A 72,089-nucleotide genomic window follows, 5' to 3' on the forward strand; every position below is an offset into this window, starting at 1 on the left:
CAAGGTTAGTGTTTTGACCTTTGATTTCTTTTGTGAAATGTGTAACATGTGCAGCTCTCAACATTTTCAATTCAATGTCTAAATGATGAGCAATGTTTTATTTAATGAGTTCATTGTCATACACCTATGTACAATGTACAGATGTGCCAAAATTCTTATCTGCTGCCCAAACGGATACGTAAAATAAACCTGCTGCAATAGTATATATTAAATTACCACAACATGCTAAGACAGGAAAAAAAAGGTAATACATATAAGGGATATAGAGATAAATATTCATTGTTGCAGTTAGTGCAAGAAGAAGAAGAAAAATGTTTCAAACACGGTTTGGTGGTCCCAGATTAATTTATACTGTTGTTTATTGACAACATCATCCCAGCAAAACTAACTCAGGAACTTTACCTTCAGCCTTCCCTCTGCTTTCAGTAGAGTTTTAGTCTGATTGACCAAGGTATAATCTCACAGATTAAAGATGAGTATTTTTAACAGATAGTGTTCAATAGGTTGCACACACTTTCAAAAATATCCAATATTCTTCATATGGTACAATTGTTTAATCTCATTTCTTGTTCCAGAAATTATGGATTATTCTTGAAAAATGTGTAATAAATATTCTACTGAGATAAGAGATTAAAGTGATGAGGAATAATATGCCATGTCTATCTGAAGGAAACATTAGTTTAAATATGTCATCAACCTGAAATGCTAACTCAGTTTTTCTGTTCACAGATGCTGATGGGTCTACTGAGTACTTCCAGCATTCTGCTTTTATTTCAGATTGAAATATTTATTCAGAATGCATAATATAAATACAGTATATATTAAATATTATAAATATTTGATCTTCGCAATTAGTACCCCCAATTACCACTGGGGGTACTTGTAGTTTCACAGATATGAGTTCTTTGACTCTTTCCCTCCTGGAAGCAAACCAGAGGCATCCAAGCTGCAGATCAGTATCAAAGCTTCTCTGGGATTCCATTACCATTTGAAGTTATTCAGGTATAAGCAAAAGAACCATTGGTTCTGTTGCTTGGACCCAAATCTTGGAGTGGGACCTGGATGATAGGTCTCTGAGAAGAAGTAAAATCAGTACAATTTCAACATAAGGATTTTACTTTCAGGTGGGTAGAGTGCTTTGAACAGAAAATACTTGCTTGGGATTTCTCTTATTCTGAACGTATTGACTTCCCTGCAAGTAATGTAACGCTGCATTCAATATGTGGGCGGGTGTGCGTGCACGCATTTTATTTGATATTTATAATATCTTTTTTTTTTCCTGAGTATCTACAGACCTGACTTGGTTGTAATTAGCTCAATAGACTGAAGCAGTCAGTAAAAAAGAACAATGTTCCTTACCATAGTGTACTTTATTTTTAGTCTGAAAATGCTGCCAAGGTCGGAGATACCACTGAAGCACAGAAATCCTCCAATATCGCCAAATACTTAAACATAGCTGCTTTGGTGATCGGCCTCATTATTATTATAACAATTATTGCCATCCAGGCTACGGCCGTCAGTAAATACCGAAGACAATGAAGGAAGCAATAGAAAGAAGATGCAATTGTTTTCAAGGGCATATGGAAAAGTATTGACTCTTATGTTGAAACAAAGTTTTATCTGGTGATGCAAAGAACCAAAAAACATGGGTTTCAATAATTTTATATCTCTTGCAATCAAATGGAAATGTGATTCATTGAACTTTGTCTATTTCCACTTTTTGATACAAATTAATAAAAATTAGACATTGGCTTAAACAATCTGTTTTCCTTGCACTATGTTGTTTTAGTTGTGTTCAAAATCAAGCAATCCTTAAATAAACAAATATTTTCAAATTGTGCACTGAATGGGAACTGTTTCTTTTGATAATAGGTACACATTTGTTCTCAAAAGGGTTTCAAGATTGCAAATTAAACAGAAAATATAAGCATTGAGTGAAGTGGAAATTACTAAAAACCTACTGGGGAGGGAAAGTATCTGAGAACCCAAAAGGAGATTAAAAATCTCCTCAATATTTTTCATGATGTGTTCAGGGATACTGAAGAGTAACTACAGCAATACAAATTGGACAGAAATTCCTAAAATCATGGGAGACATCGACATAGACAACCAGAATTATTTTCCCTGAGTAAAAATGTCACATACCAGGGAACATATGTTGATATTGAGAGCAAAAATTTAAAGGAGATGAACCAGACAAGCTTTTAACACAGGTGCCTGGAAGCAGGTACAATAGTAGATTAACATGCAGGGAATAGAGGAATATGTATCATGTGCAAGCAGCGAAGTCTTGGTATAAAGTGGGCATCATGTTTGGTGCAGACATGTGGGCCAAAGACCTGTTCCTGTGCGGTACTGTACAAGGTTCAGCAGATTGTAAACTTTGACATTGTACTGTACCACGTGAGAAGCTTTAATAACAGTTCCAATTAGCATAGCAGCTAGCACAACACTGTTACGGTGTCAGCGACCTGGATTTTAATCCAGCACTGTCTGTCAGAAGTTTGTACATTCTACATAGGCTTCCTCTGGCTGCTTAGGTTTCCTCCCACCCTCCAAAATGTAGCGGGGATGTAGGTCAATTGGTGTAATTGGATGGCACGGTTTCATGAGCTGGAAGGACCTATTATTGTATGTCTATATTTAAAATTTAAAAAGTAGTTTATGCTTTCCTGGGCTGTAGGCACAAGGGCATCTCTGTATTTATAGATCACTTCTCATTGAGCTGAATGGCATGTAGAGAGATTAAAAGTAAAACAAGAAACTGTTAAGGTGAGTTGAAAGAAACCTACTGGAAGGACTCAGAGGATCAGGCAGCATCGATGGATGGAAATGCTCAGTCAACATTTCGGGTTGGGTCCTTGAGACTAAATTAAAAGGGAATGACATTACACACATGAACGAGAAAAGGAGTTGGCGAGGGGTGAAAAGATGAATAAGGTATTGGACAAAAGGTGGGAGAGGTAGAGGGAAAAGAAAAAAGAGAGGCCATTTTGGGAGGATGGTGGGTAATAGTTAAACATGAAATTCATGCCTTCATTAGCCAGAACATAGGAGCAGGGTGGTTATGCTACTATGATATAAAAATGAGACAGACACCATATAAGTCAGGCATAAGATTAATTTAACAGATTGCCCAGGATGGAGAGTATTTATTAAAAGAGACTGAATAGCTTTGGAATGGGGGGTGGTGGAATGGAGAACCTAACTTAGGTGTCCAAAATTCTAATTCTAGAGTATCTACCATATATCTTCCCTGTAGGGTAGATACTCTAACCCAGTGGTCCTCCAACCTTTTTTTCCACTCACATACCACTTTAAGTATTCCCTATGCCATAGGTGCTCTGTGATTAGTAAGGGATTGCTTAAGATGGTATGAGGGTGAAAATAAGTTTGAAAACCACTGTTTTAATCGTGCCTAATTGACTCATTATGTGCACGGTTTCTTAACTCCAAAGGAAATGGGCCAATGACAATTTTTCTCAAGCAAAATATTTCAGTAACAATTGGATCTAGAGCAGTGGTTCTCAACCTTTCCTTCCCACCCACATTCCCCCTTAAGCAATCCCACAGAGCACTGATGGCATAGGGATTACTTAGAGTGGTATGTGAGTGGAAAGAAAAAGGTTGAGAACCACTGCTCTAGCCCATCCTAAATGTGTCTAACAAAGGGAAAGTGCTTAAGGTAAGGTTTAAGAGGTTTTGAGAGGACTTGAGTAATAATTATTTCAAAAAGAGAACTTGCTTGAAATCTGGAATTCACTGTGAGCTCCCACTCTGCCATCTTCTGGCTTCCAAGCCCAGTAAGGGTACATGGACAGGCATACTAAGCCAGTCAGATGGCTGGTTTCTGTAATACAGTCCCCTACAAATACTGAACAGAAAGGAAAGCAAAGCTGTGGTTTACTAAGTGGAGGCACACAGGACACCACAGATTCTGGATTCTGGAGCATGATGCACTATTAATAACTCAAAAGACTAGAGTTACGGAACTATAGGCTTTTATTTACAATAAACTTGAAGGTCATACTGTGCTGTAACCTAGGCTTTCTGGGAAGGGGTTATGGTGTTGGAGCCTTTATACAGGGTCAAGAGGGAGGAGCCACAGGATGAGGCAGAGCCAGATTAATGAGTGTACAGCATTCACCACAGAGCACAAACAATCTGCTGATACAGGGCAAGCAGCATCAGTGGTAGAAAAGCAATGTTCAATGTTTTGGGTTGGAACCCTTCGTCTTGATGGTGTAAATATCACCAATAATCTGTCCTGGTACAACCACGTTGACGCTATGTCCAACAAAAATACCAACATCTCTAATTTCTTAGGAACCTACAGAAATTCAGCATGTTCCCAATGTCTTAGCAATTTTTATAGATGTACCTTAGAGAATATCATGTCTAGATGCATCACAAATTGGCATGGGAAATGCTAAGCTTAAGACAGCAAGAAATTGCAAGTTGTGAATGAATCTCAAGCCACTACCCAAACCAACCTCCATTTCAACTAAGTCATCTACACTTCCTGCTGGCTTGGTAAAGCAGCAAATCTACTAAAAGTCCCATTCCACATGGTCACACTCTCTTGTCCTCCCTCTTGTCAGGTGGAAGATATGAGTCTGAAAACATGCACCATTAGATTTAAAGATTATCTTGCTATTATCAGACCATTCAATTGACCTCTCATTCATTAAATTGTGCTTCTCTTGCACATTTTTTAACAACATTTTGTCTGTAACGCTACACTCTGCCCTTGAAGACATGAGAGCAGCAGGGATTACAGATTCGGAGCAATAAGTTAGATTCCCACAGAATGCTGTTCAGAAAACAAAGGAGAAAGGGTAGGTATCCCTTGATGAATAAATTGATGAAGGGCTCAAGCCCAAAACAATGGTTATGTACCTTTATCTTTGTTTATACAAACCTTGATGAAGGGCTCAAGCCCGAAACATTGGTTATGTATCTTTATCTTTGCTACACATATCTTGAGGGGCTCAAGACCAAAATGTTGATTATGTATCTTTATCTTTCTATATAAAATATACTGCTTGACCTGTTGAGTTTTGCCACCATTGTGCTTTTTACTATATTCTGCCCTTTTATTTAATTTTCGATGACCTGTTATACTCAAGTACAGGTTGGCCTCCCTGGATAGCACACAAAATAAAGTTTGTCACTGTTTCTTGGTACATGTGACTTAATTTAATTCTATAAATGTATCATTGATGAGCACCTTACTTCACTGATTTCCCCTGATATTTTGATATTTAGTGCTTTTAATATGACTCAAAAGGCAGTAAAGTATCTACTTGTTTCGGCCGGTGCACCAATCATCTTTCCATTCACCACACAACACAGATTCAGGCCAGTAAGTCTGGCTAGCCTCTTCTGATATTTACCCAACACACCTCTACTTCTTGTCTTATCTGAAAATGTTTCAGCACAAAGGCTGCTATTGGGAAATACACCTCCTCTGGAAGACACTTGCTGTGGTTGCTAAATTCTTCCTATGGAAACCTCCCTGAAGGTATCCTTCTCTGTGGTTACAGCTTTTCCAGGCATCAGCCAAATGAAAACATCTTCACACAGTTTGTTGGTCATTCAAGCTCTTGCAAAGGACCTTTCTGGTTGTGAGCTGACCAGATGGCTTCCCACACCACAATCAAACTGGCCACAATTGATGCCTCTCTCTTTTGGGTGTACTTAAGGCAGAGATTGAAAGGTTCTGCATTAGCCAGGGCATCAAATGTTATGGGGAGAAGGCCAAGCAGTGAAGCTGAGTGGGAAAATAAATTAGCTCACACCCGATGGGCTGAATAGCTCATTTTTGCTCCTATGACTTATGGTCTTATGATTATTATGTACTGTGGTCCAGAGAAATGTGGTTTTGTCAGGTTGTATATGTACAGTCATATGTTAATAAATGGACTTTATGATAGGATTCATGAGAATATCTTCATCTGGTACTAACTATTTCCTTATTGAAATTTACCAGGACATCTTTTACACTTCCTATCATTGGTTGTTAATAAGGTACTTCATAAACGGAGTTAAGTTGATTTGTCACAAAATTCCAAGTACAGTAACAAAGGGTTCCTCTGTGACAGAACTACAGATTATTTATCACTGCATACAGTACAGCTGCATAAAGAGCTCGGTTTACAGTGTAGTATTACAATAAAAAAGAAGATAGCACCAAGCAAGAAAGCATTGTTAATGGGGTTCATTCAAGAGCCTGATGGCTACAGGGAAGAAATTTCTTTATGCATGTTTGTGCATGTTTTCACGATCATAAGTCTTCTTCCAAATGGGAGGAGGGAGATGAGTGTGTCTGGAATATGATGGGTCTTTCAGTGTGTTCATTATAATCTTCCTGTGAAACATCAAATTGAAGTGAATTTCGCATGCCAGATATATATTACCTTTGTATAATTCATATATTCTGATCTCGTCAACTTCAATGTAAAACTATGACTTTTCTGACAACTTTTACATATTATGCTGGATTACTTGATCTAAAGCTATCCAGTTCAACATGAAGTTTATTGCATGACTGTCTTTCAGTCTCTTTGTATAAAGGGCTGCAAAATGATAGTCAGGTACTTTGCTGTCTTTGCCGGGATGCCTAGGAAAAGTGGACCAGGATCTATTGGTTTTGTGGCAGCCCTTCACAGCTCCCCCCCACAGGACCTCACAAAATGAACCACTAACTTGACGATCCAGCAGGCTGCACAAGGCCCGCAGCGCTGCCCTCCAATTGGCCACAACCAAAAGAGCTTAACTGGCCTAGCAGGGAAACCGGATCATAAACACACCAATCAGTGCTGAGAGGATTTTGACCACGCCCCTCAGCTTGAGAATAAAAGCAGGGTTGTGAGCCCAATAAAACTGAGCGTGTTAACTACATCCAGCTGGGGCTCTTGTCATTCTTTCTGGGAACAGCGTGCTCTTTCTAAGATAACTTGCATACAGCTATAACCTCTCCTGCGCTATAGGCTCCGTAGAGCCATAGCTTGTAGCAGTTAGCTACAGTTTGATCTTTTTTTGTGGGTGCAATTGTGAACAGAAAAACAGTGGTGCTGCCAGAGCTGCTGTTATGGCAACATTGCCGCTGGTGTGGACCCATGGAAGCAGAGCCATAGTGCTCCCGTGGGGTCCAACCACCCAGTCTGACTACCATCATCTCTGTACAGACTTTAAATAGCCCATAAATGGAGCTGATGGTGTTTTTATTTAAAAAATACTGCAACCGCAGGGTCTGCACCCAGTTGGTGGCTCAGAACTGGCTGGAGAGGTGTCAGGTATCAGAACTAGGATGCAAGAGGGTGCTGAAGGGTTCCTGATCATGTTAGAGGTATGGAACTGGAGTTCAGACTACTGATGGACTGGACTCTGTGTGGCTGCAAGAATGCTGGAGGTGAATCCAAGGACACATGGTGACTCTGAGGGGTCTCCCTTTTGCTTCTCTTTCTCTGACTGTAAGAGCCACTTCAGGCAATTTCTACCAATGTCAAATCTGTTTGCCTTACAGTAGATGAAAACAAATTTTGTGTAATATTGCACTGTCTTTATTACATGACAATAAATTGATTCTTGAATCTTGAACTGAGCAATGGGGGTTGGAGAAGAATGTTGGTGGTGAGTAATGTCCAAATTTCTACAACAACATGAATTTGAACTGAAACCCCACTGGTGCATTTTACTAATAAGCTCCATAAACATCGAATGGAGAGAAGAACAACAGAGCATGATAGCAGAGTGAGATGTGGCAGTGTTGGAAGATTTATTACCATGGATCAGTTGGACGGTTGATCCTTTTCCATGGCCTTGCCATCAAAGAACAAGGATTTCTGATCAACAGCCTCATTAATGTTGGCAATGCTATTACAAATCTGACAACTGCAGAACACTCCTGATTGTAAACGTGATCATTATAATTACAGGGTTTGTAATATACATTCTGGAACTATACAATATTCTTTCTTGGGAATTTTAAACTTTTCAAATCAAATTGATTGTTGTCACTCTCAATCTTCACTAATAACATCCTTTCTGAAATATCTAAATGAGACATACAGCACAGTAACAGGCCATTTTGGCCCACGAGTCCATGCCACCCAATTTGCACACAAGTAACCTACACCCCCGGTAGGAAGGAAATTGGAGCCCCCAGGGAAAATCCACACAGCTACAGGGAGAATATATAAACTCTTTATAGGCAGAACAGGATTTGAACCCCGGTCCCAATCGCTGGCGCTGTAAAGGCATTGCACTAACCGCTATGCCAACTGTGCTGCCCCATAAGACATGTTAATATCTATTCTTCAAACAGTTAAATATTTATGTTTTATTAATGGAGAAATGAACTGGAATTCAGAATGTCCACAAATGAAGCAAGCCAATATTTTGTCAAAGTTGCTTTATTTCAATTTTTTCTTCATTCCTCCTCAAAATAAGAATAGGTATCTTCTGTGTGTTATCTGGGGCTCCCTCTGTAATCTCCTTTAAGTTTAAAGTAGCATTCCTCATGCTAACACTCTTTCCTGACTCCATCACTGAGTTGGCCCTACCACATGATACTGCTGATGTTGGTTAATGCAGTGTGGTTGGAACTCGCACATTTGGTCCCTATGACAATTGTGAGCTGATGGACTTATTCTTTGATGCATGGTTCTACAATTCTCTGAAATCCCAATCATTACCCCCAATGGTTTTATTTTTAAACATAGTCACAAAGAAGGTGCTAATGACAAAATTATTTCTATGTTAAATGTTTTATGAATACACATTGTTGAGGCCAGCAGAGTAGAGTTTCTCCTGATTTTTGAAAAATACATGGGGGGGGAGGGAAGGGAGTGGGATTCATGTTCACCTGAGAGAGCAGGTAGTCTTGGTTTCATATCTGTGAAGAACAGTATGTCTTACAGTGCAACATCCCCATGGTGATGCAATGAGGAATCTGTCTGGATTTCAAGATCTTATTACATAGAACATTTGGTTCAGAGCATCCAGAAAGAAATGTAGTGTTAGGGAGTGTAATGGTGCACAAATCTTGACATTAAGAAGAGCTGCTAGCTGTTAAGGGGTTCTTTCCTTTCAACATTTATCATTCAAACCAATGAGAAAATAACCCATTTGCAGTTCCAGTCTATGTTTGATGTGGTGAAGACAAAAGCAAATGAGATGCTTATTCTAATTGCAAATTAGTTGAGGCATCATGAACCATTTTGGAGAAATTACAACAAGAGTCAATTAAGTGAATCGTGCCAATCACAAGTCCATTGAGTCTACTCAGCTCCATTCATGCTGCCATTGATATTGTTTCTATCATTTCAGCCTTCCTTCCCCAGCAGCTGTGGAGCCAGATGCTAGAGTCATTCTTCACTGGACCCACAAGCTTCTGGCTTAAAGATGTGAGTGCTACAACACAGGATTAGGAAAGGAAATATTCTGGTACTTCTAACAGGTGGATGATTGTAAGAACAGAACATTTCATCTTTTATCCAGCAGAAGGTGGTGGTAAAAAGGACTCTGCACATTATTTGCCCATGTATTTGCACTTCCTTCTCCTTTACATTTCTCTCCTTTGTAGATGCATCTTTTCTTGAGTACAGGTTTTTTTTTTGCACTACCAATAAGAAGAAATTCTGCCTGGCTGGCAGGAAAAAAAAACCTCAGGGTTGCATGGGATGTCATATCTATGAACTTTGAAAATCTTCAAGCCTGTTGGGTCACTTCCATAAAGGGAATTGGTATAATCAAGGTATTAGGCCATTACAAAATTTATTTATGAGACACTTATTTATCATGGTCACGGAGGAACCTGTTTCACTCCTTATCCCTCAGCATTCCTCATGGTATGGTCCAAACTGAAAGCCTTCACCCCTGGATTTTCCTGATTACCAGCACTTGTATTTGATTTGGTTTTGTTCTTACCTGTTAATTGTTATCTTGGTTTTATCCTTTAAAGTAAACCTTGCAATGTATGACAACTGATCATGCAAGCAAAGAAATGGGAAGCAAGGAAGTGTAGGGTACAAAAACACTCAGCATTTTAAAATAGCAATTTATACATGAAAATTCAACAATTCATGTATAGTAAAACACATGAACACCCATCATTCCATGACACAGCTGTGTGGGAGCCAGGCTTCCAGAACAAATTTCACAGATTTACCACACTCGAGCTGCAGAAATTCCTCTGCATCTCTGTTCTAAGTAGACACCCTTTGATCCTGAATTAGTGTCCTCTTGTCCTGGACTCTCCCACCATGGGAAACAACCTTTCCCCATCTACTCTTTCCATGCCTTTCAACATTAAAAATGCTTCAATGAGGTCCCCCTCGTCTCCTCAATTCCAGTAAATACAGGCCAAGAGCTGTCAAACACTCCTCATAATGAGAACTCTATAATTCCCAGAATCATCCTTGTGACCCTCATCTGAACTCTCTCCAATGTCAGCACATCTTTTCTTAAATGAGGAGCCCAAAACTGCTCACAATACTGCAAGTGAGGTCTCACTAGTGTCTTATAGAGCTTTAACATTACATCCCTGTTCTTATATTTATTCCTCTTGAAATGAATGGCATCATTACATTTGCCTTCTTAACCACCATCTCAACATGCAAGTTTACCTTCAGGCTATCCTGTACTAGGACTTCCAAGTCCATTTGAACCAGGGTATTTTCAATTTTCTTCCAATTTAAAAAAGAGTATTCTAGTTTATTTTTTCTACCAAAATGCATGACTGTACACTTTCTGACATGATATTTCATTTGCCACTTCTTTGCCCGTTCTCCTAAGCTAAATCTTTCCGCAGCCTTTGTTTTTCCTCAAAACTACCTGCTCCTCCACCTACCTTCATATCACCTGAAAATTTGGCCAAAAAGCCATTCATTCTCTCATCTAAATCATCAAAATACAAAATAAAAAGAAACACTACTGACAGCCAATCAGAATATGATCCTTGTATACCAACACTACTTCCTGCCAATCAGCCAATGCTCTACCGATGCAAGTATGTTTCCTGTTATACCACGGGCTCTTGTCTTATTAAGTAGCATTATGTACAGGAGCTTTTCATATTCCTGCTGAATATCCAAATACACATCGACTGCACCTCTCTTATCCAGCCTGCTTGCCACTTCCTCAAAGAATTCCAATAGGTTTGTCAGCTAAGATTTTCCCTTAAGGAAACCATGCTGGCTTTGGCCTACTCTGTCATGAGTCTGCAAGTACTGTTCTCAGTAACCTCATACTTTACAATCTACTCCATCATCTTCCTAACCACTAACATCAGACTAACTGGTCTATAATTTCCTTTCTGCTGCTTCTCCCTTTCTTGAATAGTGGGGTGATATTTGTGATTTTCCAGTCATTTGGGACCATGCCAGAATCTATTGATTCCTCAAAGGTCATTACCAATGCCTCCATAATCTCTACCGCTACTTCACTCCATCTGATCCAGGAGATACAGCCACATTTAGAGTATTCAGCTTTCTGAGCACCTTCTCCCTTGAAATAGCAACTGCATTCACTTTGCTTCCCTGATACCCTTTGATATCTATTACATTGCTAGTGTCCTCTACAGTGAAGACTAATGCAAAATATTCATTTAGTTCCTCTGCCATCTCCTTGTCTCCCATTATTATTTCTCCAGCTTCATTTTCTAGTGGTCCTATATCTACTCGCATCTTTCTTTTATTCTTTATTTACTTAAAAATATATTTTTGTATCCTCTTTGATATATTTGCTAGCCTACTTTCATACTTCATCTTTTCCTTCCTTATGAGATTTTCGTTACCTTCCGTAGGTTTTTTAAAACTTCCTAATCCTCTATCTTCCCACTAATTTTTGGTTCGTTGCATGCCTTCTCTTTTGCTTTCACATTGGTTTTGACTTCTCTCGTCAGACACAGTTGTGACATTTTTCCATTTGAAATTTTCTCTTCTTTGCTATGTATTTATGCTTCATCTTCCCCATTTATTGCAGAAACTCCATCCATCACTCCTCTGACAACTTCCCTACTAGTGCTTCCTTCCAATCTACTCTGCCCAGTTCCTCTCTCATGCCACTGTAAATCCCTTTACTTCCCTGAAATACTGACACATCTGACTTTAATTTCTCCTTGTTAAATCTCAAATTGAACTCAATCATATTGTAAAACACCAAAGTCTGAAGTAAAAACATAAGGCTGGAGAAACTCAGCAAGTCAAACAGTGTACTTAATGTAGCAAAGATAGATCGATAACCAACATTTCAGGCTTGAGCCCTTCATTAAAGTAAGGCTCATCAATCATATTGTGATCACTGCCCTTAATGGTTCCTTTACTCTAAGTTCCCTAATCACCTCTGGTACATTTCACAACACCCAATCCAGTACAGCCAATCCCTGAGAGGGCTCATCAAAAAGATGCTCTAAAAAGCCATCTCGTAGGCTTTTCTACAAATTCTCTCTCTCGAGATTCAGTGCCAACCTGGCTTTCCCAATCTACTTCAATATTAAAATCCCCCATGACTACCATAACATTGCCTTTTCTATATGTTGTTTCAATATACATAAAGATATAATTTTAAATAAATATATATTAATATTTGAATATGTTTTACTTAGTTACAGGATATTTATTCATCAATCACACAGCTTGTGAGAAAAAGCTACCATTATTTCCCAGCCTGGCAGTTCTGATATTGATGCTCCTTACCTCTTTCTTGATAGTATTGGGTCAAAAATAGTGTGTGCTGGATGGAAAGATTCCTCTATAATTCTTTGAGCCCTATTTACAAAGCTACCACTAAATGTCAATAAAGGGAATTTCCAGTGATCTCCCCAGCTGTTTTGTTGAATCTCTGTATTGACTTTCAGTTTGATGCTTTGCAGCTACCATACCACACAATGATGCAGACAGAAAGGACACTATTGTGCTCCAACAAAATGTTGTCAAGGTGGGCCAGTAGCCTTGCCCTCCTCAACCTCCTTAGGATGTGCAGGCACTGCTGCAACTTTCTGACTAATAAGAGGTGTTATGGGTCCAGAATTGATCATCCTTTATATACCCACCAAGGAACTTCATACTCTCCACTCTCTCCAACTACACATCAATAAAAATTATCACAACTTGGTTTAGACTATAATCCTTCCTTCAAAGTTTAGATTTATGTCTTCCCAAAAAGACCCTCACGGCACAGGTCAATCCACCAAAAAGGCCCAATCATTCACAAAGCATGCTTTGCTCTGAATTCCACAAAAATGGTTGGCCATAAGAGCTGGTTTCAAAAGCTGTTTTCTCTGCAGTGGCCAGAATGGTTCTCTCTTGCAAAATCACAATGTCTTTGCAAATGTATCAAATTCTGGACCAAACTGTGACAAGCCTTCCCTCAGTTCTTCCAATGCATTGAATTATTGCTGGGCTGTGACTTGTGTGAAATGTTAAATGTTAACTGTGACTGTTCAGTCCCTCCTCCCTATAATATCCTTCACAGAGATAATCCCATTTTACTAAAATTGGAACTTGTAATAACATGATGACATCACATATAACCCTGAGATTCTTTTTCCTGTAGGCCAAGCAGAATTTCTACTTATCGATTGTTCGAAAATCTATTCAAAAGAGGGAAATGTAAACAAAGAAATAAGTGCAAACAAACTGTGCAATATAGAAAATAAATATTCAATAATAAATAATATGCAATAATGAATAATAATAACACAATACACTTAAAATGGCTTTAAAAGATTGTGGAAATGTTAAGGATGATTTACATTGAACAAAAGTAAAATGACTTGCTACTGTGAGATGGCTGTGGCTCTCCACAGCCATCTAAATTACACACTTGGTGTGGTAAACCACTGTTGTGCCATGATTAGTTGCTCCCGAGACTGATCCTACCAATAGCCCCTTGCATGTTCTCCTTTGAGGTTAATGGCAGTTAATAAAAGCCTGATAGTTTCACAATATCAGCCTTTTGTGATTATTGATGGTACATCAATTAAAAAAAAACACATGCATGGAACAGTACCTGAAACCTGAGAAGCTGACATCGAATCCCGATCGCTGAACGCCCCAAAAATGTTCGAACTTTGGCTATGTTGCTTCGAAAAATTCTTGGTAGCAGCCATGGATGCTATCACCAAGGACACGAACTTACTGAGACCACTCCTCTCGCGTGTTGGGCCCCAAATTTTCCTGTTGACCCTGTAAAGCCAACTCATACCAAACAGCTATGGACACCCTCAAGGCCCAGTATCACAGGAAGATTAATGAGGTTTGCACCAGGCATCTCCTGGTCACCAGAAAACAGTGACCTGGTAAGTCAAGTGCCGAGAACTGAGTAGGGAGCGTGACTGTAAGGCCATGTTGGCCACCCAGAGTGCAAAGGACCTCATCAGAGGCTGTAATCCACTCCAGGTACATACGGCAATGGCTATGAGAACAAAAAGTTCAAAACAGTGGCCCTCCAGAACTCAGATGACTACTCTGCTGCTTGGTCACCGCAGGCACCACTATCTGGGAAAGGGCATTGTCTTGCCCTGTGAGTGACTGGTCCCCTACACCATCCCACTACTCTAAGATCTGACCTTGGCCGCAAGTTCTACTTTTGCGGGTATGGTCAGCATCCGAGGAAACACTGCCCTGCTAAGGATACAGTGTGCTCCAGGTGCCGGAAAAATGGGCATTACACCAAAGTTTACCAGTCCAAACAATCCACGAGGTCTGCTACTTCGGGTAGTGTAATCAGTGCTGTCTTTCCTGCATTTCAACGGCGCCATGTGCGAATCATGTGGGCCGGCATTTTGGACTGCGCGCCAAATGCCATCTTCCCAGGCATATGATACTTTGAGGGGTCGAGGCTAGCCATCTTGGGGATGAGGGCAACCATCTCGGGCACGGGAGCACCCATCAGACTCAGGCAATGAATCCATACTGACCTCCCTAACCCTGAATTAGGAGGTCCCGCACGAGAACTCACCAGGTCCATGATGGACGTCCAGGTAAATGGGCACAATATCAACTGTTTATTCGATAGTGGGAGAACAAAAAGCTTTTTCTAACCCAATACCACTAAACAACTGTTCCTTAAAGTACGGTCGGCCAAGCACAGGCATTTGGCACGCAGTCCGAAATGGCGGCCCACATGATTCGCACATGGTGCCGCTGAAATGCAGGGAAGACAGCACCGATCACACTACCCGGAGTAGCAGACCTCGCGGATGGTTTGGACTGGTAAACTTTGGCATAATGCCACTCACTCCAAATCATACACGGCATTCACCTTGGTGTCCTGCATAGTGACCCTCACTGTTGGAGGCATAGTGTACAAGCGCTTCAGATTGCTAGTTATGCCAAAACTCTGTGCCCCCTTGCTACTGTGGCCGGATTTCCAGTGCAGACTTCAGAAAGTCACTCTGCACTTCAATGGACTCCTCCCCTGCCTCATCATCATCAATGAATAGTTCAAAGATGGCCCCCTGCAGATGATGTGTGGTATCACGATCCTTAAGATCGACCCCACCCTCTGCTGTTCGCCAACCTTACCCCTGATTTCAAGTCGGTGGCCACCAGGAGTAGACAGTAGTGTGTGGCTGAAAGGGTGTTCATTAAGGTAGTGGTTCAGCGCTTATTGGGCAAGGGTATCATCGAGGTCAGTAATAGGCCTCGGAGGGCCCGGATGGTCATGGTAAAGAATGGGGATAAGAATAGGATGGTCATAGACTACAGCCAGACCATCAACCGGTGTACACATTTTGAAGCTTATCCCCTTCCCTGCATATCCAATATGGTCAACCAGATTACACAATATCGAGTATTCTCCACAATTGACCAGAAGTTGGCATATCACCAGTTCCCAATCCATCCAGAGAACCACCAGTGGACAGCATTCGAGGCAAATGGCCGCCTTTACCACTTCCTCCGAGTCCCTTTTGGCACCACAAACAGGGTCTCCATCTTCCAGCAGGAGATGGAGTGCATGGTGGACAACTGCGATCTAAAGACCACCTTCCCATTATCTAGATAACTTTACTATCTGTGGCCATGGCCTGCAGGATGATGATGCGAACCTCCCCAAGTTCCTGTGGGCAGTGAAATGCATGAATCTCACTTATAATGAGGATGTGTGTGTTCTGGACATTATGGGTAGCCATATTTGGCTGTGTGGTTGAGAAAAGCATCATTGGCCCTGATACAAACCGCTTGCATCATCTGATGGAGTTATCTCCCTCCCACAAAGCTCTGGAGATGCCTCAGGTTCTTTTCATACTATGCTCAATGGGTCCCCAACTATGCAGACAAGATTCGCCCAATGGTCAAAGCTACCATGTTTACCCTGTCAGCAGAAGCCCAAACAGCCTTCAACAGTATCAAAGACAACATCACCAAGGCAACCATGCATGCCATAGACATGTCCACACCATTCTAATTGGAGAGCGATGTGTCACACTTTTCCTTTGCTGCCACACTCAATCAAGCAGGCAGACCTGTTGCCGTTTTCTCATGAACCCTCCAAGGCCCTGAAATTTGCCACTTCTCCATCAAGAAAGAGGCCCAGGCTATGGTGGAGGCTGTACGCCACTGGAGGCACCATCTCGCAGGGAAACAGTTCACCCTCCTCACAGCTCAGGTAGTGGTAGCATTCATGTTTAGTAATAATCAAAGGGACAAAATCAAGAATAAAATCCTCAGGAGGAGAATCAAACTGTCCGCATATTCATTCTCTACCGGCCTGGCAAACTTAACGAGCCCCTGGATGCTCTTTCCTGAGGAACTTGTGCTAGTGTTTAATAGGCTCTTCACAATGACCTTTGCCACCCTGGAGTTACTCGGTTTTTCCATTTTATCAAATCTCAGAGTTTACCATACTCCATTGAGGAAGTCCAGACTATGACTAAAAACTGTCATGTCTGTGCCGAATGCAAACCCTAATTCTATCAGCCAGACAAAGCACATCTGATCAAGGCTATCTGCTCCTTTGAGCGCCTCAGCAATGATTTCAAGGGACCCCTCCCCTCCTCCAGCAAGAATGTCTACTTCAGGCGAGGAATCGGAGGCGTCCAGTGGAGGAGGAGGGGCAAGGGGAGAGTGACAGGAAAGTAAGGATTTAGAGTACTTACTGGGGCTTGGGCCTAGTGGTTCAGGTGAGGAGTCGGAGGCCGGAGGCGTCCAGTGAAGGAGGGGTGAGGAGAGAGTGACAGGGTTAATTGGTAGAGAGCCAATAAAAGGAGGGTAAAGTAAAGGAGTGGTCAGTGAGGAGCAGCCCAGAAAGTGAGGGGTGTTGTGAGTGAGTGGGACTTGGGACTTCCAGGCTTTGGCTCAACAGGCTTCAGCGAAAGCAGGCGAGGAGAAAGGTATGCTGAATTATTTGCCTTTCTTAATAAGTTTAATATAAAATTCAGAGTCAAGCCTATGAGGTTAGTGCTCTGTTCTTGGTGTCAGATATGGGAACCATGAGCGACTTCCGCCCTCTCCAATGGACACATCTGCACCAGATGCACCGAGATGCACTTCCTTAAAGTCTGAGTTGGGGAACTGGAACTGCAGCTTGATGACCTGCAGCTTGTTAGATAGAGTGAAGATGTGGTTGATAGGACCTTCACCCTCCCCAGTGGTCACACCTGCACTGGATGCACCAGGATGCAGCTCCTTAAGGACCAAATTAGGGATTTGGAGTTGCAGCTTGATGACCTGTGGCTCATTAGGGAGAGTGAAGAGGGAGGTAGTTACCCCTAGACTAGAGGAGTCAGGTAAGTGGGCAACTGCCAGAGGAGGGAAGAAAAGCGCAGGATAGTGGAGAGTACCCTTATGACTATTCCTCTCAGCAATTGGTATATTGTATTGGATGCTGTTGAGGGGGAGGACCTGAGAGAGAATGGCTGCAGTGACCAGGCCACTGGCACTGAGCCAGGTGCTGTGGTGTAAAGGGAAGGAAGAGGAATGCGATGATCATATCAGGGGTATAGACCAGGGATTCTGTGAGCCTGATAGATATTCCTGCATCGTGTGTTGCCTCCCAGGTGCCAGGGTGATGTCTTAGTACATGTTTGTACCAATGACATAGATTTTAAAAGGAGAGGAGGTCCTGAAGAGAAATGACAGTGAGTTAGGATAGAAGCTAAGAGACAGGACCTCCAGAGTAGTGATTTCTGGATTGCTACCTGTGCTGAGTGTAAGTGGGGGAAAAAAATGGAAGGATCAAACGGATGAATGTGTGGCTGAGGGGCTGGTGCAGAAGACAGGATTTCAGATTCTTAGATCATTGGGATCTTTTCTGGGGGAGGTGTGACCTCTACAGAAGGGATGGGTTGCACCTGAGTCCAAAAGGGGCCAATATCCTGGCAGGCAGGTTTAATGGTGCTGTTGGGTATGGTTTAAACTAATTTGGTGAGGGGATGGGAACCTGAATGATAGGGCAATGGATAGGAGAAGTTCAGATAGGCAGTGAAATTAAAAGGACAGAAGTAGCAGAAAGGGATCGGAAAGTACGGCCAAGGCCTTCAGGCAACAAGGTGAGGGGTGTGGGGAGTAACAGATTAAAGGTACAGAGAATGCACAGAGAATAAGAAATAAAGTAGATGAGTTTGAAGCTCAGTTGCATATTGGAGGGTATGATGTTATAAAAATAATGGAGACATGGCTGCAGGAGAGCCAGGATTGGGAAATTAATATTCCAAGGTATATGTTCTATTGAAAAGACAGACAGGTGAGTCAAGGGGGTGGGGTGGCTCTGTTGGTGAGAAATAATTTTCAGTCCCTTGAAAGAAGTGACATAAAACCAGGTGGAGTAGAGTCTGTTTGGATAGAGTTCAGGAATTGCAAGGGCAAGACAATAGACAATAGACAATAGGAGCTGGAGTAGGCCCTTCGGCCCGTCGAGCCAGCACCGCCATTTTACAGATCATGGCTGATCACTACCATCAGTACCCATTTCCAGCCTTATCCCCATAACCCTTAACTCCTTTGCCCACTAGAGTCTTATCTAACTCTCTTTTGAACATAATCAGCGAATCTGCCTCTACCACCCTCTGTGGCAGAGCATTCCACAGATTCACACTTCTCTGGGTAAAAAAATGTTTTTTCATCTCCGTCCTAAAGGGCCTACCCTGTATTCTTAAACTATGCCCTCTAGTCCTCGTCTCCCCCATCATTGGGAACAAGTAATCCGACTTCACCCTGTCTATCCCCCTGATAATTTTGTATACCTCAATCATGTCCCCCCTCATCCTTCTAAACTCCATCGGATACAAGTCCAGTTTTTCTAGCCTTTCAGCATATGTCAACCCCGCCATCCCTGGAACTAACTTTGTAAATCTGCGCTGCACACCCTCTATAGCTAGTATGTCCTTCCTCAACATTGGAGACCAGAACTGGATGCAATACTCCAGGTGGGGTCTCACCAGGGCCCTGTATAACTGCAGAAGGGTGTCTCTGTTCCTATACTCCAATCCCCTCTTTATGAAAGCCAACATGCTATTAGCCTTCTTCACAGCTTTCTGAACCTGCATGCTAGTCTTCAGTGACCGGTGAACAAGTACTCCCAGATCCATTTGCTCCTCCCCACTCCCTAGCTTGTCTCCATTTAAATAATACTCAGCTTTCCTATTATTGCCCCCAAAATGGATAACCTCACATTTGCTTACATTGAACGTCATCTTCCATTCAGCAGCCCACTCCCCCAACCTGTCCAAGTCCCTCTGCATTTTCCTGACATCTTCCTCACACCCCACACCGCCACCCAGTTTCGTGTCATCTGCAAATTTGCTCAAATTATTAATAATCCCCTCATCCAAATCATTTACATAAATTACAAACAACTGAAGACCCAATACCAATCCCTGCGGCACTCCACTCATCACATCCTGCCATCCTGAAAAAGACCCGCTTACCCCAACCCTTTGTTTCCTATTTCTTAACCAATTTCCTATCCATGTCAGCACCTTACCTCCAATACCATGCTCCTTGATCTTGCCCACTAGTCTCCTGTGCGGTACCTTATCAAAGGCCTTATGGAAGTCCAAATACACCACATCCACAGGCTCTCCCAAGTCCACCCTCTTTGTCATATCCTCAAAAAATTCCAGAAGGTTAGTTAAGCATGACTTACCCTTAAGGAATCCATGCTGACTAGCCCTTATACTATTATTTCTGCCTATGTGTTCTGCTATTACTCCTTTTATGATAGACTCCAATATCTTCCCCACCACCAACATCAGGCTGACTGGTCTATAATTTCCCGTTTTCTCCCTCCCTCCCTTCTTAAAAATTGGCACCACATCAGCCACTCTCCAATCCTCAGGGACCTCCCCCGAATCTATGGAACTTTGGAAAATGTCGACCAGTGCTTCCACAATTTCCATAGCAACTTCTTTAAGCACCCTGGGATGCAGCCCATCAGGCCCTGGGGATTTATCAGCCCTCAGTCCCAACAATTTACTCACAACCTCCTGTTTCTGGATCCGGATATCCATTAGATCCCCTACTTCCCCAGGAAAGTTCCCCAAGTCTCTTGACACCGCATGACCATTACCCCCTAACTGACCATAACCTATATACTCCTTGGTGAAGACAGTTGCAAAGTATTTGTTAAATTCCTCAGCCATCTCCTTGTTTCCGGTAATAATTTCACCCTTTTCCATTCTTAATGGACCAATTTTGGACCGAACCAATTTCTTCCTCTTCACATATCTAAAAAAGCTTTTGCTATCCTCCATTATATTATTTGCTAATTTCCTCTCGTACTTAATTTTCCCCTCTCTTATGACTTTCTTAGTTACCCTCTGATGCTCTTTGAAGGTTTCCCAATCCTCTAACATCCCACTCCGCTTCGCTATCCTATACTTACTCCCTTTGGATTTGATATTACACTTGATTTCATTAGTTAGCCACGGCTTCCATTTGCATCTCCTAGAGCCTTTCCTCCACTTTGGAATAAATTTGTCCTGAAACCTGTGAAAAATGTCCAAAAATACCTGCCATTTTTCCCCAGTTGTCCTCCCAGCTAGTGTATCTTTCCATTTTATTTTGACGACCATAATGGGAGTTGCACACAGGCCCCCAAACAGTAACTCGGATATAGGAGGCAGAATAAATCAGGAGTTAAGATGGGCATGTCAGAATAGTAAAGATACAGTTGCTACGTGGGATTTCAACATTCAGGTAGACTTGGAAAATCTAGCTGGTGCAGGACTGTAAGTCAGTTTATAGAATGTCTCCGGGATACATTCTTAGAGCAGCTTGTGATGGATCCTACCAGAGGGAAGACAATTCTAGAAATGGTGTGTGTAATGATGCGGATTTGATAAGGGACCTTGAAGTAGGGGAGCCATTAGTAAAAGTGACCATAATATGGAGAGTTTTAATTTGCAATTTTAAAGGGAGAGTGAAAGATAGCATCCTGATGTCAGTTTTACAGTTGGATAAAGGGGATTATGCAGCCATGAGAGACAAGCTCGCCAAAATACAATGGAAGGATACCCTGGCTAGGAGAAGTGTGGAACTAAGATGGCAGGTATTTCTGGGAGTTTTTCAGAAGGTACAGGACTAGTTCATTCCAAAGAGGAAGAAAGGTTCTAAGGCGAGCAAAGGCCAACCGTGGCTGACAAAGGAAGTCAAGACAGTATCAAGACCAAGGAGAGGAAGTATAATATAGCAAAGAGGAGTAGGAAGCTAGAGGATTGGGAAACCTTCAAAGAGCAACAGAAGATAACTAAGAAAGCTATTTGGGAGGAAAAAATGAGATACGAGAGTGAACTAGCCAATAATATAAAAGGGGATAGTAAAAGCTTCTTTAGGTATGCAAGGAGGAAAAAATTAGTTAGGACCAAAATTGGGCCCTTAAAAACTTAAACAGGCAAAATTATTATGGGAAGCAAGGAAATAGCTGACGAGTTTAACAGATATTTTGGATCTGTCTTCACCAGGGAAGATACAGGTAAAGGTCAATTGGGAGTAGAGGCCCTGCAGTATCGAAGGATTTGGTAGAAATTCCAATTGTAATGGAGGAATCGATGGAAATCCGGATTCAGAAGCATGTGGTCTGAAGGCTGATAAGTTCCCAGGACTTGATGGACTGAATCCCAGGGTGCTTAGGGAGGTTGCTCTTGAAATTGTGGATGCATTTGGTCGACATTTTCCAATGTTCTATAGATTCAGGAGGGTGGATTGGAGGGTGGCTAATCTTGTAACGCTTTTCAAGAAGGGAGGGAGGGTGAGAATGAGCAATTACAGACTGGTTAGCCTGACGTCAATGGTAGCAAAGATATTAGAATCTATCATAAAAGAAGAAATAACAGAACATTAGAAATAATAGCATCATTACAAGTCAGGATGGATTTCTGAAGGGAAAATCATGCTTGACTAATTTCTGAAATTTTGCGAGGATGTGACGAGGAGGGTGGACATGGGAGACCCAGTGGATGTGGTGTACTTGGACTTTCAGAAGGCTTTTGATAATGTCCCACATAGGAGATTAGTAGGCAAAATCAGAGAGCATAATATTGGGAGTAGGGAGCTGATATTGGTTGACAGACAGGAAACAAAGTGTTGGGGTTAATGGGTCATTTTTGGGATGCAACAAGTGTGGTCCCGCAGGGCTTGGTGCTGGATCTTCAGTTGTTTATCATATATATAAATTATTTAGATAAGGGGATTATAAATAACATTAGCAACTTTGCAAATAACACGAAACTGGGTGGCAGTGTGAAGTGTGAAGAGGATTCAGGAAAATGCAAGGGGAATTGGACAGGTTAGGTGAGTGGGTGGATGCATGGAAGATGCAGGTTAATGTGGATAAATGTGAGATTATTCACTCTGGTGGCAAAAACAGGAAGGCAGACTATTATTTAAATGGAGTCAAGTTAGGGAGTGGGGAAGTGTAGTAGGTGCACATACATCAGTCACGAAAAACTAGCATGCAGATTCAACAAGCTGTGAAAAAAAGCAAGTAGCATGTTAGCCTTCATAAAAAGGGGAAATGAGTATAGGGGAGTAAACATGTCCTTCTGGAGTTGTACAGGGCTCTGGTGAGACCATACCTGGAGAACTGTGTCCAGTTTTGGTCTCCTAATTTGAGGAAGGATATTCTCACTATTGAGGGAGTGCAGCGTAGATTCACAAGGTTAGTTCCTGCGATGGCAGGATTGACGTATGCTGAAAGGTTGGATAATCTAGGGTTGTATACGTTGGAATTTAGAAGGATGAGAGGAGATATGATTGAGGTATAAAAAATTATTACCGTATTGGACATGATAGAAACTGATTACATTCCCGATATTGGGGAGACTATGACTAGAGGCCATAGTTTAAGAATACAGGGAAGGCCCTTTAGGTCAGAGATGAGAACATTTTTTTACTTACCCAGAAAGATGTTGGTCTGTGGAATGCTTTGCCACAGAGGGTGGTAGAGGTGGGTTTTCTAGATAAGTTCAAGAGAGAGTTAGATAAGGTTCTTGAGGACAGGGGATTAAGGGTTATGGGGAGAAGGCAGGGACAGGGTACTGACAGTGGAAGATCTGCCATGATCTAAATGAATGGCAATGCTGGCTATACCTTGTCTGGATAACAACCACGGCCACAGTTATCAAGACCCTCTGGAATATCTTCACTCTCTTTGGGTACCCTGCCTTCATCCACAGTGACTGTGGTGCATCATTCATGAATGATGAGTTGTTGTAGTACCTATTGGCCAGGGGCAGGACCACAGCTACAATCCTAGGGAAAAACGGCAAGTAGAAAGGAAGAACGCCACAGTATGGAAGACTGTCCTCCTGGAACTGAGGTCACGGTTGTCTCCCAATGGCAGGGTGTCCTCCCAGACGCACTTCACTCCATCAAGTGTGACCTAGGTGCATTTGTACATCAGTTACTTTTATGTATGGTCACTATCAGCACTCCTCACGAACAGATGTTTGTTTTCTCTAGGAAATTTGCATCAGGGGCCACACTCCCCACCTGGTTTATGTCTCCAGGACCAGTCCTACTACAGAAGCATATCAGGCTATCTAAGACTGACCCACTGGTTGAGATGGTCCGCCTCCTCCATGAGAACACCCAGTATGCCTATGTTGCTTTCCCTGATGAGCGTGAAGACACAGTTTCAAACCAGGACCTTGCTTCCTCAGGGGCCTCCCCGACCACCATTGACCTTCAACAGACAATCCCTCCCACTTCAACCTTAGAGGTCCCAGATCCCACAGCTGACCACCCCCTACCCCAGGCCACTGTTGTCGTCAACGATGTACCAGCTCCACACTCCCCCCACCCCTTGACAAACTATTAACAGACCAATGTCACAAACTGCTCGGGACGCTACTCTAGTGCCCCAACCATTGCCACATCATTTGCTGCAGCAGATGAGAACCCCTGATAGACTTAACCTGTAAAATGTATATATGTACAGTTTTTTCACCTTTTTTCCTCACCCCATAGGATTCTTCTTAAAAAGGAGGGGTGAATGTGGTAAACAACTGTTGTGCCATGGTTGGCTGCTGCTAACTGGACATGCCTCCCGAGATTGATCCTACCCAGAGCCCCTTGCATGTTCGTCTTTCTCTTTGCTTCATTCAGTCAAAGAGTTTGATGGTAGTTCCTGTCCTGAGTTAATAAAAGCCTGCTAGCTTCACAATATTATCCTTTTGTGATTATTATGGTACATCACCTGGATTTCCCAGTCTCCTAGACATCAGAAAAATATTTAACACAACACTACACAAAACAAGTGTGAATAGCCTTCCACAAAACTTGGTATGACTTTCATGTTCAAATTTGATATTCAGGGGTTAATTTAATCTGTTCACTATTTCCAGAGCATGAGGCAAAGAAATGAAGTTACTTTATCCTCTCAGACGTTTTAATAGAACCACTAACCTATACATTTTAAAATCCCCAGAGATTTGAATTGGCAGACTCTGTTGCGACAGTAAAACAATGTTTGATTTCTTGATGAAATAATTGCCAAAATTACCATTGTTCCCATTTTGGACAGAAACACCTTTAGCAGTTTTGAATGAAAAAATAAGTGCTGGGACCCCACAGCAAGTAATAGCACATCTGTGGCAAATGAAACACAGTTAATGTTTCAGGTCAATGACCTTTAATTGAACATTCATTCAGAACATTAGAATAATAACTGTTTGCTACTCCATAGGTGCTCCTGATCTGGTGTGTAGCGAAAGAGTTGTAGAGTTTTACAGCACGGAAATAGGGCTTTCACTACCTTGTCCGTGCCAACAAAGTTATCCATTCAAGCTAGTCAGTCCCATTTGCCTCAAATTGGCCTATGCCACTCTAATTCTTTCTGATTTACATTCAAGTTCTGATTTCTCGCCTTTGTTTTTGTACAGGGTGATGATGGTGGCATCACGAAGATCCTGAGGCAGTTTACCTTGGTCCCAACAAAGCTTGAAAAACTCATGCAGTTTGGCATGCAGAGTTTTGCCGCCAGCCTTCCAGACTTCTGGGGGGATTCCATCCATACCTGCTGCTTTGCCACTTTTCAGTTGTTCGATTGCCTTATATGTCTCATCCAGGGTGGGAACCTCATCCAGCTCTAGCCTTAGGGGCTGTTGAGGGAGCTGGAGCAGGGCGGAATCTTGGACTGAGCGGTTGGCACTGAAAAGAGATTGGAAGTGTTCTGACCATCGGTTGAGGATGGAGATCTTGTCGCTGAGGAGGACTTTGCCGTCTGAGCTGCGCAAAATCTTCGCTAGGATTCTACTAAATAGAATAATACCTAGTGTCGCCGAGAATATTCTCCCAGAATCACAGTGCGGCTTTCGCGCAAACAGAGGAACCACTGACATGGTCTTTGCCCTCAGACAGCTCCAAGAAAAGTGCAGAGAACAAAACAAAGGACTCTACATCACCTTTGTTGACCTCACCAAAGCCTTCGACACCGTGAGCAGGAAAGGGCTTTGGCAAATACTAGAGCGCATCGGATGTCCCCCAAAGTTCCTCAACATGATTATCCAACTGCACGAAAACCAACAAGGTCGGGTCAGATACAGCAATGAGCTCTCTGAACCCTTCTCCATTAACAATGGCGTGAAGCAAGGCTGTGTTCTCGCACCAACCCTCTTTTCAATCTTCTTCAGCATGATGCTGAACCAAGCCATGAAAGACCCCAACAATGAAGACGCTGTTTACATCCGGTACCGCACGGATGGCAGTCTCTTCAATCTGAGGCGCCTGCAAGCTCACACCAAGACACAAGAGAAACTTGTCCGTGAACTACTCTTTGCAGATGATGCCGCTTTAGTTGCCCATTCAGAGCCAGCTCTTCAGCGCTTGACGTCCTGCTTTGCGGAAACTGCCAAAATGTTTGGCCTGGAAGTCAGCCTGAAGAAAACTGAGGTCCTCCATCAGCCAGCTCCCCACCATGACTACCAGCCCCCCCACATCTCCATCGGGCACACAAAACTCAAAACGGTCAACCAGTTTACCTATCTCGGCTGCACCATTTCATCAGATGCAAGGATCGACAATGAGATAGACAACAGACTCGCCAAGGCAAATAGCGCCTTTGGAAGACTACACAAAAGAGTCTGGAAAAACAACCAACTGAAAAACCTCACAAAGATAAGCGTATACAGAGCCGTTGTCATACCCACACTCCTGTTCGGCTCCGAATCATGGGTCCTCTACCGGCACCAACTACGGCTCCTAGAACGCTTCCACCAGCGTTGTCTCCGCTCCATCCTCAACATCCATTGGATCGCTTACACCCCTAACGTCGAAGTACTCGAGATGGCAGAGGTCGACAGCATCGAGTCCACGCTGCTGAAGATCCAGCTGCGCTGGATGGGTCACGTCTCCAGAATGGAGGACCATCGCCTTCCCAAGATCGTGTTATATGGCGAGCTCTCCACTGGCCACCGTGACAGAGGTGCACCAAAGAAAAGGTACAAGGACTGCCTAAAGAAATCTCTTGGTGCCTGCCACATTGACCACCGTCAGTGGGCTGATAACGCCTCAAACCGTGCATCTTGGCGCCTCACAGTTTGGCGGGCAGCAACCTCCTTTGAAGAAGACCGCAGAGCCCACCTCACTGACAAAAGGCAAAGGAGGAAAAACCCAACACCCAACCCCAACCAACCAATTTTCCCTTGCAACCGCTGCAATCGTTTCTGCCTGTCCCGCATCGGACTTGTCAGCCACAAACGAGCCTGCAGCTGACGTGGACTTTTACCCCCTCCATAAATCTTCGTCCGCGAAGCCAAGCCAAAGAAGACATTCAAGTTCAAGTTTATTTATCATCCAATTGCATCAGTACAGCCAGATAAAACAGCATTCTTCGGTCCACAGTGCAAACACACATGCAGACACATAAATGTATACATATATGAAATAAATATTATTAATAAATAGTGGAGTCTTGAACCTTATACCTGTCTAGTTCCAACATTTTACAAAATAAATGCAGGACAAAGACTCTTCACAAATAGAAAATGTAGAGGAATGTGATTGCTCAAGAGAAAATGCAGAGTCGTTTCATCAGGATGTTTGCTGGAATAGAGTGAATCAATTACGAGGAGAGGACTGGAGAGACCAGGCTTATTTTCATTTAAGTGGAGAAGACTGGGAGCTGGAGGTGGGGGGGGGGGGGGGGGGAGAATTAAAAGACCTGATGGATAAGAGAGATAGTCATAAACTTTAACTCTGAAGTGTCTGTAGCCAGAAGGCATGTTTTTTTTTGTTTTATGTTTTTTGTTTGTAGAAAAAAATTCTCCCTTCATACGCCTCTCCCTATAGGCTTTTCATGGAGTAGATTTAAACCGAATATAATGAAGAATTTAGTCACCCAGAGGATGGCTGAATGCACTTCCTGAGGGGATAATGACGCAAGGACTTTTACATTTAAGAGTTAAACAGGAAATTAAAGATATACTACCGACATATGGCCTCAGGCCTGAAATGTCAGTACTATATCTTTACCTCATTTGAATGCTGCGAGACTGGCTGTGTTCCTTCAGCATTTCTGTTTTGTTTAACAATTCAAACTTAATTTCTCAATCAAGTAATCCATAGTTGCAGGGACACAATGGCAGTGAAAGGTTTGTGAGCCATTACCATTTTATTTGTCACATTTTAGTGGCAATGTGATCAATGAAGTCTCCAATAGGCAGGGATGTCCCAATTAAATCATGAAGTGATTGTTCACATTTCAGTTGGTTGATAGAAAGCAGGGCACCGAAAGACAGATAGGTCAGTTCACTGATGATGGGAGTGTGTGCCCTCTTTTGGTATGTGGAGGTCACATTTGACTTCAATGTCACAGTAATCCAGACGTGACCAGAAGGCAGAAGTTCATCGCTTCACACCTCTATTTGCCATTTTCATACATCCCTTCAAATGCTCTCCAAATCACTCCCCATTTCCTCCCCATCCCTCCATTACCCTCACTCATGTTCTCCCTCCCATATCATGCTTGTGGACGGTGCTCCTCACCCCTCCCCACATCGACATTTCCCCCACCATTTATTTCGGGTGCCTGCCTACATATTAATTGTAACTTCAGAAGGACTCGGGTCTTATGTATCTTTATCTTTACTATGTAAAGTACGTGTGTGACCTGCAGAGTTTATCCAGCTTTGTGATTTCACTTTTTCTCTTATTCCCCCCTTCGGCTCTAAAAATGCAGTGGAATATTGATAATATCTGAACAACTGTGGATTACCTCTACTCTATCCATATCAGTTGGCTAAGCAGCAGTGAAGTAGAAAAAATAATTTATGAGCATCACAAAATAATCTTAAAGGCATGAGCATTTCATTTTTATCCAGAGGAACCCAATTTAAATTTTCATTTCTCACAGATGCCCTGATTAAATGGACTATGTATTTAATATATAATGATAACTATCTCTGAAAACACATTCACTGTTGTAACAGCTGCTTTTGTTTGTTAGATTTTGCTGTGAAAATCAATTTTAAAACAGCAAAAATTGTAAATTTTCCTGATGGGATTTGATATCCCTCTCTCATGCACCCTGACTTGGCAGAGGGAGGTGTCAGCAAACTTTGTTGCTATTTCAGTTCTGTTTGAGAGGTGGAATCCTGATTGGAGGTATTGAAATGGAGTTCTAAATAACATAAGCAAGAGCAGAGGTCATGTCATGTTCAAGGACTTTGGAAGAGTGATCGAGATTGGAGATCAGAGCGGAAAGGGGAATGCAAAGGTTTGTTTTTGAAGACAAAGTTTGTAGGTACCCTAATGTTATTATGAGATCTCGGAATCACTGTGGGCTGGATTTGATACCACCTTCCACTCCCCCTCTTCTCCCAAATCAACACTTAAACCTGGAGTCAAATTTAAGCTTCAGGCCCCTGACTTTAATGGCACAAAATAATGTCATACTGAACTCAATACCTGCATAAAAAACAGAAGTGACACTAAACACAGGAGGAGGCCTCCTGCGCTTGCTCTGATGAGCTGCAACTGTGGCCAAAAAAGCTGCTTCAAAGTTTTATGCACAGAAAATGTTTCTTTTTTTTTTAATCTGCAAGACATGGTTAGAGTTAGATCATGGAATATTTAGTCCTAACTGGATCAATTTTAATCTCTTCCAGTTATCCAGTTACCATAGGATCTTATGCCTAAGATGTCAGACTGATAATATTTTTGAGTTAAATTGTTATCGCAACATTTAAAAGGCAGTGGAAAATTCAGTCTATCTGAGTGGGCTGCAAGTTCAGCGCTTTGAAGGTAGCAGATTTAATCCAAATCATAATTACTCTTCACAGTCTTGCTGCTGCAAACAATATTTCACATGGAGGATGCAAATGGGAGCTAACATTCTGCAAATAAATTATGATTCCCACTACCTCCCTGATTTTAATCTGTTGTATAAATTAATTATCTAATTAATAAAGCTAAATAACTACCAAAATTCCTCTCTGATTAATCCCTCTCAATCTGATAAAGCTATTCCGCAGTCTCTGAATAAACATCACTTTATTGCAAACTTAGAGTCATAATGGAATATATATTATCCTTACTTCATCTGAACCTGAAGCTTAAATTAGACTCCAGGTTTAAGTGTGGATTTGGGAGAAGAGGGGGAGTGGAAGGTGGTATCAAATCCAGCCCACAGTGATTCCTACATCTCATCATAACATTGGGGTACCTACAAACTTTGTCTTCAAAAACAAACCTTTGCTTTCCCCTTTCCGCTCTGATCTCCAATCTCGATCACTCTTCCAAAGTCCCTCTGCCAATGAATCTCCACTGCTGTACAGTTGGACAGGACTTCACTTGCCTGATAGAGTATGCTATAGTTGACTTCCTGGACGAACCATGAGAGATCTGGCCCATTGATCCAGAAGCTTGAATCTAACCATAGTGTCTGGTGAGATACATCATGTCCATGTGGTTAAATAATTGCATAATTTATGAAACAAGCAAAGCAGTAATGATATCTGTAAACCTGCAAATTTCTTCTCATCTGGCTTCTAGAGTCACCAATGTGTTTGACTGCTAAGTGTTGTCAATTTCTGCATAACAGATGCCAGTTTTGCTAGCCATCCACATCCTGTGAGCCAATAATTTTTTGAACAATCCTTTTAGTTGTATCCACCGAACCATGAGCAAAGGCTTCTCTGTCCATAGCAGCTCTGTAGTCTCTGGTGGCCCCAAAGGTATACTGTTGATCTAGTGTCTTAGTAACATCATGCCAAGTCATTTCAACTCAGACTTCATTTTAAATCTCCAATCCAAGTCCTTCTTTTTGGTCAGTGCAGGCATTGTGGGTTGAAGGGCCTGTTCGTGTGTTATACCATTCTATGTTCTAACCCAGAGAGAGTGGGGACAATGACAAAGGCCAACAGATGAAAGTGGGGTGTCATGAGGGTGCTTGTTACCAAGGAGCAAGAGATATGATCGCAGGTTACGTTTGTTTGGGGGTTGGCACGCAGTCAGGGAAGGGAGCATAGGGGTAGGAAGGGGGAGGCAGGTAGGCTGAATAGGGAGGGAAAGGAAGAGGAGGAGAATGGAGAGGAAGGGAGAGGAGAGAAAGGAAGGCATAGGGTGGGAAGGCTAGAGGTAGGGATTGGAAGAAAGCATAATGCCCCCCTCATGAACCTCAAACTCTCCTAGCCTCTAGAAATTCCAAACACCATATTTATTTCCTTAGTCCTTTTCCTCTCCAGCTACTCCTGTTTTGCCATATGACCAATAGATGCAACATGCTTATAAAAATAATGCCTAGCGTGATTGACAATCTGATTTATTGTCATGTGTCATGACATTTGTTGCTTTGTGGCAGCATTATTGTGCATTAGAAATGCAAAAATCACTATAACATTTCTGTAAGTACATTATTTAAAAAAAAAACATATAAATTAGTGCAAAGAAAAGAAAAAAAGTGAGGTAGTGTCTGTGGTTTATTATCCATTCAAAAAATCTGATGGTGGAGCGGAAGAAGCTGTTTTTGTACGGCTGGGTGTTTGTCTTCAAGCTCCTTGCCTTTTTCCCTGATTGTAGAAGAGTGAAGAGGGCATGGACTGGGTGGTGAGGGTCCTTAAGGATAGAGGCTGTTTTCTTAAGACACCATCTCTTATAGATCTCCTTAATGGAGTGAAGACTGGTGCCCTTGGTGTCGCTTTCCAAATGAATAACTTTCTGTTTTTTTTCCTGTCCTGTTCATTGGCACAGTGATACAACCATCAGAATGCTCTCCACGATACACCTGTAGAAAATTGCAAAAGTCATTGGTGACATACCAAATCTCCTCAAACCCCTAACGAAGTATAGCCGCTGGCCACCTTTTGCCAGAAGCAGTTCTGATCCCGGTCCAAATGATAATCTACTATTATTTCCTAATCAGGCTAAAAGGACAAGAGGGCTCAGTTCACATCAAGCCTTGATCTCACTCTTCACTGACTGGAAAACATTCACTCAATTCAGCCCATTGCAAACATACTTGTCTTTTTATACAGATAATATCATAAACCCAGGTTAGGAAGAAGGCTTTTGTCATGGTCTACCTGCAGTGATTGACTACCAACAACTGCTACTGAAAATGCATTGTGGAGGAATCCTTCACCTATAGCATGTTAAGCAGATTACTCATTTTTCCTTTCCATAGCTGTTCAAGTCATGGTGAGACCACAGTTGAGAGCATTGTGTACAGTTTTGGCCATAGAGCTAAAGGAAAGGTGTCAGTAATCTGAAAGTGGTGCGAAAAAGATTCAGGAGAATGTTATGGGATTCATAGGCTTGAATTATAAATATAGTCTGGGACCTTTCTACTGGAACTTAGGAGGCTGAGGAGTGACCTTATAGAGCTTTATAAAATCTTGAGGGGCATAGATACAATTAATAGTCAATACTTTCCCTTCCCCACTCCCCCCCCACCCCACCTCAAGAGAGAGGGACCTAAAACTAGAGGGCACAGATTTAAAGTGAGTGGGGGAAAGATTTAAAGGGAAATAACCTTCACACAGACTATGGTGGATATATGGAATAAGCTGCCAGAAGAAATGGTAGAAGCATAGGCAATTCTGATGCTTCTACATGACATTTGGATAATCATGTTGAGGAACTTTGGGGGACATCCGATGCGCTCTAGTATTTGCCAAAGACCTTTCCTGCTCACGGTGTCGAAGGCTTTGGTGAGGTCAACAAAGGTGATGTAGAGTCCTTTGTTTTGTTCTCTGCACTTTTCTTGGAGCTGTCTGAGGGCAAAGACCATGTCAGTGGTTCCTCTGTTTGCGCGAAAGCCGCACTGTGATTCTGGGAGAATATTCTCGGCGACACTAGGTATTATTCTATTTAGTAGAATCCTAGCGAAGATTTTGCCTGCAATGGAGAGCAACGTGATTCCCCTGTAGTTTGAGCAGTCTGATTTCTCGCCTTTGTTTTTGTACAGGGTGATGATGGTGGCATCACAAAGATCCTGAGGCAGTTTACCTTGGTCCCAACAAAGCTTGAAAAACTGTATCTGACCCAACAAGGTCGGGTCAGATACAGCAATGAGCTCTCTGAACCCTTCTCCATTAACAATGGCGTGAAGCAAGGCTGTGTTCTCGCACCAACCCTCTTTTCAATCTTCTTCAGCATGATGCTGAACCAAGCCATGAAAGACCCCAACAATGAAGACGCTGTTTACATCCGGTACCGCACGGATGGCAGTCTCTTCAATCTGAGGCGCCTGCAAGCTCACACCAAGACACAAGAGAAACTTGTCCGTGAACTACTCTTTGCAGATGATGCCGCTTTAGTTGCCCATTCAGAGCCAGCTCTTCAGCGCTTGACGTCCTGCTTTGCGGAAACTGCCAAAATGTTTGGCCTGGAAGTCAGCCTGAAGAAAACTGAGGTCCTCCATCAGCCAGCTCCCCACCATGACTACCAGCCCCCCCACATCTCCATCGGGCACACAAAACTCAAAACGGTCAACCAGTTTACCTATCTCGGCTGCACCATTTCATCAGATGCAAGGATCGACAATGAGATAGACAACAGACTCGCCAAGGCAAATAGCGCCTTTGGAAGACTACACAAAAGAGTCTGGAAAAACAACCAACTGAAAAACCTCACAAAGATAAGCGTATACAGAGCCGTTGTCATACCCACACTCCTGTTCGGCTCCGAATCATGGGTCCTCTACCGGCACCACCTACGGCTCCTAGAACGCTTCCACCAGCGTTGTCTCCGCTCCATCCTCAACATCCATTGGAGCGCTTACACCCCTAACGTCGAAGTACTCGAGATGGCAGAGGTCGACAGCATCGAGTCCACGCTGCTGAAGATCCAGCTGCGCTGGATGGGTCACGTCTCCAGAATGGAGGACCATCGCCTTCCCAAGATCGTGTTATATGGCGAGCTCTCCACTGGCCACCGTGACAGAGGTGCACCAAAGAAAAGGTACAAGGACTGCCTCAAGAAATCTCTTGGTGCCTGCCACATTGACCACCGCCAGTGGGCTGATAACGCCTCAAACCGTGCATCTTGGCGCCTCACAGTTTGGCGGGCAGCAACCTCCTTTGAAGAAGACCGCAGAGCCCACCCCACTGACAAAAGGCAAAGGAGGAAAAACCCAACACCCAACCCCAACCAACCAATTTTCCCTTGCAACCGCTGCAATCGTGTCTGCCTGTCCCGCATCGGACTTGTCAGCCACAAATGAGCCTGCAGCTGTCGTGGACTTTTTACCCCCTCCATAAATCTTCGTCCGCGAAGCCAAGCCAAAGAAAGAAAACATGACATTTGGACAGGGATCAGAATCAGAATTTATAATCGTGGACAAGTCATGAAATTCATTGTTTTGTGGCAGCATCACAGTGCAAACATTTATATTATAACCATCTTACAACATTTACTGTAAATTAAAAAAATAAAATAATAATAGTGCACAAAAAGTAAGGCAGTGTCTTTGATTCAATGATTACGCGGACTAGAAGGGCCTAATGGCCTGTTTCCATGGTGTAATTGTTATGTTATGTTATATTATTCAGGAATTCGATGACAGCAGAGAAGAAGCTGTCCTTGTGCTGCTTGAGTGCTCATCTTTAGGCTCTTGTAACTTTTTTCCAATGGTAGAGTGAACGGGGCATGGCCTGGGTGGTGGGGGTCTTTGAATATAGAAGCTGATTTTAAAGACACCACCTCATGTAGACATCCTTGATGGAGGGAAGTCTAGTGTCTGTAATGTCGCAGGCCAAGTTAGCAATCCTCTAGAGTTTAATCTTGTCCTGAGAGTTGGCAGCTCCATACCAGTCAGTGATGCGACCAGCCAGAATGCTCTCCACAGTACACCTGTAGAAATTTTTGAGAGTTTTCAGTGACATTCTGAATCTCCTCAGACACCTCACAAAGTATAGTTGCTGGTGAGACTTCTTTCTGACTGCATCAACATAGAGGCTCCAGGACAAATCCTCGGAGATATTGACACCCAGGAATTTAAAGTTTTTGACCCTCTCCACTACCAAGCTTTCAATGAGAACTGGGTCGTGCTCCCCTGATTTCCTTCTGAAGTCCACAATCATCTCCTTGATTTTGCTGACATTGAGCGCAAGGTTGTTTTCAATACAATATTCAACGAGCTGAACTATTTTCTTCCTGTACCCCTTCTCATTGCCATTTGTGATTCTGCTGACAACTGTGGTGTCATGAGCAAACTTGTAGAAAGCATTGGCCTGGCCACGCAATCGTGGGTATATAACGAGAAGAGCAGTGGGCTAATCATGTATCCTTGAGGTGCGCCTGTGTTGATAATCAGAGACATTTCCATTTGTACTGACTGTGGTCTTCAGGTGAGAAAGTCAAGGATCCAGTTGCAGAGTGGGGTAGAGAGGCCTAGAGTTTGTAGCTTCTTGAGTACCACTGAGGGAATAATGGTATTGAAGGTCGAGATGTAATTGATGAAGAGCAGTCGCATGAATAGATTGCTGTTTTCAAGGTGATCCTGAGCTGAGTGGAGAGCCAGCGATATTGCATCTACTGTGAAGCGATTGTGATGATAGGTAAATTGTAGTGGGTCCAGATCTTTGCTTAGGGCTTAGGTATGTGCTAATTCTGACCATGACCAGCCTCTCAAAGCATTTCATCGAAGTAGAATTTAGTGCTACTTGGCAGTAGGGAACCCCTGACTTCATCAATGAAAGACTGAAAATATCTGTGAAAATGCCAGCTAATTGGTTAGTGCAGATTTTCAGAACCCTAGCAGGTACCCTATCAAGACCTGACATCTTGCAAGGGGTCCCGCTTTTGAATGATGTTCTGATGTCACCCTCAGAGACAGATATCACATGGTCCTCAGCCTTTTCAGGGATTCAAGAAAGCACTGCTTGGTTCTTCTTCACAAAGTGGGCATAGAAGGTGCTCAGCTCATCGGGTAATGAAGGAGCACAACCATCTATGGGGTTCGCCCTTGCTTTGTAGGCTGTAATGGCCTGTACTCCTTGCCATAGCTGGTGTGTATCTGTCTTGAGCTTCCTCCAGAATTGCCACTTTGCTTCAGAGATGGCCTTCCCCAGGTCGTACCTGAACTTCTTGTAAAGATCTCGATCCCTGCCTTAAATGCCCAGTACAGCAAGTTGCAAATTCTCTGATTCATCCAGGGCTTTTGGTTGGGTAACACCCGGTATGTGTGCATAGGCACACACTCATCCACAAAGGTCATATTGAAGTCGGCATATTCATTCAAGTCTATGGATGAATTTTTGAATATGTTCCAGTCCAGCAATTCAAAGCAGTCCTACAGTCCGCCTCCCTTGACCATACTTTCGCCATCTTCACCACTGGTGCCGTGGTCCTTAGCTCTCCTTGTATGCTGGGAGTAGAAGTACAGCCAGACGATCAGATTTGTTGAAGTGTGGTCATGGTTTGCCTCAGACATACCATGACCATATGGTGCATGATAGATGGACATGAAAGTTTTGGAAGGAGGTGCCAATGCAGGAAAATGAGCTAAGTTGCTTGGCATGACAAGTTTGGTTGAAGGGCCTGTTTCTGTGCTGTTGAGCTGTACAGCCCCATGACTATTTATTTCCTTATGACATTGAAAGAACCAACTTCAGCCCATCATGTTGAAGTTGGCTCACAGACCATTCTCAAACCCCTCTGACTCTTCCAGCAACCTATTCTCCCTGCTTTAGAATTTTAAATCCCCCAAATTCTACCATGCATCAACACACAAGGCAACTTACAATACCCAAGTAACTTGCCATCTTTGGGATGTGGAGGAAACCATCTGCATTTCCTATGGGTGCTCCTATGACCGGGAGAACATTCAAAACAATCCAGATCAGGATTGAACCAACATCACTGGAGCTGTGAGGCAACAATTCTACTGGCTGCAACACTGGGCCACCTGTAATTTCTAGTCCTTTCAAGGAGATCCGTTGCTGTCTTCAGATGCCCAAAGATTCTCAAAACTTTCTGTAGGTGTATCATGGAGAGTATTCTGTTGGATTGTATCAATGTCTCAGTTGGAGGTGCCAATGCACAGGACAAGAAAAAACTATACAGAGTTGCAAACTCAGCCAGTAATATCAGTCTTCACTCCATCGAGAACGTTTACAAGAGGTGGTGACTTAAGAAAGCAGCCTCTATCCTCAAGACCCAGGCCCCACAACCAGGCCATGCCCTCTTCACACTGCTACCATTAGGAAGAAGGTACTGGAGCTTGAAAATGAACTGTAGGGATGAAAACATTCTCTGGAGGAAGAGATAGACTGGAGACCTCACAGGAGCAAGACTCAAACTGGAGGTTGGACCTTCCTCTTTCTCCAAACCATTTTCCTGTCATCCTCACCCAGATCCCACCAATGCCAAGCTAGATTCTAGAGAACATTCCAGGTTCTTGGAGTACAGTTCTACCAGGCAAAGAAATGTAACTATAATTAGACTGGAGTACACTACTGGTGGATTCAGGGTACAGTTGGAAACAGTTATGTCCATCTAAAGTATATAGTTGCAATCTAGGGAACACATCTGTAACTGTTTAAAAATGAAGCGACTCCTTCCCTCTTGTTCTGTCTCCTGTTTTCCCTGTCTCCTTTCAGAGAGGCAAAATTCACCTTTCCTCTTATCATATCCAATAAACACCTTTTGGCTGTTGGTCCAAGTTACACTCTTCCCCTCCGCCCCCCCCCCCCCCACCACTAATTCTTCCCCCTTAATCTCTAGTCTTTAATTAAGATGCTTGCCTGTTTTTTGCCTATTCCTCAAAGGTTAAAAAAAAAATTGGCTTGTAGGAAAAAACAGAGAGTAGTAGTGGAAGGAAAGTATTTGCCTGGAGTTAGTGACCAGTGGAGTGCTGCAGGGATCTGTTCTGGGATCTCCTGCTCTTCGTAATTTTTACAAATGATCTGGGTGAAGAGGCGGAAGGACGGGTCAGTAAGTTTGCAGATGACATGAAGGTTGGAGGAGTTGTGGATGAAGCTGAAAATTGTCAAAGTTTACCAGAGGACGTTGACAAGATGCAGAGTTGGGCAAAAAACTGGCAGATGGAGCTCAATCTAGACATGTGAGGTGATGAATTTTGGAAGGACAAACCAGAAGGCTGAGTACAGGATGTTGACGTGGGTAGGTGGAATGGTTCCAGAGCACTTGGTGGTGATTCCGTGGAGCCGAAATGGGTGTCGCCTGGGATGGAGAGCGGTGTACCATAGACCATTTCTGCCAATAAGGTGGGGAGGCCCTCTTTCAGTGTGCAGAAGGATGAGAGGAGATTTGATAGAAGTCTACAAGATTTTGAGAGGCATAGATAGGGCAGGATCAGCAAACAACATATGTACAAAGTTAATGGGGGGAAGTTTAGGGGAGACATCAGAGGTAAGTTTCTTTTTACACCAAGAGTTGTGGATGCCTGGAATGCCTTGCCGGGGATGATGGTGGAAGCTGAAATATAGAGGATGCCCTGCAGGACCCATGGGAGTTCATCCATCCAGTTGAGCCCATGCAGCTGTGATTTGAAGGCTGCTTTTAGAATGCAGTGAAAGTGCTCACCAGTCTATTGGATTGGAGTGCTATCCCCTTCCTCCTTTCCCCACCTACCATCTCCTGCCTTTGCCACTCCCTCCCCCTCTACCTTTTTGTTCAGATACCTGCCAGCATTCTCTCATCACTTGATGAAGGGCTCAAGCCCGAAATGTCAGTTATGTATCTTTACCTTTGCTACATAAAGGACACTGTCTGACCTGCTGAGGTTCTCCAGCATTTTGTTTTTACTGCCTTATCAAGTTGGATGAGCCCCAACCAATCCCTTCCAAATAAGGCTAGTCCTTTTGTATCTACAATGTAGAGAGGTAATCCATTCTTTGTCTGTCCCTATACTCGATGTCTACTTTACATTTTCCTAACACTTTAACTTTCTCTCCTGTAACCATATTTAACACAATGTCGGACTATTTCATTTAAAGTATGGGCAGCAGTTTTTCTTTCAGATCTTTCGGCATTAATGACACAGCAGCCCTTATGTCACGTTCCACGTGTTAATTTTAATCCAAACAAGAAATTCTTATCTGTGATCAAATACGTTACAGTTATACATTAATGCCAATGCCCCATCATCCTTCAAGTCACTTTGGTACTCTGGCTCACTGATAGAACTTTTGGCATATTCCATAAGGTTTTTTAAAAACATTGGAATATTGTTTTTCAGACATCAGTTTCTAGTTTTTCTTCCTCTGTGACCCTCTTTCTCTCTTTTCTTTCTGTCTTGGAAACTTTGATGTGTCCCACATTGTCACATAAATAATGCTTAGCCTTTTTGTAATAACAGTTATCAGGCATGTGGTTATTTCTTCCACAGTGGAAGCATTCTCATTGGTCCATTCTCTTCACCATGTGCTCCCCCTGTATAATATCAGTGTGTTATGTCTCTGTGTTACTTGGGAGGCTTCTTAAATAACTTAAAGATGCAAGTTTCAAATAACAAAAGAGACTTTACTTACTGATGCCTTCCACCATCTCAGGAAACTGTTCACACACTCACAAATACAAATACCCAACAGTGGTGCACTGCAGTAAGATCAAGGGTCTGTTCTTAATAGTTACAATATACTTCACATTATCCTGACTATATAACATCTCTCCTTCTAAAGATAAATAAAAATTTAGTGCTCCTAATCACTTACTTTCCAGTGCAACTTAAGTAACTGAATTTGTACACTAGTTTATTTACACAACTATTTTTAAATAGTTCTTATTGATATTGCACTGGCGGCGGTATGTTGCTTTGCCATCTTGTGGATTTGGCTGTGACAGTTGGGCTCTGTGTTGCTGGTACATGTGTGGGTGATGTAGCTTGTTGTGCTTCACCTGACAACTGCTGTGTTGATGTTTCAGTATCAGTGGTTGCGGTCTCTTCACTTGATTCCTCACTTGTTACCAGGCTTTCCTGGTATTAAAGCTTTCTGCTTCATCACATCTTGTGTCGGCCAGATGTGAATTCTGTTCCTCCTCAGCTGATTGCCAGAGTCTGTCTCAACAGTGTATGATCCTGGTGTTTCAGCTTCTCTGGTGACCTTTGTTGAGGTCCATGTTTTCCACATCAACTCTTGAATATGCACATGCTGCCCTCTGAAGAGTTCTGGCAATGTTTGCACATGTTTGTTATAATGCTGGCACCCTTCTTGCACGTCAGCCAGTCTTCTTCTGGTTTCCTCCTGGTCTTCTGGAGGGTGTATTTTGCTTGGCAGAGTTGTTTTATATCTCCTGCCATTTCGAAGTTCTGCTGGGGACTTCATGTCAGCCCTTAAATGTGTTGCTCATAATGATAGAAGAGCTGGGTCTGGGTCTTCTTTTGTTTTGCGATACTTAACTAGTTTACACTTGTCAGTTCCTTTAACAGGTCTTTTAAATCCTGTACAGAGCAGTCGATATTAGGAACAGTGTGGAACAGTGCTGTATCTCCACTCCCCTGGATCCACACCAATGGCAGCACTGCCATTATAGCAGCTCTGCCATTTTTTTTATTCATTCAAATACTCTTGGCATTCATTAATCACCTTCAGTCAAAGTACTAGGTGTCCTTGATCATGCCTGAGGTAGCTCAGAAGCCATGAACGAATGAAGAAATTCCTTGTTTTTTTCAATCCAACCTAAGAATATGAATCTTGTTGTAAGATTGTAAAAGTACAGTTTATGTTATACAAGCAAAGAGGAGACAGTTAGGGAGACTAATTGTCCCTGAGGAACTTGACATCAGCTTCGTCTGGCTTTCCAACCAAGAGGTATGGAGGGAGGTTTGTATCCAGTATTGGGCATCATCAGGCACAAAACAATATAGGCCAATCCACAGTTCAACAGGAGACACCACCACTAAATCCTATCACTTATTCTCCACCATCACCGTCTCAGCTTCAGTGTACTTACTGCAGTTTTGCTTTTCAGACTACAGTGAACTTCGAATTTATAAGAATTCCCCCAATGTAATCTGATACAAGCCCAGAGGACCCCAAAATCCAGCAGCAATAGATATTCACCAAGACAAATGGTTACTTAAACAAAAATTGCTTTTAATTATCTTTAAACATGAAAACAGGTTAAAACTTTAACTTATTACTATTAACTTAACCCCCTTCTGATTCTAAGCGCACATATATGTAATATCTGTATTAGTTTAGAAAAGTTCTTTGATTCACCATCCAATCTCACTTCTCATTCCTCCAAGTTTACTGGTTACAGGCAATTCTTATACTGTGCACAGAATTTAACATTTATGAAGTTCACTAGGCTTTGGTGGTTGAAAGATAAATGGTTACCACTCAGAAAGGTTCTTGTCAATTTTCAAAGAGATTTGTTGTTCTTGGACACAAACTGATCCCTTTTAATCAGGCACATCAGTGTCTTGCTGAAGAAACTTGCTCCATCAGGTTTTTCCAGATGATAACTTCTTTCTTTCAGGTCACCACAGTCCCTCTGCTTGCAAAACCATATGACCCTCTTGGAAAAGCAAGCTGCTCTCCAGATAGCCTGTGGCTCCGCACTACTCCTGCGATCTCCTTCATCTGTTGCTTTTCAAAACAACAATCCATTAGTGAAGTCTCTTGGGCACTCCCCATAGTTTTTGTAAAGGCCCCCAGGAGCCACCCCGTCTGGCTTGAGCAGAGCTCCAGTATTTTAAATGAGATATATTTTGAAGTGTTTGTATGTGACCTACATAAAAAAACCTGCCACACTTTATCTCGCAAAATCATATCTATGACCAATACAAATAGAACATAATCTGTCACAAATCTAATAAAATTAGCTGTTGAATGGAATCTAGAAAAGGAATGAACATCAAAATGAAGTCATGCTGGAACACAGACTGGGTAACAATGATCCTCCATCCTTCTGACTGTGATATCATTGCTCGTGATTTTACTTTCATTTACTTTAAAAGATGAAGTGAATTGATGTGACATTTCTAATCTCTTCCCACATCAGAAATCATTTCACCTTAATTGAAAGAGACTAATTTGTTGCATTTGCAAGAAGCTAAATTTAGTTTCCACCAGGGGTTTGGAGCAGCAAACTAAAGACATCAAACCAATGATGTCAAACTGGAAGAATTAAGAACCACACTCTAATTATTTATGGGGGTGGGTGTCATTGGTATGGCCTCCACTTGTTGCCCAAGGTAAAAACACAATGCTGGAGAAACAGAGCAAGTTCAACAGTGTACGTTATATAGCAAAGCTAAAGATACATAGCCAACATTTCAGGCTTGGGGCCTTCATTAAGGAATGAAAAAATGTCACAGGTGAACAAGATGGTGGGGGGGGGGGGGGGGAGTAGTGTATGGGGAGAAACACAGTTCCAAAGGCAGGAGATAATAGGTGGATAAGATAAGGGAGGGAGGGCACAGGAACAAATGGAGGGATGGCTCTGTGAATTGAGATGAAAAGGGTTGAAGAGCTAAGGGAAAGAAGACAAAGTGAAAGGGAAGGGAGGGAGAATGGGGAGTAGGCTAGCAGAAACCAGAGAAGTCAATGTTTATGCCATCTGGTTGGAGAGTGCCCAGATGGAAATATTAGGTGTTGTTCCTCCAATTTATGGGTGGCCTTGGTAGAATAGTGCTGAGGCCACGGGCAGACAAGGCGAGTATGGGAGTGGGGTGCGGAATTGAAATGGTACTTACCTCCTAATTACCCCTTCCACAGGACCCCACCACAGCACATCAAGCCACCATCTCCAACATCATTACCTCTAGTTAACTCCCTCCCACGACCTCCAACCTCATCGTCTCCCATCCCTGCATTGCCTAGTTCTACCTTTTAGCCAAGATACATAAATCCAATAATCTAGGTAGACACATTGTTTCCGCTTGCTCTTGCCCCACCAAACTAATATCGTCTTACTTCAACTATTTTTTCTCTCCTGGTCCAATCCCTTCCAACCTACCTCTCATCCAACCAGATTATTGATCTCCATCCTGTATTCCGACCCATTATTTAGCCAACAAGAGTGATGTCACAGCTGATTTATAGATTGCTATAGCAAGACTAAGCTACATAGTCATGTGCATACAGGGACGAAGCAACATAGCCTGTTGATGCTCAGTGAGGAGGTGATTTTGCTGATCCACACATTGGGGTCTGCCAATGAGGAGGACAAGAAACCAAAGGGATGGATAGAGCCCGATATCTGTTAGTTTGATCATGATGCACTTCCTGAGAAGACTGAAGCAGGCAAGGCTACCTGCCCAGCATTATGTCAACCTTCTACAGGAGCTCTATTGAAAGTGTTTGACTGGCTGCATGACAGTGTGATGCGGCTACTGCAGAGAAATGGATCAGAGGTCAAACCACAGGACCACAGAGTGGCAGAGAGAAGCACTGGAGTCTCCCTCTCCCCGTCATGATTTACTCTCTGAAGAGGATAAACAAAATCGTTGAAGTCCCCTGCCACCTTGAACACAGCATCTTTCAGCCTTTCCCATCAGGAAAGCAATACAGAAGTATCAGAGCTTCTTCCATGGGCAGTGAGAATGCTGAACAACCAAAGGGACTGCTCACACTAACCATTCGAGTCTCTCATTTTCACAAAACAATATTTATTTGATTTCTTTGTATAAATGAATATATGTATTGTTTGTTTGTGTTATACCTGGTTGTGTGTCTGCATGTTTTGCAATGAAAACATTGATTCATCAGGTTATACATATACAATCTGATGATAATAAACTTTAACTTGAACTTTTGCTGGTATGATGACATTGACTGCCAAGCTGTAGTCTGATGATCCAATGCAGAATGGAAGGCTCGCAAGATGGCATCTGCCATCAGTTGCAACAGTAGGCAGACTGAAGTGGATACAGGTGCTTCCTGAGAAAGGAATTGATTTGATGCATGACCAACCTTTCAAACCACTTCACGGTAGACTTGAACGACATTAGATGCAAACTTACAAATATTATCTAAAACCTACAGTGATGATCATACAGCTCCAAGATTTTTGTAACAAGCCAGTTGCCTGATAAATGTCATTTAAGGATATCTGCCATTCTTGCACACTCTGGCCTACAGATGGCTCTAGTCCCACAGCTATGGCCAAGCAAGTCATTTTTCTGAACAAGAAAGCCTGCAAATGCTGGGTCGAACACAACACACAAACATGCTGAAGAAACCCAGCAGATCTAGCAGCATCCAATAGGAAGTAATCTTTTAGGGCCTGAGCCCTTTGTTGAGGCATTTAGCTGATATCTTCACCAGAGGAACAAACCTTAAACAAAAGTTACTGGCAAACAGAATCTGATATTTGAAATGTGACGCGTAATGTCTAAATTAGTTTTAAAACAAGGGCAATTGTTCCAAACAGACATCAAATCATACCCAGTGCCCAAGAAGAGGGTGGTAAACTGCCTTAATGACAGTGATGAAGTGCTTTGAAAGGCTGGTGTTGAACCATATCAGTTCCTGTCTGAGAGGTGACATAGATCTGTCCCAATTTGCCTATTGTAGCAACAGGTCTACAGCAGATGCCACCTCACTGGCTTTACACAAAGCACTGAAACACCTGAACAGCAAAGATGCGTTCATCAGGATGCTCTTTACCGATGATATTTCAGCATTTAACACCATCATTCCCTCAAAACTGATCAGCAAACTCCAGGACCTGGGACTCAATACCCCACTGTGTAATTGGATCTGGGATTTTCTCACCTCCAGACTATAATCAGTAAGAACATCACCACCACAATCTCAATTAGCACCACAGGGCTGTATTCTTAGACCCCTACTCTACTCACTTTATTCCTACAACTGTTGGGCTGAGTATGACAATATCACCATCTACAAATCTGCAGACTATACCACAGTAAAAAAAAGATGAAGAGTCAGTATACAAGAGAGAGATTGAAAACCTGGCGGAATGGTGTCACCAAAACCAAGGAGCTGATTGTTGATTTCTAGAAGGCAAAACAAGAGGAATACGCTTTCATCCCTAACGTCGAAGTACTCGAGATGGCAGAGGCCGACAGCATCGAGTCCACGCTGCTGAAGATCCAGCTGCGCTGGGTGGGTCACGTCTCCAGAATGGAGGACCATCGCCTTCCCAAGATCGTGTTATATGGCGAGCTCTCCACTGGCCACCGTGTCAGAGGTGCACCAAAGAAAAGGTACAAGGACTGCCTAAAGAAATCTCTTGGTGCCTGCCACATTGACCACCGCCAGTGGGCTGATAACGCCTCAAACCGTGCATCTTGGCGCCTCACAGTTTGGCGGGCAGCAACCTCCTTTGAAGAAGACCGCAGAGCCCACCTCACTGACAAAAGGCAAAGGAGGAAAAACCCAACACCCAACCCCAACCAACCAATTTTCCCCTGCAACCGCTGCAATCGTGTCTGCCTGTCCCGCATCGGACTTGTCAGCCACAAACGAGCCTGCAGCTGACGTGGACTTTTACCCCCTCCATAAATCTTCGTCCGCGAAGCCAAGCCAAAGAAGAAGAGAAGGCAAAACAAGAGGAATACAATCAAGTGATCATTGGGGGAAATCAGAGATGGAGAGGGTGAGCAAATTTTAGTTCTTGGGAGTTACTATCTCAGAGGATGTTTCCTGGACCCAACACACTAATGGCATCATGAAGAAAGCACGTCAGTGTCTCTACTTCCTCACAATTTTGTGGAGGTTTGATATGACATCAGAAACCCTGCCAAATTTCTACAGAATTGTGGTGGAAAGTGTGCTGACTGGTTATATCATGCTCTGGTATTGGGACATCCCAGGCCATAAAAGCCCTCCAAAAGGTAGTGGAGGCAGCCAAAGGTATCACAGGCAAAACCCTCCCCATTATCAAGATCATTTACAGGGAATATCAGAGAGCAGCTGCAATCATCAAGGATCCATAACACCTAGCTCACGGTCTGTTCTCACTGCAGCTATCAGGTAAGAAGTATAGGTGCCGCAAGCCTTACACCACCAGCTTCAGGAACAGCTGCTACCATCAGACTCCTCAACAACAAACTCAATTCAAAGATTCTTACCTTTGCATTTTATTGTTTTTTTTTCTCTCTATTGCAGAATTTGTTTACATTTCTTTATTTGTTTACATGTGTACATTGTGTACAGTTTTTATTTTGTATTACCAATGGGTGGTAATTTTACCTCGCGTATGGGAAAGAGAACCTCAGGGTTGTATGTGATGTCATGTATGTACTCTGACAATAAATGTTCTGAGATCTATCACTCCTCCATGTAAAAATATTACCTCTCAGGTTTATATTAAATCTCTCCCCCCTCACCTTAAACCTATGTCCTCTGGTTCTCGATTCCTCTAATCTGCGCGTTCACCCAATCTATTCCCCTCATGATTTTGAATATGAAGTTAAAGCTCAAATTGAAATCAGCCACCTTGGCTTCTGGTTGCATGTCATTTTAACTCTCCTTTCCACTCCTCCTTAGCCTCCCCTATTGCTATGGAGATGCCAAATGCAAATTGGAAATACATCATCTCTTTTTGCACTTTTCCACATCCCAACTCATCCCTTCACCTCATTTTCTCACCTCTCCATCTCCCCTTTACTCACCTGGTTCCATCTTCTCATCATCACCACCCCACCCAGTCCAACCTATTTCCTACCAGCCTCTCTTTCATTCTCCCGGTACTATATACTGGCAATCCTTTTTCTTCCTTCTAGTCCTGATGTAGCATCTTGATCTGAAATGTACACCTTTTTACCTCCACAGATGCTACTTGACCTGCTGAGTTCTTCCACATTCTGATTTTTGTAATCATACATCAGTCCACTTCACGGTTAGTGGCTACCAAATGTAAAGGAGTAACAGATAACTGAGTCATAACCCCATCATGTTTACTGTGAATTAACTGATCTGTCTGTTTGGTCCAGTTCACATTGCTTTGTTCCAATATTCTGTCTCCTAACTCACGAGTACGGTTTGTCACTTGGTTAAGAGACTGAAGTGTAAGAATGACAGAAAGTTTATCAGGCCATTCGAGGAAGTAGATAAACTTTTGAAGGCTCAGAAAATTGAGGACTATGCGGAACTGACAAGAGTTCAAATTCAAGTTTATCATCACCTGATTGCACAAGTACAACCCAACAAAACAGCATTCTCTATTCCTTGGTGCAAAAAATATATATATATACATCTAGACATAACACACACAGCACAACAAATATATATTTCAAAGATATATATATATATATATATATATATATATATATAGATAGATAGATAGATATTGTCACAGAGTTCTGTGTTGTGTATTGGCCTATGTGTTGTGTGGTTTTGTGTTGGAAAATGAAAGTTTGCCTTAGAGAGCCAAGGTGGACTGTTGAGAGAGTGGGAGACAGACTGGGCATGTGCAGATGATCTAGAAATTTCTGGACTTGGAAGACAAACCACCACTGGGTGTGGCTGTGAAGTGGAAGGAGGCCCAAGTAGAGTCATTGTCTGGGAGGCAGTTTAGAATGTTGGGCATTTTAAAAGGGATGAACATTCCGAAGGCAGGCAGAATGATCCGGACCAAGCCATTGTTCCTCTCTCTGCAAGCAACACAAGACAACTTCGAATTTTGTGCTCTCTCTCTCTCACACAAAGATCTTTTAGCTTCAGTTTACCAAACAAACTGAAATTTGTTTATGATCTTTGCTTCGGTTGAGATCGAAGTTTTGTGAGTCTTGTTTGTTTTGTGTCTACGTTTTTCTGTGGGCTGGTTGGAAATATGACTTAGACTTTAATTACAAATGTTATATTTAGGCTGGGGAATTTATTAGTTTTACACTGTTATAGAACTTTGCATAGTAACCAGTGGGCATTGATATAAAAGGGGGGATTTTGAATTAAAGTTTGAAGGTGAATTTTTGTTTATAAATTGTTCACCTTTATGCCTTTTTTGTGGTAGCTGGTTTGATCTTGTAACTAACTATATATATATATATATATACATACATACATACATACATATATACACACACACTTATATACATATATACATATACAGGTACACAATCCTTTATCCAGAACCCTTGGGGGCCAGTGTGTTCCAAATTTTGGATTTTTCCGGATTTCAGAACAAAATCCAGCTGCCCCAGATTTAAGCCCACCTGAATTGTGTTGCCGTATTCACCCCCTTCCAATCGTGCTGGCATCTCCCCCGCCCACCCAAGTCGCGTTGCTGTCTCTCTCTCCCTCCGCTGTACCAGCACCAGGAAAAAAAGCCGCTTTTTGGAGCTTTCCGGATTTTAGATGTCCGGATAAAGGATTGTGTACCCATATTTACATATGTGTATATATAAAAATATTTTAAAATAAATAGTAGTCTCAGAGGGTTTGCATTTGCAGTATCCCTGCCCATGGGAAGAAACTGTTTCTCAGCTTTGATCATATTTAATGGTTTGAGAAGTTGCACCTGGCACTTTTTAAAAAAAAAATGTTCTTCTACCTAACTTAATCCTACCTTCCAATGTTCTTGCAGATGATGGCTCAAGTGCTTTCATCATTGCGCCTTAAATCTGGTTCGTGCTTCTGTCTCCATCAAGCTTTCAGGCTACCAGTTTCAGATGCTGATGAAAGATCATCTGCTCAGTTAAGAGACACTTTCGGCCTGAAACTCGTTGGGTCTTTCAGCACAGTGAGATGCCCGCAATGGAATGCTGCCGACCGACACGCTCCAGGAGCATGTGCTGAAATTTGGTGGAGCCAACACAATTTAACTTCTTTCTGCCACTAAGCATTGTGAGACTTTATCCCACAAATGTCTGTAAGGAACACCGTGCAATTTGTCCTGATGTCAAATCTGATCTGCCTTAGGCCAGGCTAAATGCAATTTCATGTAACATTACATCTGCATTAATACATGACAATGAATGAATCTTGGACTGTGCTTCTCAACCCCTGGGAATTTTACAGAGCTTCATGGCATCGTGCTCTCTATGCAGTAGATGCACACACTATGAATGGATAGGACTATTGGCACTACTATGAATATGTTTTTGGACCTTATATATATTTTCTGCATGAAGATTAATTTTGAGACTATAAATATGACCTCAAGACACCTGTTGCCAGGAGGGTGGGTCCCTGTCCCCGCTCTCTGCATCCCGGTGGTGCCGTGAAGGCTGCAGGAAGCCCCCACCGTGTCGGCTGCGCCAGTCCCCACTGGGTCAACCATGCACCCGGCACGTCCCCTGTATCCCACGGTCACACCCGTTGACTCGAGGCCCCCCCCGACCACTGATGATGCCTCCAGGCGACGGGAATCGCGCTGCCGGACGACCATTGAATCCGGTCCCGGGGGCGGGGCCACGTGACGAGGGCGTGGCCAGGTGGGGAGGGCGTGGTCAGTCGGGGAGCGGCGTGGTCGGACGGAGAAGGTGTGGCCGGAGGGGAGGTGCGTGACGACGCAAGCAGACAGGGAGGGGCGTGGCCACGGTGCGTCGCAAATCGAAGGGGCGTGGCCATTCGGGGAGGGGTGTGGCCACGTGGACGTAGCAGGGCGGGGAGGGGCGTTCTGAGTGAAGGGGCGGGGCCAGCAGGGCGACGGTTGGGGCGAGGGTTCTGAGTAGGAGTGGGGAGGGGCGGGGCCGCACTGGGAACTGAGGCCGCGTGGTAAGTATATAAAGCGGTGCCCTGTGTCGCGACAGACGGTTCGAGTTGCTCGGGGCGGGGGTGAGGGGTCGGCTATGTGGAGGTAAGGCTTCTGGTAAGGGGCGGGGCTGCGCGAGCAATAGGCGGGGCTGCGCGAGCAATGGGCGGGGCTGCGCGAGCAATGGGCGGGGCTGCGCGAGCAATGGGCGGGGCTGCGCGAGCAATGGGCGGGGCTGCGCGAGCAATGGGCGGGGCTGCGCGAGCAATGGGCGGGGCTGCGCGAGCAATGGGCGGGGCAGGCAGGGTTGTGTTTGTAGTGATATGTAATTACACCACTAGGTCACCAGGGGTCATCCCGGTGACCTTGTATATAAAGCAGTCCAGAGCTACAGTCTAGCCTTCCAGGTTGGCTTTGCAGAGAGACAAGACCTCTTAGTGTACACACTAGTTTATTAAAGGTGTCACTGCTGGTGAGGTTATTATCAGTACAGTGTTGTTTGGGTTTTGAGCTGTGGTGTGAATGGGCACGGGAATGGTCTGTGTTTCAGGACCCAAACCCTGGGGGATGGGGGAAAGTAGGGGTTGGTGGCAACCAGACCCTGTCCTGGAAGGGGTACACTACCCCAGGGGTGGAATCCTACACTCCTCCCATACACTGCAACAACTGTTCAGTTGTCAATCTTCACATCTAGGCTGCTGTTCAGTGTCATATCCCTGACCTGCACATCTGAACCATTCAATTCCCTAGCCCATTGAACTGGACCTGCCCATGGAACACCAGCCAGGCAAGTCTGGTAACCCACAGCCATAGAACCTTAGAACATTACAGCACAGAAACAGGCTGCTTCGGTACTTCTAGTCTGTGTCGCATCCTTTTTCTGTCTAGTCCCTCTGACCTGCCCCCACTCCATTGCCCTCCATACATCTCCCATCCACGTACCTGTCCACATTTTTCTTGCTGGCAGTTTGTTTCACACTCCTACCACTCTCTGTGTGAAGAAGTTCCACCTCAATTCTTACCCTGATTAAGTTCAATCATTTTTTATACTGCTGAATCTTCCTGCAAGACTGTCTCACAAGACTGTGGGTTCAGTCCATACAATACACCCTCTACACCCACAACCATACAGCTAAATGCTATTCCAATTCCATCAAATTGCTGATAATATTGCAGTGGTAGGCCAGGTATCAAATAATGATAAGTTGGAATTCAGGAAAGAGATTGAAAGTCTAGTGACAGGGTGCCAACATTATAACCTCTCTTTCATTGTCAATAAGACAAAGGAGATGATCATTGACCAGGAGAGGGTTAAAATCCACATCCTTGTCCACATTAATGCATTGAAGTTGAAAGAGTAGATATTTCAAGTTCTTAGGAATAAATACTTCCAATGATCTTACCAGAACAAGCACCACATCAACACAACAATCATAAAAGCCCTCCAACACCTCTACTTTCTCCTAAGACTCAGATGGTTTGACATTTCCACCCATAACAGTGCTCTCATGCCGCCCTTGCTTGGTGCTAATAATCTTCATTGCCATCCTATATTCTGCAAATTGAAGAACTGTTGTTGTGACATCAGTTGCAGTCTTTAAAACTTAACAATGATGACAAAGGAAATCACATGATAATGTTCATTAGTCAATAAACAAATATTCACCAACTGCTGTGAATATTTAATATTATTTTTTGGTCTCATGGCATATTGTGGTCATTTAATATATACTATTGTTGGTGTATCTTACATACCTGAGCACCTTCTGCAAGTATTAATTTCAGAGCCTCTGAATATTGCACTTCTTTATCTGAGAAGAAACTCCCAAACGCTGTGATACACAATTGCATATTCAGATAAAACAACAAAATTCCACGCAAAAGCAGGGAAAGAGACAGAAGCCCTCAGCATGTGTGGAAATCAGTGAATTTAACATTAGCTCATTTTCTCTTTCCACAAACTGGTGACTTGCTGAATTATTCCAGAATTCTCTCTTTTTATTTCATATTTCTGCAGCTGTTTTGATTTTCAACAAAATCCTATATTGCTGATTGAAGGACTGACCACAATATGCCATTCACTAGGAAGTACACAGGACTGTGATAGATCAGCTAGTTGAGTGGTGTCACAACACTTAACACTCACCGTTAGCAACACCAAGGAGCAGATTGTGAACTTCAGGAGAAAATCTGGAGAACACAAACCAGTCCTCATCAAGGGGTCAGTAGTGGAGAAGGTGAAGAACTTCAAATTCCTAGGTGTCAATCATAAAGAAGGCTTACCAGCATCTATACTTCGTGATGAGTTTGAGGAGATTCGGTATGTAATCGAAGTCTCTTGAAAATTTCTACAGGTGTACCAAGGAGAGCATTCTGTTTGGTAGCATCACTGCATTGAATGGAGGTGCTAATACACAGGAGAAAAAAAAACAACACCAGAGAGTTGTTAACTCAGCCAGCCACATCATGGACTCCATCGAGGACATCTACAAGAGGCAGTGTCTAATGAAAAGAGCCTCTATTCTCAAGGACCACCACCACCATGCCCTCTTCTCACTCCTCCCATCAGGAAAGAGGTACAGGAGCCTGAGGATAAATGCCCAGCAGCACAAGGACAGCATCTTCCCCTCTGCCATCAGATTTCTGAATGAACCACAGACACTATCTCACTTTATCTACTTTCTTGCACTATTTATGGAATGTAATTTATAGCAATATTTGTACTCCAATGCTGCCATAAAAACAACAAATTTTATGACATGTTCCTGACAATAAATCCTAATTATGTAAGTGTTGAAGACTAATTAACTTTCCTGACAACTTGGTCTTATAAGTGTGATGAGAGATTTTGCTCGGGTGGCAAAAGGAAACTGGTGTTAATTATAGTTAGAATGCACTAGGCATGTTTGTTCTCCAAACTAGTAGATAAGGGTTATGGTTCTTAATATTTTTGGAAAGCAAAATAAATATTCAATAAATGTGAAGTGAAAGAACGAGAATATCATTTGAATTCTTGAAAGTAACCTGATTTACGTTTTGTCAACAAAAATAATTACAAATAGCAGCAGTGCACACAAATGAAAAAATATATGGACTACATTCAATGCTGTTTTTATTTGTTTTTTTTTAAACATTGCTTTTCATTCTTCATGTATTTAAGGCAACAGCAGAAAATGGAACAGAGAATAGAAAATATACAACTACCTGAAATTGAACGAGTGGAGACTTACATGAGTTGGTCTGTTTTCAATCTGATATTCTGTTTTTTCCCACTTGGATTAGTGGCATTGATTTTTTCTTGCAAGGTTAGTTGAAACCCCTGAGTAAAATGTGAACAAGAGTTAAGGCTGAAGCATTTATATTCAATGAATCTGTAGAATCTTGTGGGTTGAAATTAAAGTACTTTTTCAAATTACCAAAATGTGTTATTGTTTGTGAAAGGACGTTCATAAATGCCAGTTGCAGGTATTCTCTAATGCATCCTAGATATCTAAAGAACATTGGAGGCTGGTGTGTTTGTTAAAGCATGGCATATTGGTCATTGTTAACTTGATGAAACCCCATTGGACATACAGTTTTATAATTCAATTTATTCAAATATTGTCCCACTAGGACTACCCTCAATCACCAGCAGAGTGATGGAAGCCATCACTGACAAGGCTTTCAAATGCCACTTAAAAACCAATAGCACACACTGATGCTTGGTTTGGTTTCCATTAGACTTGCTTGGTGGCAGGTATCATTACAGTCTCCCATGGAAAAATTAGCTAAAGATTTCAGACTTGAGGCTAGAATGACCTGCTGGACTAAAAGGAAGACTTTTTATTTTGTTAAGCAGCAAGGAACTCTAGTAATGTTAGAGTAAACACAATCAAAGATAAATCTCCAGTGCCTGTGGTCATATCTCCATCAAAGAAGGTGTTGAAAAAAAAACTAGTTCATTTTGAATTTCCTACTCACTGCTGCATGTACAGTGTGGAACTCATCTCAGTTGTTCCATCTCCAAATTGCTGAGTTGAAGTGTATTAAACCAACCCTGTGTAACAAGTCCTCTGGATCACTTGATCTCTATTGCCCAATCAACTTCCTGCTGATCTGAGTTTTTAAACCCAACTGCCTGAGTCACCTGACTCCAAATACCAGATACAGGCTTCAGATAAAATCCCTACTGAAGTCTACTACAAAGGTCAATCATTCAAGATCTTGGAATGTTGCTAGTGGAATTTGACAGAACAATGTACTGGGTTGAACTGTCTGCACCTCCTTCATCAATAATATTCCTTCCATCATAGGGTCAGTCGTTGGGATGCTTACTGATAAGCAGCAATTAGACAAATCCCAGGCAATGACCATCTCATGGAGTCATTGATTTCTTCAACATGCCCTCTATATTGCTAGTAACTATAAAGCAGCTATCTAAACTGATCCCATTTTACAGAAACTTGGACCATATTCATCAGCACATTGGTAATGTAATGTTCTTCTAAATGTGTCTTGATTATGGTCAGAGTCTCTGCCTGCACTACTATTCTTAGACAATGCATTCCAGATATCAATGGCTGAAAATAAAATGTTCCTCAAATCTCCTCTCAAATTCTTACCCTTTATCTTAAACCAGTATGCTATAATTTTAGAGACCCCTGCTTTGAGGAAAAGTTTCCTTGTATCTACAATTCTGATAACTTTGGATACCCAATCAGTCATCTCTTAACCCCAAGCTCCCCAAGGCACACAAACCCAACAGTTCAGATGTAGAACAACCAATGTTTTCTAAAGCTGCATCATAATCTCCCTGCTCTTATACTTGATGCCTCAGCTAATGTCCATGTTGTAGGCATTTTTCATTACCTATCTATGCTACCACCTTTAGACTTGTACATTAAGGACACTCTGCCCTTTAATACTCCACAGGGCTCTTAGTCAGCATGGACAAATCAGGCTGAAAGGCCTGTTTCCATCCTCTCATGCCTCGATTTGCCAACTTACCTGAGATCCCTTGGACTCTAACCATTTGGACAGGTCCCCGCAGAGTACCTTGTCAAGGGTTCACTGAAATCATGTAGACTTCATCAATCACACTGCCCTCACCACCTGGACTGTACTGCTGACTACTGTATTATTATAAAATATTGAAGAGAATACCCATGGTTTCTGATCTCACCCTCCATTTCCCCCAAGTTTGGAATTTTACAGTCAAGTTTTGAAATGAGCAAGACAAGAGAAGATCTGCTCACTTATGTAGGTGGATTGGATTTAATGTAGATCCTGTGGTCAATTTTTAAAGACCAAAGGTTCAACCGACAGTATTTTGTAATAAGGTTCAATCTGGTGATATGAAACCTGGAGGAATAATTTGACTTTGAAAATCTTCATTCAATAATAGTCTTGTTTCTTTGCAGGTTGACATTGCTTCTAGAAATGATGATCAAGAAAGTGCAATGCAATCATCTTTTATTGCCAGATTATTAAATCTGATATCAACATTAGTTGGAATTATTATCTTCATAATTATCATAACTATTAAAGTTTACTGGTCATAAAAGTGTGGGAATTGGCTTGTGCTGGCAAAGGTCAGAGCATAGAGATGTCTACCTGTTCAGTCAACCCATGAGCCATTGGATATTGAACGAGGATACAACATACAGCAAGCCACTGAGCTTTCAATGCCAGGTGAACAAACCCAAGCTGCTTGCCAGCGCACAACATGGGGACTGCCGTATCACTGACAGAGCATTCATAAATGTCTGGGAGAGGAAAAGATAGTGGAAAAGAAGAAAGAAGCTTTGATTAGGAGTGAAAGGGAAGTATTTATTGGGATAAAGCAAAGATGCTGATTGGAAAAAGCCAGGAGGCATTGACCATCAGACGTTTTTTAAATATCAAAATTAAACTGTATTCACAATAGATAGATATATATATAAAGAAAAGCATAGTGGAAAGGTTCGTTAAATTCTTGAAATGTTCAATCAATTTTTATTATTTGGTCTATATATTCAGATTGTGTACATAGTTGTGTTAGTAGCTCACTTTCATACATCACCATTGTCATTTTGTCTTCCTGGAATGATACATCTTCTTGTTGTTCTCTACCCGATCCAACCTCTCTATACCAATTCCTAGCAGATATTGTGTGGCAGATGTACAGTGCTTGGCATCCAATCATGGTTTTAATGGCAGCAGGGGTAGCTTTTCATCCCCTCAACATTCCATGCATCAGAAATGCTTTTTAAAAAAAAACATTAAATTCAGGTAGATTTTTTCTTCCATTTCCAAACACTGTAGTCACATCTGAAATTTCACTTCCAATGACCAATTGCACTTGCCCTGATGATGTTTTCAGCTCAAATCTGCACCTAATAGTCACTACACCTTTGATGCTTTGCCAGGGAATGGTTTAAGTTGGTCAATTTCATATTTCTGTACCAATCTGCTTTTGCAGATTGCATCCAACACTGGGGGCATAACTTAAATCAACTATCTGTTGATTTACTCGCTCCCTTATTCTACCCAGAGTAGAGGCCACTGCCTCTCCACAGCTCAGGACCCCCAGCTAATCAAAGCCACCCTTTCCTATCGCAACACCTTGCTATCCACAGATCTCTCACCACAGGTGCCACCTGACTAGCTGAGTTTTTCCAGCATTTTCTATTTTATTTCAGAGGTCTACTATCCACAGTATATTGTAGTCGTGCACTAATAGAAACTGTGTGGAAATTGCAAAAGTGAATATTTTTTAACCAATCTTAAATGTATCTGAACTGCTATCTGAATTGTCTATAGTTTTCCTGACTCAAAATATCTGCTTCACTTTTAACCTCTATAGCATTTGTTGTAAAATACACATTGCTTCATTTCTCGATTACATCTCATTGCATTTGGTATCCTCTACTATTCCTAACTCCAATTCTTTTTTTTTATTGTAAATGATTCTTTGATGTTTGAATTATTAAGCTGTAGCTTTTAATTACTGTTAATCATTGTTCCCCAAGCAAAAGTATTGACTGAGGAAAATGCAAGTAGAAAATATAATTAATCATTTGTTTTCATATGAGCTCCATTGAATAATAAAGTGGCTGATCAACATTGTTTCTTTTTGTGAAGTTGGTGCTGATGAGTGGAACCTTTTCCTTTTTACTGTTTGATTAACAGCTTCAGGCCAAGGATGGGCTGAAGCCCCTCTTATTCTCTGCTGGTCCAAAACGCTAGTTATATATCGTTGCCTCTTTTGGACCCTGTGGGCCCTGCTGAGTTTCTCCAGCACTTTTGTGTATTTATGACTGATAAAGTACTGATTGTATCAGTTTCAGTCAGTTTCCTTGATAAGTTCCCATCAGTATATTTCACAATACATCCACGTCACCCATGGATACAAACACTTTAATGCTCCTCAGAAGCCAATAGCAATATTTAAACAGACCTCAAACAATAAATTTAAAACATTACTACCAATGAAGTATTTTCTGGTATGTAGCTACCAGTGAGATGTAAGAAATGTGGCAGCCAATTTGCACACAGCAAATTCCACACATAGAGATGAGGTAATTGGACTGACATTCCATTCACACTTCATTAATGTCCAGAACGTCCAATGGGGTGCACTTTCAGCCATAGTAAGAATGTCAAGACTGTCAATGCTTTAATTCATAAAGAACCTTTTCCATTCAATTTTTGAGGATCTGGAATTTCACCAGCAAGATTAACATTAAGCTCCATCCTTAACTATCCTTCAAAGGATGATGGTGATCCACTGCCTTGAACTGCTGCACTCCCCCTAATGAAGATACTGTGGTCAGTGTGCTGTGCAGCGAACGAAAGAAAAAAAACACAACACAGAAGCTGTGAGTGAGTTGAACCAAACAACTGACTTTACTGGAACTCCGAGATCTTATCAGCACCACTCCCGTGATCCTTCCAGCCCAGTGCGAGCCTGCACCTCCGTGACCTGGTTCACTGTAGGCCAGTGCAGCTCACTACAATATTCCCATTGTGTGCTTGGGAGTGTGATCCAGCATTGAGATCAAATTGATATTTTGAATTAACATCTATTATACAGCAGATCTGAGAGAAAGTGAGACAAAAGTAACAGAGAGGTACATAGAATCTAACCCTCTTGTCCCTTTCATGAAAGAATCCTATTAAAGTCACTTTGCCATTCCTCCAATAAGACACCTCATGTTGGAAGCTCCCCTCTTGGGAAACAATCTATCTGCTTTTATTAAAAGGTATTATCCTCAAAAATGATTGTGCTTTGTCAGTACAATATACAATACAGCAGGAACTCAGCCAGTCATGCATCATCCATGGAATGCAATATGCAGTTGACCTTCATCAGGAATGTTGCATGACCGGCTGAGTTCCTCCAGCATTTTTGTATTGTTCTAATTCTGCAGCACCTGAGGCTCCGTGTTTACCTCCATTGTGCTGGTTTCGGGTGATTTTACATATTTTTTACAACATAATAAAATTCAAGTGCCAAAAAGACTTACAGACAATCCCTCAAATTTATTTTCCATTTTACTGTATATAATGTTCAAAACAATTCTAGGAAAAGGCATTAAATTTTTAATGGATACAATATTGTGTTAAAATCTGATTTATTCACATAAATTGGGAATTCAGAATTAGAATTTATTGTCATCACAATGTCATGGAATTTGTTGTGGCGGTGTTACAGTGCAAATATTGCTAGAAATTTCAATTAGTGCAAAAATAAGGTAGTATCTGTGGTTCATTATCCATTCAGAAATCTGATGGCAGAGAGTGTTCGTCCTCAGACTTATGTACCTTCTTCCCGAAGGTAGCAGTGTGAAGAGGGCACGGCCTGTGTGGTGAGGGTCCTTGAGGATAGGGGCTTGACATCTACCTTAATCTTTCCTCCACTCACCTTAAACAGAAGTCCTGTGGAAATGACCATTGCCGTCCTGGGAAAAAAGGTACTGGCTGCCACACTCTCTATGCCCCTCATAATCGTATACAACTTGAAGAGAACACTTCAGTCCAGCTAGGTTGCTGCTTTCTTAAGACATAATTTCTTGTAGATATCCTCCATAGAGTGAAGACTGATGTCCATGATGGTGCCGGCCGAGTTCAGAACTCTCTGTAGTCTTTTACTGTCCTGTGCATTGGCACCTCCAAACTAGACAGTGATGCGACCAGTCAGAATGCTCTCCACGATACACCTGTAGAAATTTGCAAGTCTTTTGTGACATACCAAATCTCCTCAAACTCCTCATGAAGTTTAGCCGCTGGTGAGCCTTCTTTGTGATTGCATCAACAAAGAGGCCCCAGGACAGATCTTCAGACATTTTGACACCCAGGAATTTAAAGTTCTTAACCCTTTCCACTGTAGACCACTTGAATAAGATTGGGTCATGCTCTCCTGATTCCACCACCCCCCTGAAGTCCACAATCAACTCTTAGGTTTTGCTAATGTTGAGTGCAAGGTTGTTGTTGTGACACCACTCATCTAGCTGATCTATCTTACACCTGTAAACCTTCTCATTGCCGTTTGTGATTCTGCTGATGACCATGGTGCCATCGGTAAATTTGTGGACAGCGTCTGATTTGTGCCGAGTAACACAGTCATGAGGAATCAGAATTAAAATCTCACCTTCATTTTCGGCCTTCCTAGTGCTGGTTACCCACCAACTGATAAATCTGATGCAAAGACTTTAATTACAAAGTGTTTGTGAAACATTACTCATGAAGCAGAAATTAAAGGTTTCTTTTCCTGCAATTTGGATGAATAGAGCAAGTCTAATTCAAGCTCAGCTATTGTCTCAAAGCCAACACTAATTGAATTTTCATGCTGAGTTCTTGGCAGATACAGAACTAATGTTGGAACTGTACCATGATTCAATGAGGTTGTCTTATGATCAAGCTGAACCTGTAGCACTACTGGGAAATTTATAAAGGTTTGGCCATCTTCAAGTCATTTACACAATTTTAATATTTTTTACAAATTAAAAGCAGATAACAAAACTTATCAGGACAAGGATAGAAATGGGAAATGAAGTCACCCAATTGGCTTCTAGATCATGTATTTCAATAGAAGGAATGTATTAATTAGCTCTCAAAGGATGCAGCTCTTAAATTTTCCTTCCCCTACCATATTCAGGAGATTCTGAAAAGGGTAGGAGCAATAAAGGGTCACACATTTCTTGTGCGATGAACACTGTGGTGTCAAGATTTTTAAAAATCTTTGCTCTGACTCGAAACATTATTACAAAAAAATCTAAACCAAAACAATTCCCTCCATGTTCCATCGCCAAAACAAATCATCAATGAACCAAGCTTATTTCTTGTATTTCGTTTTTTTTAAATCAAGCCTGTGTGAGCGAGTTAATTAAAATATTGAATGGGTTTCCATGTGCTTCAAAAGTGTAAAGAAGTCTTTTCATGCAAAATCTAGCGAGCTGATTTCCCTTGAAAGGGAAGTCCTTCAGCTTAATGGTTTTGAGAATGGCACGTTCAAATTGACTAAGGTGATTAAATGTGGGACAGATCCAATGGGCTGAATGGCCTATTTATGCTCCTATTTCTTATGGAAAACACATCGGAATGTCTTCCCCCTAAAACACAAGGAGGGAATGGTCCAGGACCCTATCAACGCTGCCCACTACAGGCCAGAGATTTGGTCTTGATGAAGGGTTCCAGCCTGAAATGTTGACCATTTTTTTTCCTCCCAGTGATGCTGAACTCCCCTGGCAAATTGTTTATGTTTTCTCTCCCTTTACAAATTAGGTGTGGCTTAGGCTGGCTGCAGCAGAGAATTGCAAGAGCAAAGCTGGCATGATCGTATACAACTTGAAGAGAACTCTTCAGTCCTGCCATGGTGTCATTAAGCGGACTGAAAATCCAATCCGTAATGGAATCTCTATGGAGGCAACCCAGAAACAAAAATTCTACAAATTTTTGACAATATTTTAAACATTTCACAAACAGGGATATACATATTGATGCATACACATATGATAAGGTAGTGAATTGTTTTAAAAATAAAAAGCAATTAAAAAAAATTATATACTTTTGGAAATATTTATCTGAGCAAATATCACCAAAGGGCATAAAAATAACTTTAAGCAGTAATTATAAACCAGAGAACGGAATATAACAGTTTCAGTTGTTTGAAACAACTGCACGAGTTTATCAACACAAACTTATGAGATCATTGATTTCCCTTGATAACAAAGTTACAGAGCATTCCATCAGAGGAGCAAAAAACCATCGTAGTTTAAGGATTTCAGCTTCATTGGTACATGGAGAAATCCCAAAATTGCTGTCAGTTTTAATAGTGTAATGATGGCTATTTTTTTCTGAATATGAAGCTAATTTACACCAGAAAGCAATTTATGGAATTTTCTATCACCTAATCTCTTGCTCCCACAACAGTTTGGCTGATAATCAGGAGTCTACATGATTGGAACTTCAATAATTGGTGTAATTAATTGCCCTTCTATTAATCATTTCTGGTAAAGCTAATTACAACTGAAGCAATTCATTGAACTAGCACATTTATTCTTTGTAGTTTGTTTGGACAATTACTCACCACCTTAAATATAAAAAAAATTCTTTCAATCTGCTTCAAGGCTAATAAAGCTCTTGAATCATGGAAAGATGAAGGAAGCTAAGGGCACCGATAAAACTGGGAAGTCATTAACCAGAGCAGCAATTATTATCGAAATATGCTCCTGTTAACATTCTTATAACAAATAATCAGTAGCTACTTTTAAAGAGCATAAGAAATAGGACTATGAATATGCCATATGGGCTGTTGATCCTTCTCCACCATTCCACAAATCCATGGCTAATATATTCCTGGCTTCAACTCTATTTTTCTACCTGTTCCCATGTATCTTTCACTCCCCTGTAAGGCAGAAAACCTTTCTGTCAGGGAGGTCACATGATGAAGTAGTAGCTGGTCAGAAAAAAAACAGCCCTCCTCAGAGAAAATTTTTTAAAAAGATTGAAAAACAAGACAGAAAAGAAAAATACTAAAAAACCATCAGATAAAAACCACAAGAAGAATTTAAAGATGACACTAAAGAAAGAAAAGTGAACAATAATGACTAAAAAAGAGTTTAAAAAATTCTAAATGGTGACATCCTGTGATCGTACAGAATCAATCACCAATGTGTATATGTACATATGTACAGATGGTAGTGTAGGATGACTGTGATTGGCTGAGAGTGTAGCCACACCTACTGGCAGGTCTTAAAGGATTGCTCCTAGCCAGACCAGGTCATTCTGGGCTGGTTGACCTACTTGTGATATGCTCCAGTCTTTTAGTTAATAAAAGCTTTGATTTGAATCAACAACTCTTTGGTTCTTTTGTCGTGCACTACACATCCTCCGGAGCTTTCTCAATCGGTGGCTGACAAAATCCAAAAAAGAAATCCAAATGTGCATGCGGGAAGAGTCGCGCACGCGCAATACACATAATACGGGAGAAGCCGATGAAGACAGTCGCGACAGCGAGATGCTCCACTGTCAGTTGGAGGGATCACAAAGGAGACATCCTCACATGTACATAATAAACATAATATTGAAATAAACGGTAAAAACGAAAGTCGACCGCGAGATGTTGGATCAGCAGTTAGAGAAATTATAAAAGAAATATCACCAAAAAGAAAGAACCCACACAAAACCCAGAAATAGAACTTGAGAAAGAAAATCAAGAAGAAATACAAAGTAAAAATCAGAAACAGATGATTGACAAATAATATTTTGATAATCAAATAAAAATGCTAATGGACATAATAATGACTGAATTCGGTATTATTAAAAAAACTATACAAGAAACAGATTTAAAAATACAAAGAATGGAGAAAACTATGATAGATATGAGAAAAAAAGAACTGATGAGGTGGAAGACAGAGTGACAGGTATGGAAATGGAGGTGATTGAGCTAAGAGAAAAGTTAGAAGATAAAGAAATTAAGAAAACACATGATTTATTAGCCCAAAAAAATTAATATTATAGAAAATTTCAACAAGTGAAATAATATAAAAATAGTGGGTATAAAAAAAGGTGATGAAGGAGCAGCCATAAAAGGATTTATAAAAAGATGGATCCCACAGATCTTGGGAGTGGAGAACTCCAAGAAGAAATAAAAATTGAAAGAGCCCATAGAGCATTGGTATCAAAGCCACAACCAAATCAGAATCTGCCCTCCATACTAATAAAACTATTACGATATACAACGAAGGAGAAAATATTGGAACAGTACATTGAACTATATAACTATTAATATTAATGGAATCCACAATCAAGTTAAGAAAAAAAGTTACTGACATTACTTAAAAAAGAGAGAATAGATATAGCATTTATACAAGAATCGCATTTAACTGAATTAGAACATCACAAGTTAAAGAGAGGCTGGGTAGGTCATGTAATGGCATCATCATTACAACTCAAAAGCCAGGGGAGTTGTAATATTAGTTAATAAAAATCTACCAATTAAGATAAATGAAGTAATAATGGACCCAGTGGGTAGATGCGTAATAATGAAATGCCAGATTTATTCAGAATTTTGGAACTTGCTGAATATCTATACACTTAATAAAGATGACCAGGAATATATGCAAAATTTCTTTTTTTAAAATAGCAGACACACAGAGACACATTTTACTAGGGGCAGATTTTAATTTTAACTTAGACCCATTGATAGATAAAACCGGGAAGACAAATATAAACAATAAAGCAGCTAAATTTACATTAAACTCAATGCATGATATGAAGATAATTGACATATGGAGAAAACAATACCCAAAAGAAAGAGATTATTCATATTACTCAAACAGATACAAAACCTATTTTAGGATCGATAGGTTCTTCTTGTCAGTCCAGATTCAGGGAAGAGTTTGAAAAAAACGAATGTAATGCAAAACTATTATCTGATCACTCACCCTTATTAATGACAATTAATTTAGAGAATATTCCACCTAAAACATATAGATGGAGACTAAACCCTATACTGCTAAAAGGCAAGATTTTCAGGAATACATGGAACAACAAATGAAAATATATTTCAAAACAAATACAAATTCGGTAACAGATAAATTTATAGTATGGGATGTAATGAAAGCCTTTATTAGAGGAAATATAATTAGTTATATGACTAAGATTAAAAATAATATAATTGGGAAATAAAACAGTTGGAAAAAGAAATAGTAATTATAGAAAAAGTTTTAATGAGAAGGGAAGATACAGAGAAAAAGAAAGAATTGGCACATTACAAACATACAAAGTGAAGAAAAACATTATGAAAACAAAGCAAAGATATTATGAATTAGAAGAGAAAACCCATAAAATATTGATTTGGCAGCTGAAAACAGAACAAGCAAAAAGAACTATCTTAGCAACAAGGAAAGAGGATAAACAGATTTCATATAAACCCAATAGAGATTAATGAAAATTTTTTAAAATTCTATAAACAATTATATCAAACTGAAAATTCCGGGAAAAACAACAAAATAGATTATTTTTTATCTAACAATGAATTGGAAGATCAAAATAAATTACTAAAACCCCTGACAATTGCAGAAATACAAGATACATTAATGACATTACCGAATAATAAAACACCAGGCAAAGATGGATTTCCAAGAGAGTTTTATTAAATATTTAGTAGTCTATTAATTCCTCCCTTTTGGGAAGTAATGAAATAGATAGGAGAGACCCAGAATTTACCAGACTCATGTAATTACAGTAATTTCAAAAATGGGAAAAGATCTGCCATCATTGGCGTCATGTAGACCAATATCTTTGCTAAATACATAGGGTAATGATTATAATATTTTGGGGAATTTGGTAAGATTTAGAGTAGGTTACATACATACACAAATTTTAAAACAGATCTTATTTGAAAGACTTTAGAAATATTGAAAATCTCTGGAGAATGTTATACACCTTTCACAAATAGGTGTTAATTGAACTGACGTCATAAAATGTTTGGAAATGGAGCCAGGATGACTACAAGTATCTTTTTACAGGGTTCTCACAGAAAGGTCACTTCTGGGTTTTGTTTATCTAACAACAGATGGGAACAGAAGGAAGAACTCCTGTTGTTTGCTGGAGAAGGTGGGGGTCTTGCAAGTGAGAGTCACATGCTTTTCACTGGAGTTTCAGTTGGAGAGAGAAAGAGAAGAGAAGCTCTCTCAGTCAGTGTGTGTGGGACACTGAACAGAGCAATCCAGGAAGAACTGATGAAAAGTTCCAAAAGCAGTGGATGGCTGGAAGTGCTATCTGTCTGATGTTTCTCTTGGAATAAGAGCAACAGAAGGAGCTCTGTCATAACCTGAAAGAAAGAGGTTACCATCTGAAAAACCCTGATGGGGAAAGTTACATCAGCGAGACATTGAGGTGACTAATAGTGGTACCTCAGTTGTGGAAGTCCAGGAACAACAAATCTCTCTCTGCAAACCCTACAAGAACATTTACCTTTAAAGCACCAAAGCCTGGTGAGCTTTATACATATTAAATTCTGTGCACAGTATAAGAATTTCCTGCATCCAGATAACTTGGAAGAAGGAGAAGTGAGATTGAACTGCGAACCAAAGAATTTTTCTTGAATTTACAGACACATTACACTTGTCTTGGTGAATGTCTACTGCTGCTGGGTTTTGGGGTTCTTTGGGCTCATAACAATAGTATAAATTAATTGCAAAAATACTAGCAAATATATTGACAGATTATATACCGAAATTAGTAAAACTAGACCAGAGAGGATTTGTTAAAAATAGAAGAGCGGCAGATAATGTTTGTAAATTTATTAATTTAATCCACACAGCACAAATGAATAAGACACCAACTATAGCAGTAACTCTAGATGCTGAGAAAGCTTTCAATAGGGAGGAATGGAATTATCTATTTAAAATACTATAAAAATTCAAATTACCCAAAAAATTTATTAATTGGATTAGAGGATTATATAATGAATCTTTAGCAACAGTAATAACAAATGGGTACATTTCAGATCACTTTAAATTGAGTAGGTCAACTAGACAGGGATGTCCATTATCACCTTCCCTGTTTGCTTTGGTCATAGAACCATTAACAGAACTGATAAGAAGGGAACCTAGGATAAAGGGAATAAAAGTAAATAAAAAGAATTTAAAATTAACTTGTTTGCGGATGACATTGTAGTATATTTAACAGACCCAAATATATTAATAAAAAAGTCTATATATAAACTTGAAAGAATATGGAGAAATATCAGGAAATAAGGTTAACATCAATAAAAGTGAAGTGATACCAATGAACAATCTCAATTATACAAAATATAAAAAGGAATTCCCTTTTAAATGGCAATCACAGGCTATATGTTACAAAGCAGCTCATTGTTTAGCCCAATTACTGTGAACCCCAAGATCTCGATGAATAGATCCAGGACAGTCTCAGCCAGGAAGCTTGGTCACAGAACTGAGTTGCTTCCTTGTGTTTTTGTGCTCTGTTGCTACAATTTAATTAAAAAAAAATATTTAGACGTACAGCATGGTAACAGGCCCGGTATGATTTTGAACAGTGGGAGGAAATCAGACCCCCTGGGGAAAATCCACTCAGCACGGGGAGAATGTACAAACTCTTTAAAGATAATGTGGGATTCGAACCACAGTCCTGATCGATGGTGCTGTAAATGCATTGCACTAACCGCTACAACAACCATGCCGCCCAGTGATTGCTGGAGAAACTCAGTAAATCAGTGTACTTTATTCTTTGGCTTGGCTTCGCGGACGAAGATTTATGGAGGGGTATGTCCACGTCTGCTGCAGGCTCGTTGGTGACTAACAAGTCCGATGCGGGACAGTCAGGCACGGTTGCAATGGTTGCAAGGGAAAATTGGTTGGTTGGGGTTGGGTGTTGGGTTTTTCCTCCTTTGTCTTTTGTCAGTGAGGTGGGCTCTGCAGTCTTCTTCAAAGGAGGTTGCTGCCCACCGAACTGTGAGGTGCCAAGATGCATGGATGGGGACGATATCAGCCCACTGGCGGTTGTCAATGTGGCAGGCACCAAGAGATTTCTTTAAGCAGTCCTTGTACCTCTTCTTTGGTGCACCTCTGTCTCGGTGGCCAGTGGAGAGCTCGCCATAGAACACGATCTTGGGAAGGTGATGATCCTCCATTCTGGAGACGTGACCCACCCAGCGCAGTTGGGTCTTCAGCAGCATGGATTCGATGCTTGCGGACTTTGCCAGCTCGAGTTCTTCGATGTTGGTGATGAAGTCATTCCAATGAATGTTGAGGATGGAGCGGAGACAGCGGTGATGGAAGCGTTCTAGGAGCCGTAGGTGATGCCGCCGGAGGCCCAAGGTCCTGTTGCTGCCGCCACCGGAGGCCCGAGGTCCTGTGTACTTTATATAGCAAAGATAAAGATACATAACCAAGTTTCAGGTTTGAGCCCTTCATCCACGTATGACAGGAAGGTAATGTGGCAGTGGAAACGTGCCTGGATGAGTACATGGCCATTAAGCTTGAGAGCAGTAGGGATTACAGAATGGGAGTAGTGAGAGAGATTTCCACAGAATTCTCCCACTTGTACAAAAACAAATCTGTCACCATAATATGAGCCACCTTCCCTTTTCAAATGGAATTGATAATTTCCAGTCATATATCCATTTGTAACAGAGCCAGGAAACTGTCAGAGAATAATTCATACAGACAATGAGTGAGCTTCTAGAAGACATGTTACAAACATCATTGTGCATAGATGAGATATGATGTTTAAAACAGGCAAATTCTAGAATGTGGGGGATAAAGGGGGCTAAATATTAGCAGTTGGTGATGTCAGAGAATGGATCGGTGAAGGCAGAATGAAGGTTGGATAAGTATAACTGAAGCAAGAAGATGAAGCAAACCCAGTAGATTAGAAAGTAAACTCTTAAAAAAAGATGGAATATAGTTTGAAATTTAGATATAGGAGAGTGAGGGTCATGGTTTGCTCGAGGTTGTAAGTCAATGGAAATTGATAGTGGCTTTGTAACTTTTTCATTACAATTTGCATTTTCCCACAGTCAAAGAGTTGAAAAAAGTTGTGCATAGAAGGAAAGATGCTCAATTGTTTAGGGTTTATTCTGAATTCTGAAAGGCTTATGAAAGAGAAATTGTGGTAAATTGGTTTCATTACCACCAGAAATAGTAGAAATGTGAAAGGAAAGTTCCTCTTCAAACAGGGGTCAGGCAAGAATAAGAACAAGATCTGCATTGCTAAATGTATTTATAGCTTGACAGTACGATGAATGCTTTACACAATCAAATCACATCTCAAATGCCCAAAGGAAAAGCTGTCTGTAGAGCGCGTCGGAAGAATCAAAGGCTTGTTGATCCAAACCAAGGCTTTTATTAACTAGAAGACTGAAGCGTATCACATGTAGGTCGACCAGTCCAGAATGACCTGGTCTGGCTAGGAGCAATCCTTTAAGACCTGCCAGTAGGCGTGGCTACACTCTCAGCTAGTCACAGTCATCCTACACTACAATCTGCACATATACACATTGGTGATAGAATCTGTACTGTCACACTGTCTACACAGATATTTTCTGCTTACTTTTACCAAATCACCCTGTAATTCAGTTTGACAACAAATTCAAAACTATATCCATTGGTTATTTCTTAACACCAAAAGAAAGTTAATTCTTTTGATACGAGGTTAAGAATTTTATTTTATTGTTCATTCAAGTGATGTAGGCTTTGCAGTCTGAATTAGCATTTAATTTCTCATTCCTAATGATGAGATAAATTATATTAGTTCGGGGAATTAGGTGTGAGTTTTCCATTATCATTAATTCATTCCAGCCAAAGTAGTATAGTGGACATTGCTGTGATTGAAGCATTTTATTTGCCTTTGTGAGGGAAATTAATTTACTCATCATGGTATTAAGGATGTTGAAATCAGTGGATGTATCAACTCAAAGGGGGCAAATCAAATTCATCTAAAGGGAAGCCTGTTAGCCAAAATCAATAACATGTACAATTAGGGAAATTATTCAGAGATTCAGAAGTCCAGCTTCCTTTCACTGGCTTAATACCACATGGAATTGGAAAGCAAAACCTCAGATGCTTCTGCAAGTACATTGTATGGTAAAGTTGCTGATGGTAAAGATTCTTTCAACTTGCAGAAAATTATTGGCAAGATCTCGCAATAAAACTTTGAACAGGAAATATGAGACTGTGATGTGGGAAATGAAATACAGTAAAACCCTTGGTACCTGGCACCAAAGGGGATTGATAGATGCCAGATAAGTGATTTTACCCATTGCTTGAGATTGTACGTTGGATAATTGGCGAACTAATGCCGAGCCATACCATTTTTAAGCTTTTACCTATTTATTTTCTGTAATTGCTGGTCGTTTGAGGTTACTGGTTGTTTGAATTCTGGTTGACAGGGGTCTTATTGTACAAGTAGCACACTTGTGTAAATGTACTTCCAAATGGCATTTGTATGTCCTGTTAGTATGATTTACGATTTACCTATCAGCGACTGAGGCATTGTACTTTGGAGACATACATAGTTCAAATAAGAAAATTGAACAATATATTTGGAGTTATTTGGGTTCTGTGGGTCGTGAGTAAAATAATTCCATTTTAGAATACAACCCAGTCCTGAATTATATTTTATGAACATTTCTACTTCAAAGGGCACAATGGTACATCTGGAATAAATTAAAGACTCGTTGGAGAATTCATTGTCACACTGAGACTTTTGAACTGATTTGGTGCATCAAAGACTAGGAACTCAAGGCAACGTCACAGGCTGATGGCAAAGGACTCACAGAGACCCAAAGATGAAGCAGTGGCAACCTACCTTGGTTGGTCTATCTTTACCACTGTCTTTTGTTGTCTCCCGTTTGGACTAGCTGCAGTGGTTTATTCCTGCAAGGTTAGTTATAAATTTATATAAGGTCCTTAAGGCTTCAGCTGCTGCTATAAAAAGACACATGCTGAGATCAAGCATATTATTTGGACCTCAAAATTCCATTTAACTTTAATTTTTAATTAAATTACAAAATAAGGAATATAGTTTCACAGGTACTTCAATCCACTGGGATTTAAAGAAAGGGGAAATGCGTGGTGAAATCAGATACAATCACCACGTTAAAAAGTCATTTAGGCAGACCCACAAATAGGAAGGCATAGGAGGATAGAGACCTTTTAGGGGAACGAATGGAATTTGCGTGGATGGACAAAAGGGTCAGCATGTAATAGTTGGGCTGAATGGCCTGCTTCCATGCTGGACAACTTCATGGCTCTAAACATGTTAACAGTGCAGTACTTCCCATGTGTGTTGGAGTATTAGAATTATTCCTCATTGGAATAGTGAGCACTAAGCTGACAGTCAAATGTTCAAGATTCCTTTATTGTCATGTACAGAACAAGTAATATTACATGAAATTGCCTTGTGCCTGTCATAAGTCAAAAAAGTTTCCGTTAGTGTTCCCTGATACCCCTTAAGAGAGAAAGAGAAGCAAATGAGAAGTAAAACATGGTGGTTGAAGTAAAAACACAAAGGAGGTCAAAGAGTGTCCTTTATGTAGCAAAGATAAAAATACATAACCAAATTTCGGGTTTCAGGCCTTCATCAAGGTATGACAAAATGTAGGCAGGCGCCTAAACATCAGATCCAAACCTCTGACCACGATCAGGAAGCCCAGTTCCGATGCCAGGTTCCCATGAGCCTGCCTCGAGCAGCCCAGAGTCATTTGCAAAGTTCTACAGGCTGCAATAAGTAATCAGAATTGTGATCACGAATGGTTGGCTTCATCCAAATGTAGGTAACAGAAGAAATAAATTTAGAATACTTGATTAGTAACTTTGAAAATGAAGGGGACTCATACCAGTGGTGTGCTGGAAGAATTAGTTGACTGGACAGAAGCTATATTTAGTTGACCATACACCTTCTTCACAACCGCTCTCATTGCAAATCAATAGAAGTAACTTTGAAAGGAGTTCACAACCTAGATCTCTCCAACTGCTCCCTCTCTGTATTCGCTGACACAGAGTGTGCACATCATCAAGAAAAACCAATCAAAGCATGAGGAGATCTTTGGCAGGCACTGTACTGGAGATTAAAATTCTGGCCACCAGAAACAGTTGCAGCATTGTTTATCTTGGACCATTATCATTATGCATCAATGAGCGTGGCTGTAGCTAGTTGTAGCTCTGTGATTTCACACAGATGGACAGGAATACTAATCACTAAACTGTCATCAGCAAAGAGGCTGAAATAAAGAGTAGTGCACATTTTAGTATCTGATCACAACACCACACACATTGCATGATTCTTATGAACATTTTCCCAAGCAGATATTGAAATACCAGGTGGGCAGCACGGTTAGCGCAACACTATTACACAAAACTCAAAACGGTCAACCAGTTTACCTATCTCAGCTGCACCATTTCATCAGATGCAAGGATCGACAACGAGATAGACAACAGACTCGCCAAGGCAAATAGCGCCTTTGGAAGACGACACAAAAGAGTCTGGAAAAACAACCAACTGAAAAACCTCACAAAGATAAGCGTATACAAAGCCGTTGTCATACCCACACTCCTGTTCGGCTCCGAATCATGGGTCCTCTACCGGCATCACCTACGGCTCCTAGAACGCTTCCACCAGCGTTGTCTCCGCTCCATCCTCAACATTCATTGGAGCGCTTTCATCCCTAACGTCAAAGTACTCGAGATGGCAGAGGTCGACAGCATCGAGTCCACGCTGCTGAAGATCCAGCTGCGCTGGGTGGGTCACGTCTCCAGAATGGAGGACCATCGCCTTCCCAAGATCGTGTTATATGGCGAGCTCTCCACTGGCCACCGTGACAGAGGTGCACCAAAGAAAAGGTACAAGGACTGCCTAAAGAAATCTCTTGGTGCCTGCCACATTGACCACCGCCAGTGGGCTGATATCGCCTCAAACCGTGCATCTTGGCGCCTCACAGTTTGGCGGGCAGCAACCTCCTTTGAAGAAGACTGCAGAGCCCACCTCACTGACAAAAGGCAAAGGAGGAAAAACCCAACACCCAACCCCAACCAACCAATTTTCCCCTGCAACCGCTGCAACCGTGTCTGCCTGTCCCGCATCGGACTTGTCAGCCACAAACGTGCCTGCAGCTGACGTGGACATTTACCCCCTCCATAAATCTTCGTCCGCGAAGCCAAGACAAAGAAAAAATTACAGCGCCAGAGACCCTCATTTAAATTCGGTGTAGACTATAGGGAGTTTGTACATTCTCCCTGTGTCTACATGGGCTTCCTCTGGGTGCTCTGGTTTCTTCCCACCCTTCAAAATATACAGAGGTGGGGGTTTGTAGGTTAATTGGTTGTATTTGGTGGTACGGGCTCATGGACTGGAAGGGCCTGTAACCATGCTTTATGTCCAAATTTAAATGACAAATGCACCAAACTTTCCAATGTTACACCAAGCAGTTAAATCTTGGCCACGGATTTGCATTACTGTAGCATTTGAGTGCTGGCAAGGTCTCCATTAATTCTCTGTGCTTTTACTTTTCTTCCCATCTCCCTTATCACATTTTTGTGAGAGTTGTTTTGTATCTCCAAGCCAGCATGTTGCCAGGGTGACGCAATTCAAAATAATTGGTTTCCATTTGAACTTGCTTTCAGATGGGAATTGGTA

General features: G+C 41.6%; 1 protein-coding gene and 3 long non-coding RNA genes across 5 annotated transcripts in view; 3 read left to right on the forward strand and 1 right to left on the reverse strand.

Moving 5' to 3' along the window:
* Positions 1 to 31,348: 31,348 nt before the first annotated feature.
* LOC138741203 (uncharacterized) lies at positions 31,349 to 48,918 on the reverse strand. The gene is made up of 2 exons (XR_011343384.1): positions 48,339 to 48,918; positions 31,349 to 31,671 (listed from the first exon to the last, which is right to left on the reverse strand). It is a non-coding gene; the product is annotated as an uncharacterized lncRNA (long non-coding RNA).
* On the forward strand, positions 47,407 to 60,442 carry LOC138741202 (uncharacterized). The gene is made up of 3 exons (XR_011343383.1): positions 47,407 to 47,552; positions 48,357 to 49,271; positions 60,210 to 60,442. It is a non-coding gene; the product is annotated as an uncharacterized lncRNA (long non-coding RNA).
* LOC138741201 (dispanin subfamily A member 2b-like) lies at positions 49,462 to 56,533 on the forward strand. Its single transcript, XM_069894924.1, has 4 exons — positions 49,462 to 49,489; positions 51,821 to 52,042; positions 52,627 to 52,771; positions 54,866 to 56,533. Exons 2-4 carry the CDS (start codon positions 51,933 to 51,935, stop codon positions 55,004 to 55,006), a joined length of 396 nt encoding a protein of 131 aa, XP_069751025.1. The 5' UTR covers positions 49,462 to 49,489; positions 51,821 to 51,932; the 3' UTR covers positions 55,007 to 56,533.
* Positions 60,443 to 67,208: 6,766 nt separating the features above from the next.
* LOC138741204 (uncharacterized) overlaps positions 67,209 to 72,089 on the forward strand; it is a 7,737-nt gene continuing 2,856 nt past the window's right edge. Inside the window, exons 1-2 of one of the 2 annotated variants that reach the window (XR_011343386.1) lie at positions 67,209 to 67,278; positions 69,097 to 69,338. This is a non-coding gene — a long non-coding RNA (uncharacterized lncRNA). Of the gene's footprint in view, positions 67,333 to 69,096; positions 69,339 to 72,089 lie in introns of both variants that reach the window. The other variant, XR_011343385.1, reaches the window with a different exon arrangement.

Source organism: Narcine bancroftii, chromosome 8 (genome assembly GCF_036971445.1).
Source record: "Narcine bancroftii isolate sNarBan1 chromosome 8, sNarBan1.hap1, whole genome shotgun sequence".
In the NCBI taxonomy this organism is placed as follows: Eukaryota; Metazoa; Chordata; class Chondrichthyes; order Torpediniformes; family Narcinidae; genus Narcine; species Narcine bancroftii.

Bases quoted from the DNA above. Each gene is read 5' to 3' on its own strand.
- LOC138741201 (XM_069894924.1), top strand. From the start codon at position 51,933: ATGGACTCCATCGAGGACATCTACAAGAGGCAGTGTCTAATGAAAAGA. The intron at 52,043-52,626 runs GTACAGGAGCCT...CATGTATTTAAG, and splicing joins CTCCTCCCATCAGGAAAGAG to GCAACAGCAGAAAATGGAAC. The intron at 52,772-54,865 runs GTTAGTTGAAAC...GTTTCTTTGCAG, and splicing joins CATTGATTTTTTCTTGCAAG to GTTGACATTGCTTCTAGAAA.